General features: G+C 33.7%; 3 protein-coding genes across 4 annotated transcripts; 2 read left to right on the forward strand and 1 right to left on the reverse strand.

The window, feature by feature from the left end:
* The first annotated feature begins 5530 nt into the window (after nucleotides 1–5530).
* Nucleotides 5531–14058, forward strand: LOC131640506 (uncharacterized). The gene is made up of 8 exons (XM_058910901.1): nucleotides 5531–8483; nucleotides 9075–9207; nucleotides 9321–9409; nucleotides 9596–9834; nucleotides 10994–11080; nucleotides 11233–11332; nucleotides 11470–11662; nucleotides 11762–14058. The coding sequence occupies exons 1-8, from the start codon at nucleotides 6282–6284 to the stop codon at nucleotides 13480–13482; spliced, it is 4764 nt and encodes a 1587-aa protein (XP_058766884.1). The 5' UTR covers nucleotides 5531–6281; the 3' UTR covers nucleotides 13483–14058.
* A 12826-nt stretch (nucleotides 14059–26884) lies between these two features.
* LOC131640509 (imidazoleglycerol-phosphate dehydratase, chloroplastic-like) lies at nucleotides 26885–30453 on the forward strand. The gene is made up of 8 exons (XM_058910906.1): nucleotides 26885–27201; nucleotides 27287–27411; nucleotides 27607–27711; nucleotides 28044–28136; nucleotides 28497–28571; nucleotides 28742–28804; nucleotides 29037–29146; nucleotides 30183–30453. Exons 1-8 carry the CDS (start codon nucleotides 26973–26975, stop codon nucleotides 30208–30210), a joined length of 828 nt encoding a protein of 275 aa, XP_058766889.1. The 5' UTR covers nucleotides 26885–26972; the 3' UTR covers nucleotides 30211–30453.
* Nucleotides 30454–30775: 322 nt separating this feature from the next.
* LOC131640510 (photosystem II D1 precursor processing protein PSB27-H2, chloroplastic-like) lies at nucleotides 30776–32938 on the reverse strand. Of its 2 annotated transcripts, none has more exons than XM_058910908.1 (4): nucleotides 32631–32938; nucleotides 32101–32200; nucleotides 31530–31891; nucleotides 30776–31347 (listed from the first exon to the last, which is right to left on the reverse strand). In XM_058910908.1, exons 2-4 carry the CDS (start codon nucleotides 32180–32182, stop codon nucleotides 31210–31212), a joined length of 582 nt encoding a protein of 193 aa, XP_058766891.1. In that variant the 5' UTR covers nucleotides 32183–32200; nucleotides 32631–32938; the 3' UTR covers nucleotides 30776–31209. The 2 variants fall into 2 exon arrangements, with proteins under 2 accessions (XP_058766891.1, XP_058766890.1); XM_058910907.1 differs by having other exon boundaries at nucleotides 31530–31936; nucleotides 32631–32936.
* Between the last annotated feature and the right edge of the window lie 21709 nt (nucleotides 32939–54647).

Below are 54647 nucleotides of genomic sequence, written 5' to 3' on the forward strand. Positions count from 1 at the left end.
CGTAATATTGAAAAGGATCCTTTTAGGCCTAAGGAAAGTAATGAAGAGGATCTTGGCTCAGAACTCCCATACCTTGTGTCGTTGGGGCACTCATGTACCTTGCTAACTATACAAGACCCGATATAGCTTTTGCAGTGAACTTATTAGCAAGATTCAGTTCATGCCCTACAAAAAGACATTTAAAAGGAATAAATTAGATATTTCGATATCTTCGAGGTACATCAGATATTGGTTTATTTTATTCTAACAATACAAAATCAGTTTTGCTTGGTTATGCATATGCATGATATTTGTCAGATCCACATAATGCTAAATCACAAACTGGATATATATTTACAAATGGTAACATTGTAATATCATTGAGATCGCAAAAGCAAACACTTGTAGTAACTTCTTCAAATCATACGGAAGTAATTTCCTTTCATGAAGCAAACAAATAGTGTAGATAGTTACAATCGGTAACTCGACATATCCAAGGAGAGCCTGTTTACCAATTGATAATAATCCAACAATTTTGTATGACGACAATGTTGCATGTGTTACCCAGATGAAAGAAGGTTGCATAAAAAGTGACAAAACCAAGCATATCCCTCTAAAGTTGTTCTCATTCACACAAGAACTTGAAAGAAACAAAGAGGTTGATATTCAGTATATTCGTTCAAGCGATAATGTGGCAGATATCTTTAGTCGGATATTATAAGTTATCATTTGAAAGACATAAGTTATCATTCTACTTTCTTCTCCATTTTCTCTTAGTCTGATATTATAACTTGATTAGTAACTAATATCATCATATTAGTTCACAAATATTAATTAAGTTAGATTCAAATAAATGGTTTTTCTCAACAATATCCTAGATATTTAAAAAATGTAGTTTTGATGAAGCGCAAGTCACATTTTTGCTATGATGAGGTGTGCATACGGATTTAATCAAATTTGCATCATTAATTATCCCTTAGCATCCAAATCATTTCTCTTATAAATAAGGACCTTCCCTCGTTCATTTTCGCAAGCTTCTGATAGCCAATTAAGCCCTGCTAAGATCTCATTTGAATTCTTAAGCTTGGATTCGTTTTTTCATTTCCACACCTTAATCACTCAAATTCTCCATTCACTAAGCTTCAACAACATTCAGTGAAGCTAATCAACTCAAGAGAAAGAAATTGTGCCATAGTTGAAGCTCACCAAGTCAGTTTTGAGAGATTTTTTAGCATACTTCATTAAGGTAGTTAAAGACGTCAAATCTCTCAACTCAAATTACTGCGATGTTCCTTGATGTGCACTAATGCTTACTGCATCATTAGTTTTCACCGTTTGATCCTTTATCCATGTCTGTTTTTTAATTTTGTGTTTGAAACTCTTTTTGTTATTTTTTAAATCAACTATGCTATAATTTGAATGAATATTTCGTGAGGACAAGGTTTAGATCGTCTCTTTGAGATGCTTCCAATGATACTAGTCCCATGAGCAACGAATTCCTTTTTTTTAAAATACGAATTGCCCTAGATTTTGGGATTTTTAGATGGCTAGAGGTTGGAGATGATTACACGGATCATCTTAACCAATGAGAGTGAGACATTTGAAATGGTGTAATTGATTGGACCTTTTTTAATCCCATGCATGCATTTTGACTCGTTTCTACCATTGATCCACGCTTCGTTGCCATTGTATATGCCAACGTGTTTAAATGAGAATGATCTGACGCCTCTTTTTTTTGTTTTATTCTTTATTTCACAAAATTAGTTTTAAATTCTTTTTAATCTTCAAAAAAATCATTTCTCTCTTATTCTTTATCCAAAAATTATGAAAAAGTACACAAAAATAGTTTGAATTATTTCTGACTTTATGGCTTTTTTCTAGATTTTTATTTTGATTCTTACTATTTTTAAAATTTTTCTTCATTTCTCTTGAGTTTTAAGTATTTTAAAATTGTTTTTCTTCATCTAATAATTTTTAAATAAATTATGGTATGATCAAATGATAGACTCTAACTTATGGTGATCTTTGTTTAATTTTTTGCTTAATGATTTGATATATTTTTGCCATTTCCCCTTTTTTTCATTTAAAAATCATTAAAAATAGTTTTACTTGCTTATTTAGTATTTGATGACTTTGTGATCCATTTTGGCGAAAGACTTCTTGCTTGATCTTATTTCTCCCTCTCTTTTTTTCCTTTTCTTGATCAATTGGATGATTGATGATTCATCTGGTTCAATTAGGTACTCCTTCCGTCCCAAAATATAAGAGAAAAAACAAAAAACACACTTATTAAGAAAAGTATAAACATGTTTATATTTTTCTTAGTAAGTGTGTTTTTTAATTTATGGGTTTAATAAAATAAAGTGCTTAAAAAGAAGTAAAAACAACTCTGATTGGTTGTTGGTTACAAAAAAGATGAGAGAGAATATAAACCGAATGCAATTTGCATTTAATTTTATCTTGAAAATATGAAAGATAATTTTCTCTTATACTTTGGGACAAGAAAAATGCATTTTTTTCTCTTATATTTGGGACAGAGGGAGTATGGACTAATACCTAATGAATTTTCACCAATTCAAATTTACTTTCAATTTGATCAAAGAATCGTATGAAATACTTTGGGTTGATGATAATTTTGTCTTAAGGTACTAAGAAGGACATGAATGATGTAATGATCTCATCTCCTTGACTTAGTTTTGTTCACCTTGTTTTGACTTGTGCTATTTGTTTTAGGAGAATGATCTCTATCGTTTCTCTAACAAATATGGTTCATAAATTTTATTGGCCGACCTCATAGATGTTACTTTTGTATAAGTACATCTACGATTGCTAAACATAACACTAAATTTGTCCCAAATCAGAAGATTAACTCTAACACTAACAATTAACCATATTATTGTACTAACTTTTACTTCAATGCAATTTATTATTCCGCACTTTACTTTTTCGCTCTTTATTTTATGCCATTTATCATTCATGGCATTTTATCTTTATGCCTTTTTTTATTTTACTCACTTGAGCACTTGTTTTATTTTTGCTCACTTGAGCTTTTATCCTGTTCTTGTTTGTGGATGTGTTTTATTGATTTAAAACTTTGATAGTTCATCTGATACAATTTTATCTGAGGCAAATTCAAGATTCATCTGACACGTGCTTAATTGGATTATTATTTTAAACTTATGGTTATTTGGTTATTCATTTCCTCAAGTGTTTTTATTCATCTGTTGTTATGCTTTGAGGTTAATCTAAAGGAAAAGAATGCTTATGTTGACTTCATGTCAAGTATTGACTTCTTTTTTGTTAGATCTTTCTATTCCTTAGCTTTTACTTTGTGCTTTAGGATCGTCCCTTCATCTCTTGCCCATCTTCTTAAATTTCAAAATCTTCTCCCTATTTTCAAAGCCTTCTTTGTTTTCAAACTTAAACTATTTTGCACAAAACATTGACTTTGTCAAGTGATTGTTAAATATTTTCTTGAATAAATACTAAAACATGTTAAGCATATTAAAACTCTTTCAAAATCATAAAAAACACAAACCTCATTCAAATTTGTTCTCATTTGACTTTTCCTTTTAAAATCTTTTCTCAAAGATTAGACATGAGTAATCATCATAGTTGAGATGTAATCGTCCTATCTCCATGATATTGATTGATACGGTGTTAATTCTTTTCCACTTGAAGGAGCTAGTGGCATACTTATTAGTCTCTATCCAAGTTGGAGCCCTTCTTTCATTTGTGATGCAAAGATTCATCTCTTCTCATGTTTTTGGTTGATAGTTGAGTTTTTCATATGAGATGACAAAGTGTTTCTTCATTTAAAATCAATCAAAACAAACCATCGTGTTTTCTTTACGAGCAGAACTACAAATACTCTGACTTCTCCATTGCACATAGGAGGTATGTGGGCACAAGATGCATCGTCTTGCCGAGCATAAATAAATAAAAATTCTTTTCTCATCCCATCAATCTTTTGCACCCAACTCTTTTGATTTTTTTACACAAATTTTCAAAAAGGTTCCTGTGGAGTACCACAGATGTGAGGGGTGCTTATCCCCTAAGTTTCCTAATTGCAGTATTTTGTCCTCTCAAATTTTAATTGCTTGATTTTGACCCCTCGAGTTTGTCCCCTGTTACATTTGATAAACCTCCGTGATATGTAGACTAAACTTCGCTTACGTGACATTAAAAAAGTCAAACCACCGCTGATGTGGCATAAAAGGAAATAAAATAACAGCCATGACATAAGTACATTGATCTTTATTTTCTTCTTTTTTTGTTACTTATTTTTTATTCTAATTTTTTATCTACAATTCTATTTTTCCAGTCTTTTTAATTAGTTGGGATTTAAACATAATATATTAGAAATCTTAAAGATTACATTCAACATATGCCTAATGGTAAATTATATTGACAACAAACAAGATAGACCACTAGCTAATAAAATAACAAACTCTTTGACCAAATTCCACGTATGCCAAAATCAAAAACAAAAAAAAGTCTAAGAAAGTCTAAGAATAAAGATAATGACTAACATTTGTTTGTTGAAGTTTGAGTGCCCATTACATCTTTGTCTTTCTTCTTCCTTCCCATTTGTGTTAAACTAGCTCATAAATGCTTAAGAAATTTGTATGACTATATAAATAAACAAACAAACAATTATCATAACGACAACTATAACAATTATCATAATATAACAACAACTATAAAAAGGATCATAATAAAATAGAACAAACAAGCAAAACAAATTAACAATCTTGTTTCCCCAATTTGGTATCATACTGTCAAATGTTGTCTTTCATATACAAGTTCTCTTATTGTGTCCAAAAGTACCACAAGTCATACATGTTATTTTTGCTCCTATAGTTCTCTTCATTCTTTTAGTGTTTGGCTCATCATTGACATTTCTTCTTGATTTTTCGGTCTTCCGAGAGCTTTTCTAATAAATGGAGGCTGAAATAGCAACTCTTTAGATCTTGACCATAACTTAGGTAAATTATTTAACATAATAATATTGTTATAATAGTTCACAAAGGTAGTTTTCCTACTAATTAAAACACACAATTAGCAACAATTCTACTATTTAAACACATTAAAGAACACAGTTACAATTCATACATACAGAAGTGTAAGACAAAATCTTATAGATTCATGTCATTAAACCACATACAAAAAATAACATGTACGCAAGATAGTCCAAATAAGTCTCATCTCCTACACGTACATGTGTTGTCTTAAAAGATATTATGGTCAAAACTTAACTAGTTAAAAATAAAAGAAAAATAAAATTGTAGAAAAAAAAAAAATAAAAAAATAAATACCAATGTACTTTTGTTACATTAGCCACTTTACTTTTTTAATGCTACAAAAGTGAATTTCAATCTACATGTCAATATAAAATATAATAAACTTCATGGAACAAAATTAAACAATTTAAAATTAATGACCAAAATAAAATAATTGAAAAACTTAAGAGGTTAATAAATTCTTTGGGTTATTATGATGAGAGTGAGACACGACACGCATCATAATAACTCCTCTCGAGAATAACACAAGCATCGTTCACAAACAACCCGTTTCCATTCCCTCGGTTTTTCCGATTCTCAAACCCAGTACGGCCAAACTGTAGAAACAGTCACTAACTCCACCATAAACCGTTCAGATCTCGCCACGTCAACAAAAAACTCACAACATTACACCGTGACACCATCACCACCGTCTAAAGTGCCAGTAATTTGTGAATTTGGAGGGAAAATAATTTCTACCACGGTATTTTTATTTTCCATGGAAGAAAGAAAAAAGAAACGTAGTATAATTAAAGATATATAAAATAAATAAAAAGAAAAAAAAAACAAAGAGAAAGTGCACCATGTCCAATGTCCATGGTTTGGTAAATTGGCGTTTTATAAAGCGGCACTGCAAATTCTTAATTCCAATTTCTCATTTCTCTACCACTCGCGTTCTTCTCCGATCAGTTTCGCTTTCGCCGGCGATTCGAGTCACTGATCGGCGTTTCCGAGGGTTTTAATTGTGTTCAATTTTCCGGTGTGGTAAGTTTCTCGATCGAAACGTTTTGTTAACTGATTTTTTTTTACCGTTTTTGTTGGCTTTCTTCCGGCGAGGAGAGGAGAAGAATTCTTGCGTTCCGGCTGGTTTTTGGTTCAGATCTGGGAGATTATGGTGGGAGATTTGTGTTGACTTTGATTTAGGGTTTGCTTTGTTGAATTAGGTTTGGGATTTCGCAGTTAATTACTGGTGATGTTTTTTTTGGGGAATTAGGTTTTTGTTGTTGTTTTTTTGGTTGGATGGAACCGGGCACCACCAGAATAGCTAGCCCGTCTGGGGCTGTGGTTAAGAATAGAACCTCTTCGGGGTGTTTGATTGTTAGAAAGAAAGGAGATGGTTTGGGTGGTGGTTCTTCGGGTTCGCGGAAACAGTATGAATCGAAGAAAGTGAGGAAAAAGGTTAAGGCGGAATCAAGTGATTCAGAATCAAGTGAGGAGTTACTTATGCCGCCTGCCAGGAGGCCCGGTCCTGAGACAATCCGAGTATGTAATAGTTTGAGTGCTCTTGAGCGAGGTGGTAATGTTGGTAGCGGGGAACTTAATAGGAAGAGGGAGAGAATGGAGCAAATTAGGCGTAACGGTGATGACATGGTTGAGGGGAATGGGTTGGAGAGGAGGGACAAGAAAGTTAAGTTGGAAGTGTTTGATTTTGATGAATATGATGGAGTGGGTGCGGAAAGGATGAGAAGGAGGCAATTTGATGGTGACGGGGTTAGTTTAGGTGGAGGAAGGTTTATGGGAACAATGCAGTCTGGTAGAGGTAGCATTGATAGGGAATTTGAAAGTGGTTCAAACAGACGCATTGTGGATAAGAGAAAAAGTGCATATCATGACAGAGCAAGTGGCTCGTATCTTGGAGATAGTGTTGACCATAGTAGGATAAAGGTGAAAAGGGAAGGAACTCAGCATCCTCCGCCCTTGTTGAAGGAGAAGTTTAACTCTGATGAGTCCATTAGGGTTCAGGGGAAAAATGGTGTTTTGAAGGTGATGGTTAATAAGAAGAAGACGAGTGGGTCAGTAGAACGCTATGATCATCGGAAACCAGTAGAAAGCAGACATAGTGGAAGGGCTGAGGGCACTTCTAAGAGGAATGTTCCAGTACAACCTTCATCACGCTTAGAAACAAAATCTGCCGAAAAACAGGGCTTACTTGTTAAGCCGGAGAAGAAACAGATAAAAAAATCACTCTCAAGCAAGGAGGACAGTAAGGGCGACGAGCAGGATTCCGAAAACAATGACACATCAATGAATCTGGAAGTAAAAAATATTAATGCTCACACATCTTCAAAAAAGATTACTTCTGAAAATGAACAGACTCCTGTACATGACAAGCTCCCAACAACAAAATCAAGTGAAGGGAAAATCAGGCGAGGTAGTGGCACAGAAAAGCAGAAACTAAGAGAACAAATACGGGAAATGCTTCTGAATAAAGGCTGGACCATAGACTATCGCCCACGAAGGAATAGAGACTATTTAGATGCAGTTTACATTAATCCCGGGGGAACAGCTTATTGGTCCATCATCAAGGCCTACGATGCACTTCAAAAGCAATTGATTGAGGATGACCAAGAGGCCAAGGCCAAAGGGGCGAGTTCTTCTTTTGCTCCTATCGCTGATGATGTGCTCAATCAATTGACAAGGAAAACTAGGAAGAAGATGGAGAAGGATTTAAAGATGAAGAAGAAGAAGCAAAGAGATGACGACAATGATAGTGGAAAAGAACGGCAGATTAAAAGAACTGCTGGGAAAAAGCATCATATGAATGACAATGATAGTGATAGCCATGAACAGAAGTTAAGCTCCTTTATCAAGCAAGGAGGTAAATCAGTGAAAACTAAATTGCCTGAAAATTCTGTTACGGGCGGTAGCTCTAAAAGCCAGAATGCTACAACTGATAAATCATTTCCTGAAAGTGATCCCAAGCTTCTACACGGAAGGAAAAGTAGAAAACATGGAAGGTGCACTCTATTAGTTCGTAGTTCTAACAAGGCATTGAATTCCGAATCTGATGACTTTGTTCCATATACGGGAAAGCGAACAGTGCTTTCCTGGTTAGTTGACTCGGGGGTAGTACAGGTAAGTCAAAAGGTTCAGTATCGCAGGAGGAAGCGAGTAATGCTGGAGGGATGGATCACAAGAGAAGGCGTTCACTGTGGCTGCTGTAGTAAGATCCTCACGGTTTCAAAGTTCGAGCTTCATGCAGGAAGCAAATTGCCACAACCATATCAAAACATATATTTAGATTCTGGAGTTTCTCTTCTACAATGCCAGATAGATGCGTGGGAAAAACAAGAGAATTCTGGGAAAATCAGTTTCCATTCAGTAGATGTTGATGGTAATGATCCAAATGATGATACCTGTGGTATATGTGGAGATGGTGGGGATTTAATCTGTTGTGATGGTTGTCCATCAACATTTCATCAGAATTGCTTGGATATACAGGTACGTATTCATTGTATTTTTCTTTTAGGCATACTACGGCTCTTCAAATTTTAATCTGTAAGTCATTGATCTCTGTAAGGTTTTGTGTTGGCTCCTATTTTTAAAAAAAACACCCTTGGGGGTTGGGCTTTAATAGGACATTTCTTGTTAATAATGGTTTTGGTGGAAGAGTTGAGAGCTTTGTTTCTCAGGCAGCTGGAGGAGAGTGACAACCCGGCATTATTCTCTTATTATACTTTTGTCATACTTCTCAGTGGATATGTTGATAATTGGTATTCTAGGACACCTTTTGCTTAATGATATTTTGGAATGGAATGTTCTTTGTCAAGAAAGTGTTGTAAATGAAAGAATTACGTCTTAAAATAGTTCTTATGCCTGGAATTGTATCTTGGTTGATAATAGGTGATGTATTGCTGTAAATAATTTAATTTTTCCCTTTATTTACGGAGTGTTGAATAGGTCTTATTTATGATATAGGTAGCGTCCAATGTAATAGTTTATTTCTGACAATGTTGTTATTGATAACTTAGTTTGGCAACACAATTGGCAAGGATTATTTTCATTCTGAGGAACTCATTTGTTCTGTTGCAGATGCTTCCTCCTGGGGATTGGCATTGTCCAAATTGCACCTGTAAATTTTGTGGATTAGCCAGTGGAACTATTGACAAAGAAGATGATGCAACTGTATATGCCCTACACACTTGTGATTTGTGCGAGAAAAAATGTATCTTACTTCTCCTTGTTTAGATTTAAAATTCTTGCAATATGCGTTCTGCCTCATCTCTTTCTTTTGTTATGGTTTGATTTTATCTAATACACAGCCTTCTGTTTTTATAGATCATGACTGCTGTACTAAGGATATGAGTGCCCTGCTTGCCAACTCCAATATGTCAGGGCATTCCTTTTGTGGAAAAAATTGCAAAGAGGTACCCTTTGCATGTTCTTTTGCCCTAGTTTATAGAATTTATGTACTTTAGAGTTGCAGAGATCTTCTCTCAACAAATTATGTATTTAATATTTGGTTAACTGAGTTCACACAAGAAGCAGCAAAACAAAACCAAAGTGAACTCTTGTAGAACTGATGATTGAATTTCTTTCTTTATGCTTTTCAGCTTTTTGAGCACTTGAAGAAATACCTTGGTACCAAGCATGAACTTGATGCAGGCTTTACATGGTGTCTTGTTCGTAGAACAGACGATGATTCCGAGGCAGCTAGTAGGGGAGTCACCCAAAGGGTGGAGTGCAACTCCAAGCTGGCTGTTGCACTGACTGTTATGGACGAATGCTTTTTACCTGTTGTTGATAGGAGGAGTGGGATCAATTTAATCCATAATAGTTTATATAACAGCGGGTAAGAACCAGTAAGCACTTTATGGCTGAACCCTATATTGTTTGGTACATGACATGCCTTCTGTTTATAATTATGATAGCTGAATGCTTGTCTTATTTTGGTATGTTATATCCTTTAGCATGTATAAAACTGTAAATAGTTGGTTTCTCTCCTTTTTGTCGTTTTTCTTTCAAATATTTATGCGTGACACAGTTTTGCTAATTTAAGTAGGTTTAAAGCATGTATAAAACTGTAAATAGTTGGTTTCTCTCCTTTTTGTTGTTTTTCTTTCAAATATTTATGTGTGACACAGTTTTGCTAATTTAAGTAGGTTCAAAGGGAATTAAAAGTTTTGTAAAAATTATACTACCTAGTACAATGGTTGTTGCTAAAAAATTACAGCACTTACAGAATCATTTGCCATGAACTTCAGCATGTTGATGTTCCATTTCCATCCATTTCAAAATAAAAATCATAAACTCTTGCTCTATGACAAATTGTACCTAGTTGCTTATTGCTTTATATTCTGTCTGCAATATAATGTTGCTTTTTGGTATCAGAAATATATACTTTTCAAGAAAAGGAGGAAAATTACAACTAGCATGAGTATAATATACTGGCCATAACTGATAAATGAAAAAACCAAGTAATACAGAAAGTTTACAGCCCTATTTAATAACCACTGGGAGGCTATAAACAAAATCGTATTCCAGATAAAATCTTGGGTGACTTGTACTCTTCGGATGCTGGAAATGGATTGTAGTTTTGGCATAAAAACCGTGAGATTTTGAAAGGGTGTGTTGCACGTCTTGATAGCCACTTATTTATGTCTGAAACCTAAGTAGCGTATTACATACACTATGTTGAACATATGTTCAATCCATCTTCTAAACCAGAATCGATGGAGCAATTTCAAAGATATCACTGTCCTCTTCTCTACGTTTCCACTCCGGAACATCACATTTTATGTTGTACTTATTCTTTGTACTTCAAGGATTCGCTCATCTCACTTTTATATTATTTCAAATGACTACTATGTTTCCTTCTTTGTCTTATTCTATTAAATATGTTTCATGGTGTTGATTTCATGATTTTGACTGCATAATACATCCTTGATATTGTTTGCTGTAAGATGCATGCTTTTTGACCTTTACGGGTTTTCTGTTTTTATTTTTTATAGGTCAAATTTCAGTCGGTTGAATTACACTGGCTTTTATACTGCTATTTTGGAGCGGGGCGATGAAATAATATCTGCAGCATCTATCAGGTACTGTGTGTCGTCCGCTGTCGTTTTATTTTATCTTTCTGCAAAACTTTATGGAGATTAGGGAAAAAATGTATGAGTTATTTGTGCTTCACTTATTACCAGACAAAATGAGAGTAAACTTACTTCTAGGCTATTTTTTTGTCTTGTCTTAGATTCCATGGGACTAAGTTAGCAGAAATGCCATTCATTGGAACTCGCCATATATATAGACATCAGGGAATGTGCCGCCGGCTTTTTTCTGCCATTGAACATGTAAACCTTCACTGCTTTCCTTTTCTGTCCTCTTTTATCTGATATCTTTATACAATTTTTCTAGGCACATGCCCTTTTGCGTACATTTTTATGAAACTGACATGCTCTTATCTCAATCTCTACTTCTGTATTGGAAGGCTCTTTGCTCTTTGAAGGTTGAGAAACTGGTCATTCCTGCAATTTCTGAACTTGTTCATACATGGACAACAGTGTTTGGCTTCACGCATCTTGAGGAATCACTCAGGCAAGAAATGAGGTCATTGAATATGTTGGTGTTCCCTGGTATTGATATGTTACAGAAGGTTCTAGTGGAGCAAGGAAAACTTGATGGTAATACAATTGATGAAGGTGTTGATTATTTACGTACTTATTTATCAGATTTCATCATATTAGTTTTTATTTTTATGTTTCACTTTTCTGTTCCAACAGATGCCGAGCAATTTGAGAATGGTGGCGTGCTTTCTGTTAATCCCACTGTGGTCAATAGGTTAGATACGGATTCTTTGGCTTTGCAAGATCCCCATGAAAGTGAGGATGCTAGCTCCAATCCTGCCAATAAGATTAACACTGAATGCAGTGATGCTTCCCAAGATATAAGCAGTCAAGGTTTTACCGGCAGGACTGTATGCTCCAAATCTCATTCTGAAGAAAGATTATCTGATTCTGTTTCAGAAAATTGTGCTTCTCCTTCTAATTCTAGTCACGGCGTACTCGAAAAGAAAAATAAAATATCGACATCTTTCATCGGATCTACAAATGGCAAGTCTACAAATGGTCTTCCATCGGATCGCTCTGATTGCCATGAACTTCCAGCTTTGAGTCAAGCAACTGCATGTTCTGACCTAGGTACTGTAAAAAATCTGGTTGAACCTGTTTCTGACGGGAAACCCCATGCTTTAATCGATATGAATTGTGGTTTGCCGGGGCTTGCCCAAAATCCTGTGTTGGATTCTCAAGTGGTGGATAATGCTTTGTCTTTTAAAGAGTTTGATATGAATGCTGCCCAAGTTGAGGTTCTTGAAGCTGGTCTTTTAGTCAATCCATCTCAAGGGAACAATATCAAAGAGAAAAATGAAAATGTAGATTACTCTGGTTCTGTTCTTAATCATGCTTCCACTGATATGGATAGTGATTCACCAGAACTTGATCAAAATTCTGTGTTGGATTCTCAAGTGGCGGATAATGCTTTGTCTATTAAAGAGTTTGATATGAATGATGCCCCTGTGGAGGTTCTTGAAGCTGGTTCTTTAGTGAATTCATCTGAAGGGAACAATACCAAAGGGAATAATGAAAATGTTGATGACTCTGGTTCTGTTCTTAATCATGCTTTCACTGATATGAAAAGTGGTTCACCAGAACTTGACCGAAATCCCGTGTTGGATTCTCGAGTGGCGGACAATTCTATGTCTTTTAAAGAGGTTGATATGGATGATGCCCATGTTGAGGTTCTTGAAGCTGGTTCGTTAGTGAATTCATCTCAGGGGAACAATACCAAAGAGAATAATACAAGTGTAGATGTCTCTGATTCTGTTCTTAATCACACTTTCACTGATATGAATAGTGATTCTCCGGGGCTTGACGAAAATCTCATGTTGGATTCTCGAGCGGCAGACAATTCTTTGTCTTTTAAAGAGGTTGATGTGAATGATGCCCATGTCGGGGTTCTGGAAGCTGGTTCTTTAGTGAATTCATCTCAAGGGAACAATACCAACGAGGATAATAAAAATGTAGATGTCTTTGATTCCGCTCTTAATCACGCTTTCACTGATATGAATAGTGATTCTCCAGGGCTTGACCAAAATCCTGTGTTGGATTCGCAAGTGGTGGATAATTCTTTGTCTGTTAAAGAGATTGATATGAATGATGCCCGTGTCGAGGTTCCTGAAGCTGGTCCTTTAGTGAATTCAACTCAGGGGAACAATACCGATGAGAATAATGAAAATGTAGATGTCTCTGGCGCTGTTCTTAATCATGCCGGTGAGAGTTCCTTGCAGGTAAGATCTGATTTGATTAGTGAAATTGCATACGAGGGCGAAAAGAAATCACATTTAGACACAGAAGTTGCTTCAAATGAAATGCACTTTGATGAAACTGGCCTAAATGCTTCTGGTGGTAGTACTGAGACGGATCGAGCATTGATGAATGGTTGAGTCTAACACTGCCGATGTCTTCCGTTCTACAGCTCATGCAACTCTTACACAATTTTTCATTCAAAGATTCAAATGCCTTATATGCAATCATTTTTCAAGGCTTTGGAACTTTTATGTCATGCAATCTGGAGAGTCTGAAAAGGTTACATAGATATTTCAAGGGAAATAGTAGTGGGTCCCTTGCGTTGTTGTTTAAGTATGAACTTCTTAAGGTTCTAAGTTGACTTCATTCCATGTGAATGTTTCTTCTGCCCAAATGCGTCAAGGTTGCTTGTGGTTCAAGTTCTGTGTCCATATGGGTCGATAGGGTGAAGATGCTTTCCTGTAATGTGCACCCACCCATCTTTCATAGGTTCATACCCAGGCAGATCTTTAAGTGTATTATATATATGATATGATATGATATATGGTTCTTGTTGTTTGTATCTGAAAAAAAATCGGGTGCCGTCGATTTGACTTCCGTTTCAAGCCTTGTGTGCCATTGACAATTTTTTCCATAGTAACTCATTACATGGCATCAGAAGTCACATATACCTAGAACAATTTTTGTGTTTTATATGATATTGTTTTTGTTTACTTGTCTACTATATTTATTTTTGACGAGCCATAGATGATACCAAGAAACTATGTTTTTCCAAACCTCGACATTGTGATCCCAGACTGCCCAACCTCTTCAATTGGCCCTGATGTTCCTTTCTCAAGGGACTCAAATGCATCCACCAAAACTCAAAGGTTTGTCCTGTTAAAGTTGACGGTGTTTGCATAGGATTTTCGTGTATATCAGAAACCTAATTTGTGGGTGCACATAGTATATAATGACCGTGCTTGTAGGATGTAAAAAAAGACCTATCTTTGTGAAGGGTTTATTGGGGTTGATGAGATTTTTCTTTTGTTTACTAGTCAAATATCTGTGCGTGTGTGGCCGCAAGAGTAAATTTATTTGATATGATATAAATTGATATAAATTGTATTTTGATATAAATTGTATTTAGATATGTATCAAAATTTAAAATTAACTATTAATTTTAAAATGAACAAAGTAATTATTGTTTAAAATAATATGTACTTTGTTGATAGTGTTTCGTAAAATAAAAAATTTATTTGATACAATATAAAATCTATTTATATATAGATGTAAATTTAAAATGAGTTATTAAATTATGAAATAAAAAATTATTATTAAGCAAAAAGGGCCTAACACCCTCCCTCTTATAAAAAATAATAATAATAATAATCATACAAAAAATAAGTTATGAGATGAAGAAATACAAAAAAAAAAAGGGGAGATATTTTGACATTTTGAAATAAGGATTTTGTCTTTCAAATCAAAGTAGATTATTGATTAAAATAAAATAGAAATAATGATTCGGGAGATAAAAAAAATTATTCTATACTATATAAAATGTATTTATAACAAATGTAAAATTTGAATTGATTTACTTAATTGTAAAATGAACAATAATCATATAAATTTAATTGTATTAAATAATTATTAAAAAAAGAAATTGTAAGATGGAAAAAATTATTATTTAAAAATAAGAATTTTGTTTCTCAAACTAAAACAATAGTTGATTAAAATAAAGGGTCATGCTAACGAGTGCCCCAGGGGCACTCTTTAAACATTTCTTATAAAGAAAAAAATCCTTAAATAAATAATTTATTTCAATATCCAATACATTGAATACATGTTATTTCAATAAAACAACTATGATATTCTTTAAAAAAGTTCGTTATTTCCATTTGTAAAACATTAAATATAAGTATTACTTACCATTTTAAACTCTTAACAAGTGTCCCTCGGGCACTCGTTAGCATTTCCCTAAAATAAAATAGAGAAAAAAATTAAAATGAAAATGAGAAAGTGTGGAAAAAATAAATGTGAGAGAGATATTTGGAATTTTAATGAAGAGAGAGAATGAGTGTATGTAATATTTAATTGTGATTTAATTGGAAAAGTTTGAAAAGTGATGTCACATGTCACGTTATAATAAGATATGAGAATGATAAAAAGTAAGCGTTACTTAATTACTTAAATGTCTTTTTTTAGTGGAAATAATTTGTTGTGAAATGACAATTCAGGAAGTTCATGCAGTTGAATTGTTATAAATAGATATTGTTATAGATAAATACTCCCTCCGTTACTTTTTAAGTACAACCTCCGGTCCTATCTATTTTAATATATAAAAATGAATTACCACCAAATTGTCTTAATTACTCTAATCACAAACAATTAAATATGGTTTTGCATACCCCTGAGCGTCATTTTACATTTGATCATGATTACATTCCAACAGTTTATTTAATGCAAAACTTCTGTATTGGAATATGAAAAAACCTGCACTACGTTCTATACACTTAAGATAGTTTTTCATACCCCTAAACATAATTACACTACTAAACCTATTCAATTTCCTTTAACCCTAATTAATTAAAATCTCTTTATTGGAATATGTATCCCATTATAAGTGTTGTCTTTTATAACACGCTTAATTTTAGTTTTTCCAAGCGTTGGAAACTTCAGGAATTTGAACCAAAGTCCCTTCTAATTCCTTTCCTACATCTATAAATTCATTCTCTTCCCATCTTCCTTCCTTCCCATTGTTCGTTTTCCTTCCCATCGTTTTTCTGCAGGTTTTTCAATTTAATTTTTCTTCTTTCTTTTGCTGGCAGAATATGTGTTTCATCTATCTTCCCTTAATATTTGATATCATTTTCTTGATGCTTTAATTTATTCTTCTATGTTGTTCTTAACCAGATAATGAGTCGAAAATTTAACTCTGTTAAGGACATTAACGACACAAATAAAACATGGAGATTGGCCGATCTTGAAATCGTTTCATATGAAAGTATATATTTTTGTTCTGATATGTTTTTTTTATCATCAGGGCGATAGGATACAAGTTTTGATTGGTACTTACATAATCAACAACGGAAGTGTTTTCATTCATTTTGTTATTGTACACTGAAAATATAAATGTCCATCTGTTACTCCATCTTTGAATTCACTGTTTTCAATAGTTTCGTTCCTTACACTGCAAATTTAGGGTTTAGGATTTCCAATAACAGAGTTAAAATGTATGGTCTATGCATTAAAAAATTATTTATTTAATTTCACTATTTATTTTCAATTTAACTCTTAATATATAAATAAGTTATGTTTATTTAAGAAAATAATTTCGATTCAGGATTTATTCGTATATTATATTGTTTGTTTTTAATTTTGATTTATATAATTATTCATTAATTATATATAAATCATTGAATATCTTTACTTTTAAATAAATTACTTAATTCTATAATTTGAATCAATAACCCACTATCTCTATGCATTCTAAGAAAAATAGTTATAGTTATTATTTGTTGACTGTATGCATATTAATTTATTCATTCTAAGTTATATATCACTTCTCATTTTTCTCAGATTATTTTTTATCCACTTTTGACAATATAAGTTTGGTACTATAAAAGTTGATTCATTAAATTGGTTATTATCCTTTTTATGAAATAGTATTTATTTAAAACAATGTGATAAACTTGATGAAACAATTATATCGCATATTATGACATAATAAAAGAAAAAAATACTTAACTTCTTGGAGTAAGAATTTGCATGATTCATTTTAATTTCAAATTAATAGATACAAAATTATCTAATTATATTTATTTATTACAAATAATAATATTCTTGGTTACATGGCATATCATAATTAATAATAATTAATATTTAGATCACAATTTATTTGAAAGAGAAAAATAGTAAATGGCTAAAAAAACCCGAAATATATTTTATTCAAAATTTACATATATTTTAGGAAATTATTTTTCGGCAATGATTCAGGAAAAATAAAATATTCAACCATATTATAGATAAATTACTTAATTCTGATTTATTTATTTTAAAAATAAATTAGATATACAAAAATTTTAAAATATATAGTGTTTCAAAAATTGGTTAAATATTACTTCTATTTTAATATATAAAAATTAACTACCACAAAAAATACTTTATTACCCTAATAAAAACAATTTTAAGAGAGGTTTTCATGCCTCTAAACGTGTAATTAAACGAATGATATTTTATTGGACGTCTCAAATTGAATTGTATTGTAGGTATTGATTATTTTTTAACTATTTTTTATTTGTTTTAGAGTGTGTATTGTATCAATGAAAATATGTGATATTGTTTATTCTTATATTTTTTGTGTTTATTTTTATAATAAAAATGTAATTTCATGTAATTAATATATATTAATAATAATTATTATTGCAAAATTATGTAATTATGGCAATATTAATTTTCTTAATTCAAATTTATTTGAATCTTTAGAATATTTTAATATTTTCTTTAACCATCATTAATGATAGTCTTAAATAATTGATTTGAATCTTTGAAATATTTTTATATGTTTTTTACAAAACGAATAAAATAGGTAGTATTTATTAGGCATGTATACCCTATCAATTTAAAAAAAAAACAACTTTTCATTAGCTTGCAATAATTTTATAACAGTCATTTATTATTGGAATGTGTTCTATTGTAATACGTACTCATTATTAAGATCGGGCTAATTAATTCTCGATTTTATATTTCTTAAAATCCTATTCTACTTCCCCATATCTTTTCAAATAAATAAATGGGAAAATCGTTCTTATATTTTTTTTTAATTTTTTTTACTATTTATATTTATTTCAAAAAAACAAATATGAGGTTTTTTATTTTTTTTATTTCTCATGAGCTGGGATGCAACGGCTCTATAGACCCCAAGGTCTCTAAAGGGGAAGACAAGCTAAACCCTAAACAAATAAATGGTGGTAACAATTTGTATGAAATATACATAGAGTATAATATACTGTGTAAGAGTGTATACCAATAAAAGAATTTGAATTTTCTACAATGTCTCCTATATAAATTTTTATGATTTATACTTGAATAAAAGATTTCATGGTGAAGCCTAAATATTTCTATAATGTTTAAATTTATTTTTTTCAAATTTTATCATTAATGATACAGATTTAATTAATTCATTTTCAGCATCTTTTCAATGCAATATTAAATAATTGTAATCATTTCATATATGTTTTCAATGTAAAAAATAGGTATTTTTCCGAAGTGAAGAAATAAGCCACTTTAATTGTCTTTCCTTACCCTTATTTTATTGAAAATGGGTCACTTTAGTTGTCTTTTCATGACAAATATATTATAATTTTTTATGTTTTGATCCAAGTTAATGTTAAATAAACATTAGTACGATTTAACATTACATATCACTGGTGTTTGTGTGAAATTTATGACAGGATTAATGTATAATTTATTTTCTATGAATATCTAATATTTCTAATATAATATAATTGTTATTATAATTTTTTAAATATTTTTTTCTTCATTTCAAGTATAATGCATTAATATTTTTAATCTATTATCTTATTTATTTTCTATGAAGATCTCAATTGACATAGATATTTTGCAACAAAAAAAAAGAAAGAAAAGAAAATAGACTTATTAGAAATGGTATTTATTTGCTTACTATAATTTTTATATCCGTTATATAGTTATATATATATATATATATATATATATATATATATATATATATATATATATATATATATATATATATATATATATATATATATGTATATATAGGGGACGACTCAGGTGAGAACACTTGGTTATTATGAGAAATGAGAACAATGAATCACGACCATTAAATTTTGATTTTGTTGATTTTAATGGACTGGATTGGTTTCTCTTTCTAGAATCCTTAATATTTATTTTAAATCAACATAGAAAGAGAAACCAATCCAGTCCATTAAAATCAACAAAATCAAAATTTAATGGTCGTGATTCATTGTTCTCATTTCTCATAATAACCAAGTGTTCTCACCTGAGTCGTCCCCATATATATATATATATATATATATATATATATATATATATATATATATATATATATATATATATATATATATATATATTTAAATATGTTAATACATAATCACAAGAAAATATTATATTAAAAACAAAGATTCTCATTATTTTAAAGGGTAATCCACTCCCACATTAATATGTAATTTTTTATTTATTTTAGTGAATGAGATAATATAATTTTATCTATAAAATAACTATTCTTACATATTATTATTATTAATGAAATATATTTAAAAAATCAAACTTAAAAGAAGAGATTTAAAAAATAAAGTGGAGATTTTATGGTGTGTGGATCCTTTAAAATTTAAATTATAAGCATGCTCGATGGGGCGGATTTATTTTTCTGACGGACTGACAAAATATTTATCTAAGTTGAATAAATATTAAAGATCATATGTTTAATGACTTCTGAATTACTATAGAATATAACTTTTAAATTAATACAAAAATTTAACAGGAATAATATTATTCAATTTTATTTTGATTTTCAAATTTGTTTTTGATTTAGAGTGTCAATTTTATTGGCAACAATAATTTGCTTCTATAAAAATTGTTTCAATCAATTAAGTATGATTTCTTTTATAAAGTTTTTAAACAAAAATATCATATACCTGATAAAAAATGATATATATATTATTATTAGATGATACAAATAAAAATAAAATTGACATGAAAAAATGTTAGCATTTATTTATGATAAGATGTTAACATTTATTCTAAAAGTTGATACATATATTTGTTTTTATTAAAAAACATGAGAAAATTATGATTGATCAATAAACAATTTTTTTTTTATGAAAGACACAAATTTATTTCTTTTTTATATCTAAAACGAAAGGCCAAGATATCAACTATTATATATTTATTTACTATTTATAAAAATATTATATATAAGTAGTGTACATCCTCATATTTAATTCTTTAAAAAAAACTTTTAATATATTTAATTGAAAAAAAATGGGTACATGAATTTCACAGGAGAGTTTAAAATTGGGATTGCAATTTTCTCACGTAAAATTTCAAAAGGAAGGATAAGATTTCACGGGAGAGTTTAACTACGAGTCTCTCATATAAAAATTTCACCAAAAATAAAGTGTCTTCATGGTTTGGAGGACCATCTTAAATTCCAATAAATTAAATATATGATTTACTGAAGTTCAATGGAGAGTTAAAAAAGATTAGGATTTGATTTAATTCATAAATTAAATATGATTTTTCAATTTATTTATTTCAATCTAAATTAAAAATTAACTACACACAAATAATTATAAAATGCATTAAATTTACTTTCTTTGTTTTTCATGAAAAACACAATTTAAATGCTAATAAGAATTCATCTTTAATTTTTCTTAACCATCATTAATTACAGTTCCAAATGATAAGGAATAAACTATGTACTATAAATTAGACAAGCATACTGTATAAGCTTTCAATTAAATTAATTACCATTTTTATTATGTGACTCTTTACGTGCCAAATATTTATGTTTCAAATAATTCAAGCATGCTTCGTTTCTTTTTCCAATTTAATTATTTTGATTCTCAATGTTAATTGTAACTAACAAGTCTTAAATGTATTATTACTTTAAATATTAATCATATATAATCATATTTGACCTAAAGTCTTTTCCCAAACCCTATTATACTTCCAACATTTTTTCTCGGTTAAAGAAATTAACATATTGGAAACAAAAAATTAACCTTTTGAATTCTCACTCTATTCATTAATCAAATTTTTGTTTCGATTTATAGTAGATTTATGATTCACACCAACCTCTGCGTTTGGTTTACTTGCCTTTTATTTATTAATGTATTTTTGTCAGTGACAAAGAGTAAAAAATTTGACTACATCAAGGACATTAATAAAAAAAAGTGGAGATGGTTCGATGGGAGAACAGTCTTATTTTTCATTAAATTTTCATAATAATCAACATTAAGAGCTTATTAATAACAATTATACATTAATCAACATAATAAAAATATTATGTTGAGTTAACCGTCTCAAATTATTAATCATAGAAATAATAATATTTTTAAATTATTATGTTGAGTTAACAGTCCCAATTTTAAATGTGTTGCATTGAACTATAATATGTCATTTCATTATTTTTTGTTTCTTTGACTTATATAGATGTTATAATTTTTTTTGCAATTTTTTATTTTGATAATTTAAATTTGCAATTTGAATCATGCTCATAAAAAGGCGGGTAGACATACTAGGGGTGGGAGCCCATAAAAATTGTTGATAATGATAGTACATAATAACTACATTATCTCAATTTTTATTTATTTTTTTACTTTTTATCAAGAACTATATTTTTTCAGAGTTAAAATTGTAATCAACAATAATACTTAATTATCTCTAATATTATTTTAATTTTTATCCAACATAAATATCATCATTGAAAACAACTACAAATTGATAAATTAAATTAATATTGACATGATAATCATCATTGAAGAAATTATTTCGCTTAATTAATATATATTTCAATATAACTCTTTAACCATAACCATATTATATTTATTTAATATTTATACCGACTTTACGTGACCCGTGCGGGCGCACGGGTCCTTTACTAGTTTATAAGAAAAGATTCTCTTTTTAGATACATTGAATAAATAATGTATCTAGACAGTAGGTTGTCCAGATACATTATTTATTTAATGTATCTAAAAAGAGAATCTTTTCTTATAAATGGAACCAGAGGGAGTATCATTTTAGTAGATTTTTTATGTTCTCATTTAAATATCATTTTTATAGTGTAATATTATAATTTGTCAATTATATCATTATTTTATCAATAACTTCACTTCACATTTTCAATAAAATTTATTATTTTTTCAATTAATTATTAGAAAAAGAGAGAGAATGATTGAATTTAATTAGAAAGATAAAATAAATGTGAATATAATAGAAAAATAATTCTAACCATTTATTATTTTAGTTGAAGAGTTTTATACTAAAATAACATTTAAAAAGAAATTGAGAGAGTAGTAAATTAATTTTTTTTTGTAACGAAGGTAATAGTTTGATATCAAAACAGGAATTCACAATAATATTGTACTATTGTCATCATGGTGATAACAATAGGTGTTTTTTATTTTTGCAGTTTTTGGGTATCATTCGACTCACGGGTCAGACTGAGTCCTATAGACAGAAATGACGTATTACATGAATGCAAGATATTTATTTTCTGACCAATATGATTGCTAGAATCAGTTAAATTTCCATTTTAAGTAACTTAATTATTCATACCCAACCTAGGAGTTTCTTGTCTAGCATAGTGTTTTCTCTTTGTTCATCATGAAGCCTAATCCTTTTCAAAAGAATAATAACAACATGAGAATATTATTGCAATCCTCAGAGTACATTATTGGAGAACAAAATGCGTCTTGTTATTAATACAGATCTTAAATATATTTTTGATCCTTATAAATATCTTAACTTTTATTTAATCTCTAAAAAAAATAATAAATTTTAATCCCTACAAAAATTTTTGATCCCTAATAATATTTTAGTTCTTTCTATTTTCTAAAATTTTAAAAAATATATATATATATACATATATATATATATATATATATATATATATATATATATATATATATATATATATATATATATATATATATATATATATATATATATATATATAAATATAGTCAGACATTTATACATAAATATTTATATAAAAATTATATGTTACAATTAATAAATAACGATTTAGATTCATCACCTAATTTATTTTTTTGGATTAAAGGTTAAAGTATCTAAAATATTTATTTTTTAGTTGATACAATGTAAGATTAAAATGTAAATATTTATGTTAGGTCTACTTAGATAGATAAATTGTCTAGAAATTTATTTTTAACTGTATTGGTATATCCTAAAAGAAATCTATAAAAGGCGAGACGAAGACGAGGGACCTGAGTTGATCCCATAATGCCACTCAGGTCGCCCTTTTTATAGCTCGTGCGTATGTTTATTAGATATGTCGTCTTTTCCATTAAATTTATCACATTCCTTTGAAAATGGTTGCGCGATACGGGATAGTGGGGGAATGACATATCCTCATTCCGTAACAATAAGGAAGAAGTCATTTGGCCATGATCTCAAAAATAGTGGTGGATTAATCGTTCACTCATGTAACTTTTCAATAGTTGTTACTATTCTCCAAGTACCTAGAATTCAGGCCTAAGACTATATAAATACCCCAACGATGAAGTTGAGAAGGACAATCACATTTTGATATATAAAGCTACACATACAAATCTTCTCACCCCCTACATGAGCTAGCTATAAATCCGTCAAAATACCTTAAAACCTATGACAACACTTTATCACTAAGGGTTGTCATGTATTGTAATTTTTAGCAAGTACAACTAGCGCCTACTGTAGAGTTCAGTAAAAGTGCCATAGGCGACACTCATCGTTACTCGCCATAACTTTCACAATCTTCCCAAGAAGATGCTTAAGCATCGCTCAAATATCACCGTAAACACTATCCCCGAAGATTTTACCAGTGGTGGAGAATCTAGTTTCTCACATAGAAAATACGGCCACCAAGGTTTCACATAAAACATTATACCTCGTTGCCAGAATCCCGAGGAAGGAACGAGAATCCAAAATCACCTTCTCAAATGAAGACAATGTGGGGGTTATTCCTCATAATATTGACCCCAAGGTCGTCACCGTATTGTACGATAATTGGGATGTGAACCAAGTATTAATTAACCATGGTAGCTCAGTTGATGTCTTGTTTAGGAACGTTTTCCAAAGGTTTCAACTCGACCCCAACAACATCATAGCATCCTAAGGTTATTTGGTTTCCCTTTCTAGCGAATAGGTACATGTGAAAGTCCACATAACGCTTGAAATGGCGTTCGACTCATAGGCGAGCGCCAAAAAAATTAACGTAAAGTATCTCATGGCAGATGCCTTGTCCCCTTACAACGCAATAATGGGAAGACTCACCCTTAACTCAATAGGGGTGGTCCTGTCCACTCTCCATCTAAGCCTCGAATACCAATTATTTGATGGGCGTGTCAGTATAGTCAGGAGAGACTAGAAGATTGCCTAAGAATGCTATCAGAACTACCTAGAAACAAGAAGGGAGGCATTCGCCCGACGCCGCCCCTCATCCAGGCGCATGTGACGCTGATTTAGCAAGATGACGGGACCTAATGTTAGGGTAGAGAATGAAAGGCTTACCCCAATAGAAGAATTGAAAGAGGTCCAAATTGACACCTTAAACTACCAAGTCACCAAGTTAGACACCTCCTTGTCTGAATTCTAAGAAGAAGAGTTGGTCGTCATGCTTAGGAAGAACATTGACTTGTTCGGTTTGGCACCTTTATATATGTCAGAAATATATTCCAGAGTGGTATGACATTGTCTCGCCATTGACCCACTATCAAAGTAGTATCTCAAAGGAAACGTAAGGTTGGTGAGGAAAAAAGGGAAACCATTGGCGAGGAAGTACAAAAGTTGACAAGCATCGACTTTATAACACAGGCAAAATCCCCATCATGGCTAGCTAACACGATCTTGGTAAAAAACATCAAATAAATGACGCATGTGCGTCAATTTCACTGACTTTAACGATACATTCCCAAAGGATTTGTACCCTCAACCTAACATAGATAGTTTGATCGACGGGTCATTAGGCTACAAAACGCTTAGTTTCATGAATGCCTACTGCTAGTTAGAACCCTCTCTATGGGACCTTATAAATCCTCAATTAACCAATTTAGTTTAATATCATCTTTCAGACCCAATGCTTAATCAAACGAAAGCAAATAGCCAAGTTTTAGTAGTTGTCATTAATATTTGTGAGAACTGGGGAGAGTCCAACAAGGGGGATGAAAGCCCTGCTACTTCAACTAATGATACAGAAGACAAAAATCAAATGGTGTTTTGGTTTACTTTAACAAAACAGTTTATTCTGATGTGAATTTGGCAAAGGTGCGTTCTTTTTTTGTTATTATTTGTTGTGAATTTTTCCAAGTATTGTTTAATTGGTTTTGAAATTTTCGTTGTTATAGGGATAGGTTATTCATGGGGAAACTGCAATCAGAGCTACTGCAGCAGGTGTAATTGCTCTTTTGTTAAATAAGAAATTGAAGTCTCAAAGCATAACTAATGTTGATGATGAAGATAGTGGTAATGATGCACTAAAGATGATGATGATGATAATTGAAGCCACTGCTACATGGTTGGAAAAAGTTTCAACATTGTTTGAAAGTATAGGATTAGGATATGTGAAACTAAATTTATAAGTAGGATATTTAATTAAACAGTTCATATATTTCAAATAGAGTTATATTATAGTTTCAACCTGCACATTGTAAGACTCACATAATTGTTTTAAAAATTGATCAAGAGTTAAATTGTTACAATTATGACACCTTCAAAATTTTAAAACACTATGTTAAAAATATTATTAAACATGTATATACAGACTTTAATAATCACTCCTACTAATATATATTTTTATTATTAGTAATTCTCATTAGAGAATACTTATAAATTTCATAACGAGTTAATATAATAATATGAAAGAAAGATAAGTTAGTGAAAAATGTTATAAAACATTACAAATAATTTGTAACATGTTAGACAAAATTAAATTAGGTTGTAAAAAAATCATTTAAATTGAATAATTTAATTATAATGATTTAGTTAAAAATAATAGTACATTTTAAATTTTTTAAACATATTATTATTAAAAAATCAATAATACATTTTTAGAAAGATAATATATATTTTTATAAAAAAATATAATAAATGAGTTAATTTTAAGATAGATCTTTTAATATTTAAAGATAATTCAAAAAATATTATTTACAATTTAAAAAAAAAAAGAAAAAATAACTCCCAAAGATGCAGAATGATAGATAGTCAGAAATTTCTTCTCATAATTATGAGAGAAATTGAATTAATCAAATTTATTGAAAGAAAATATATAAAATACATGGAAAACTGTTTTCATTACCTAATATATATATATATATATATATATATATATATATATATATATATATATATATATAAAGATTTATTAAAAAAAATGTAAAGCGAACAAAATAAGAAAATAAAAGCTTATTTAAGGGGTAGAATCCACTACCCCTTTTCATAAAATGAACGGAGCGGAATGGAGCAAAGAGGAGTGGGATGGAGCGGAATGGAACGGAGCGGGACGAATGTACCATTCCATTGTTTGGAAATTTTAGGACGGAATAAGACAAATTGTTCATTCCGCCCAAATCGGAAGGGAAGGAATATGGTGGTAAGTGATGGAATGGAATGGAATCCATACCACTCCTTTCCGCTCCGCTCCATCCGTTTTTAAATTATCCAAACAACGGAATATCATTTTATTTCATTCCATTCCGCTCCGCTCCATCCAATTCCGTCAATCCAAACAAAGCCTAAATATCTCATACATGTAATTTTAAAAAAAAAAAAAAAAATAGACTCAAAATCTACCATAATTTGCACCTGTTCCTTAGAATTTACTCTCATTTGCTTGTGGTTTGATTTCACATTCACAATCTGAATGGAGCTCACTCTACCTCAACCTCAATCTCAATTGCACCCTAAATGCCTTCCATTTCCCTCTCTCAAATCTAGGGTTTCCGTTTTTCAGACAACCTCGTGCTCACCTTTCCAAGCTTCAATCTTTTCACTCAATCAACGCAATCTCACGCCATTGAATACTTCCAGAAACATCTCCGCCTCTGCTTTGCTCGGCGGCAACAACACTTCAACTTCCCCAATTGACCCAGGTCTTTCTCTTTTATCAAACTCTATGCGTTTTTTGAAATTTTGGATTTTTCAATCAAATTTGAATGCTTTCTTGATCATTTTCAGGTGCTAGAATTGGAGAGGTGAAAAGGGTCACCAAGGAAACCAATGTGTCAGTCAAAATCAACTTGGATGGATCTGGTATTGCTGATAGTAGTTCTGGAATTCCCTTCCTTGATCATATGCTTGATGTTAGTGTTTTCAACTCAATCTCTATTATACTTCTGTTACTTTTTATCTATCAATCCGAAAATCGGAATAGTTAGAATCAGATCGAAATGATAATTAGGGTTTTCATTTTATTTTTGGCTCCTTTTATAGTTAAAAGTTAAAATTGTTGAACTGATAGACCATTTATGAGAACAAACTTGGTTGTGATTTTTCAGCAACTTGCATCACATGGACTGTTCGACGTACATGTAAAGGCTACAGGTGACATACATATTGATGACCATCATACAAATGAAGATGTCGCTCTTGCTATTGGAACGGTACTGCCAACAGCTATGTGAGCTGTTTATTTCTATTTTTTTTGGCTCTACTTATTATAAGTCTTTCTGGAATTTCGAACATGCTTCAGTATCTTAGGTTAAGGATATTACTTTAAGATTGGTGTTCAAGTTATATCCTTGTATTTGACTTTATCCTTTCTATGCAAAATGCAATCCAACTAGTTGGCGACAACTCTAACAAATGTAACAATGGTTATAATCTTATCTTATGACAGCAGGAATTTTCAGTTAACGTAGAGCTTTGTTTTATTGTATGTTTGCATCGATCTATCATCGAATCAAAACTTAGATTTCTGCTGCTTCATATCCAGGCTTTGCTGCAGGCTCTTGGTGATAGGAAGGGTATTAACCGGTTTGGTAACTTCTCGGCTCCACTCGACGAAGCATTAGTTCACGTTTCTTTGGTAATTAGTGTGTACTGTTTGCAGCTTTTGTAATCATTAACTTCTGTTATAGATTTAAGTTAATGTGTGCTGGGGAATATGAATATTTTTTCCTTGCCTAGAAATACAGTAAATGGATGAAGAAACTTTGAAACAATGTAATGGCTTTTGCATGTGCGACTTAACAAACTTACATTATCATGTTGACTATCCACATCAATACTTTTGTAACTCAAAAAGTTCAGCTATCAATGGGACACCAGGGAGCTTGTGGCCTTGTTTCAATGCTTTTTCATTTACTCTAGCAGTACTTGTACACAAGGTTTCCGAATTGAAAATTTGGAATTTTTAACTAAAGCTTTCCTCCCTTACCTTGTCCAGGATTTGTCTGGTCGACCACATCTAGGTTATGATTTAGACTTACCTTCTCAGAGGGTTGGGACATACGACACTCAGGTAGTACATGTCTTTTTAATTACTTAATGCCGCAGTTTCACATTTTGTTTCTATAGCTTTTAACTATTGAGCTTCAAAATTTGTTATGTAACCGTGTTACTCGATCCTTTCACCTCTCCCCTTCATTCTTTTCACTTACTGACAAGTCTTTTGAATATTCGTGTTTGTAGTTGGTGGAGCATTTTTTCCAGTCATTGGTGAACACATCTGGTATGACCCTTCACATTCGACAGGTACTAATACATAGAATATTGGTCAAAGTCTGTCATAGGCATTGCTTTTGTAAGTATATCTATGCATTTCATCATGAAGGAAACATACTGAATCTTGTAGATCTTTTATTAGGGATAGATGTTCTTGCTACTTTCTTTATGAATTGATTATATATTCCAGCCTCATTTTTTGGGGTCTATGCTTTCTTTTAAATATATATTTTATTCAAAATTTGAATTCATCTGTTTGCAGTTTGCCGGAGCAAATTCCCATCATATTATTGAGGCAACCTTCAAAGCATTTGCCAGGGCTCTTCGACAAGCGACAGAGTATGATACACGTCGCCGTGGAACAATACCAAGGTCTAGTATCTCTCGAACTTTTTTCATTTTATTTTATACAAAGATGATTATAATTAGATTACATGCCTGTTGGAATTTCCGCCTTAATTGCGGTATTTGGCTTGCCTTAATTGCAGCCTCCAACACCTTCATTATGTTGGGTTTGAAGGGGTGGATTTAGTCCCACATTGCTTAGAGATATAGCATGTGTTGTGTTAAGTGTTGTGTTTATAAGTGGGGGCAATTATCACCTTACAAGTCGGTTTTGTGGGGATGAGTTAGGCTCAACCCAAATTCTGAGAATGCCTACTTTGCTACTAGAGCTTCATTAGCATTATTTACATTTTTCTTCTCGTCACTTGCTTACAACAAGATAATCACTCAGCACCTGGATTGAATGTTCAATTCCTTGTTTTTACTAAGGATAGAATAATCAATTTTACTTGTTAAAACAAGAAAAAAGACTCTCATGTTTAAATAAAATTCTGTGGGGATTGTTATGTTCAACTCGATGTTGTCAATTGTAGATTGTAGAAAATAGCAATTTGTTCCAATTGTGCTATGGAAGTGGCTTGGGTGACTTTACTGTGCAGTGACTTTGGTAACTTTGCTTGGTATAATAGATGAATGAATAATAGTGATTATTATATTGGTGTGAAAAAAATAAATTTTGAACTAAAGTTATCAAAGTTATAATAACCCATAGTCACTGAAACCTAATCCTTGTGCTATGCAATAGTGTTATAGCATTGTTATAGGATTATGCGTTAATTGACTATAATTTGTACTACTAAATAACATATCTTAGACACAAATGATTTGTTCAAATTTTGCCGGACTCTAGGGCTATAGCAGAGCAGCTATTTGACAATTCTGGTTCAACTGTAGAATTTCTGTTAACAATATAAATTAAGCAATATCAATCATCATATTAACTACTATAACACTAGCTGATAATTTTTTTAGTTAGAAAAATCATGATTTTGTTTGTGTAAATGCTTTTGCAATCACATTTATATTTTGTCTATTAAAACTGTAAATTTCCTGGAATATGCAGTTCAAAAGGAGTTCTCTCGCGCAGTTAATATCTTCAGCTGCTATCCATAATTGGATCAAGCTACTTATGCAAGGGGACCTCTGCAGTTCGTCAAGCATATCCATCCAAATGATCCTTTATGTATTCATAGCCTCTGTAAACAAAATTGTTGTACTCATTTATTCTAGAAGTTTAAGTTACTTTACTTGTCACTTTTTTCTTTGTACATAAGGATTTGAACCATATGATATAAGAATCAGCTTCAATAAAAATATTTTGAAATTAAATAAAAGATTGATTTTAATTTTCAAAAAAGAAATGTATGAGTTATTATTATTTTTTTCATCTTGTTGAGCATATAATGCGGTTGTGTTAATTTAAAATCATCTAATTTAATTTTTATAATTTATGTAACATTATAATATTAGAAATATACTTTGTTATCATTAGAAAACTCGGTAATTTGCAAGCACGCATATGCTGCTCTTCTCTCCACCATCTTTGTTCAGTTCAGGAACTTTAGGCTTCTTTGTTATGTTAAAACACCAGCAAATGTGTATGCTACACGATAGATGTTGATGACTTGAATAAGTAGAGGTTGAAGACAGAAAATATAAGTAAATCAATTCTCGATCATATTAACAACTTGTAAGTAATTATTTAATGTCATTCAAAGTAAAATTGAATACTGTATATGTTCATCCAAGTTCTTTGTTTGGGGCAATGCTAATATGAGAACTTGTATAATTTGTAGAATGAATTTGTGGAAAAGGTATGGCGACATATGAGGTAGGTGGATTAAGTGCTGGTTCTCTATTCTACTCTATTCCACCATACATCTAGAGCCTGGCACAAAGCACATTAATCATCAACAAAAACTTGGTAAGAGCCTGGCACAAAGCACATTAATCATCAACAAAAACTTGGTAAGAGCCTGGCACAAAGCACATTAATCATCAACAAAAACTTGGTAAATATATTTCATAAGATAAAAGAATAGAAAAAACACAAGTTTGATTAGTTTCTATAATACATTTTGTAGGATTTTCTACAAAGAATCTTCAGCAGTATTCAGATAATTTAATATTTCAGACTTCACTTCTTCCGGCAATGCGGCTGATGGTCCTGACCTTGAGTAAAAGTTTGCCAAAGATCTTACTGCTTTTACTAAAGCAACATATGATTCCTGCAAAGAATCAATCCAAAGTATGAGTATGTGTTTACAAAATAGAGAAATCTTGTCTACAACAAATCCAAAGCATGAGTATGTTTACAAAATAGAAAAATCTGGTCTACAACGAAATGCTAACATAAATGCTAGTCAAAACATTGAATTTTCATTGCTTAAGTTCAGACAGAAGTACATACTTCTTGAGCAACAGTCTGGTTTCCACTCCAACTACCAAGATACTCCCGAATCGACTCCTTTGCCGCATCTGCAGTCCTTCTAAACTTGGCATTATCGTCAAGGACTTCATTTAATGACTCACGCAGTGTTTTCACCACTTCTTTTGCTGACTTTATGTAAGCTTTTGGCAAAACCTTTCCCGACTTTGTCTTCTCATTGGGATCAAATAACGATTTGACGGCCCCAATAACACCATTATCATTCTCCTCTTTCTGATCTGACTTCTCTTCAGCCCATACCAATAACGGTGATAAACCGTAACAACATGTTATCGCAACCAATGAAGTGCCAATACTAATTGTAAGGTGCCTGCGGTTCAAAGCTTCAAGAGGAAGCAGTGCAATATTAGACCTGGATTGCAGTTTATCTGTTGAATTGCAGAAACACTGTCAATGCTGTTACTTTATCATGTTAAGAGTTATATGTGACACTAAGGCACAAATTTATAGAATAAGCATTTATAAAAAAACAGCAAAGTTGCAAAATAATCTCTTAAAAGTAAAATAAAAGTTTCAAATATTTAAGACATACCTTCAATGTCAAATCTTTTGATCTCTTGAGGCGTTTTAGAACTTGTGATGGAACACATACTTGCTGCAAAGGTAACTGCCATTCTCCTCTACTACACTCACTGCATACATTAAGCAGTCATAAATAATCTCTTTCAAACTTGCGTGCTTCATTAACATAACACCCCGACCGTAATAATTTGAAAAATGAATAAATTAAAGGTAATCACAAGTGTTGGAGTAGGTGTTTGTGTTCAATATGAAGAGAAACCCAGCATTTTTCAGAGGTGTCGGTGCTACATAGCTTGCAAGTAAAGAATTTCAACTGTTATGAGTCATACAATTATCATTCCTAATTTTTCAGTCATTTACTAAGCATATAACTGTATGAAAAGGAACACATTTATTGATACATAGTTAAATCAATATGAAAAGGGGGAAATTTTCAAAATTTGAAGAATTTATCAGTTTTGTAAAGTTTGAAAGTTTGAACTATTTCTATGTGAAATGCGTTGAAGCAACTAATGAAAGGTCGAAACTTTTCAACAATACCCTTTCCTCTCCTGTCAGGGTCTATCTTCTTATTCTTCCTCCTCGAAGAATAGGTTGAAACTTGAGTAGATTTTGAGCGGATCGGAAGCAAAAGGTTGCACTTTTTCGTTGAAGCAAAGGCCGCACTAAACGATGAGCTTTCACGGAGAAGCGGTGCTCTAAAAAGAACGGGGACGAGTAATGCACGGGCAGTTGGAAGTCGGAAAATGGAGTTTGGGTGGCTGTGCGTGGCGGTCTTCCCCTGTTTCACGGATAACGAGTATGCGAAGAAGAAGAATCTGTGATGTACACTGAAGAATAGATAATAAAAATATTTAAAAGATAAATGTAGATAATTTAAAAAATGAGTTAGAATAAATTTAGAAAATTTCTTTACCCACCTCCCTATGAGGCTTACCTCCAGCGAAAATCCGAATTTGTCTCTGCTTCGGAGATGTATCTCTGAAATAATTTTTTGGCTTAATTGCAACTTTAGTCCCCCTATTTTGTCTTTTTCTTGATTTTGATCCCTCTATTTTTAAAATCACTATTTTAGTCCCCTTTTTATGTTTTCTGTGCAATTTTCATCCCCTATTTTGCTTTTTTCTGCAAAATTAGTCCCTATTCATGTCTCTTTTTCAATAGAAAATTCAATAAGGGGACCAAAATTGTAGTTTTAAAAATGGAGGGACTAAAATCGAGAAAAAAACAAAATAGGGGGACCAAAGTTGCAATTAAGCCTAATTTTTTTTTAGATTTTTTCAGACTTCAGAAATGCATCTCCGAAAACACCAATTTTTTAATGTTTTCGGAGATGCATCTCCGAAATGTATGAAAATTCAAAAAATACGTTGTTTTTTACATTCAGGTATTATTTCGGAAGTTCATTTCCGAAATATAGTGTTCATATACCATTTTTCCTCCTCCACTGTTTTATCATTTTTCTCCAAAACAAAGTCAAACCCTCTCCAAAACTTCCATCAATATCAATCAATTTTTCGACTCAAAATCAAGTTTCAAACCGTTGATCACGTTAGAGGGAGCATAGAAAGCTACAATTTGAGGTAAACATCCCCTATTTCACTACATTGATTGATGAAATCTGTGATGAAAACTACGATGGTTCGGAAGTTCATTTCCGAAATAAGTTACCTAACAAATTTCGGAAATGTACTTCTGAAATCATGCCTGGCAGTAAAAAAACAGTTTTGGTCAATTTTGCTAATTTTTGCATATGTTAGGTATGGTACATCCGGACAACATTGTCGACGATGACGTAGTAGTTCCGGAAGATGTCAACGTTAATAACGATCCGGTTAACGAAGTTAAATCCATGATCGATGCAGTAGATGTACGACAACATTTTACAAATGATCGGAGCTTCGCTTGTCGTGAACAATCGCTTGATTGGGTTCGTAGTAAACTTGGATTTGGCATTGTTATTTTAAGGTCCGACAATGGAAATAGTAGACAGAAAGCTTTTGTCGTTTTGAATTGCGAGGGGGGTGGGAGGTATGTACCAACAAACCGGGTATTAAAACACGAAGACACGGGATCGAGAAAGTGTGGGTGTCCGTTTAAGTTCCGTGTGACTCGGAGGATTGATGATTTGTGGCGTTTAAGCGTCATTTATGGAATTCATAATCATGCCTTGGATGCCAAGTTACACGGGCATCCAACGACGTGTCGTTTGTCCCGCGAAGAGAAGAATGTTATTTCGAATTTATCGATAGTCAAAGTGGCGCCGAGAAACATACTTGCCGATTTGAAGCGAAAAAAACCGGATAACGTTTCAAATATCAAGCAAGTTTACAATGAACGACACAATCTTAAAGTCTTGAAAATGGGCCCTCAGTCAGAAATGCAACAACTTTTGAAACTATTAGGCGATAACCAATACGAGTCAAGCTTCCGAACATCCGAGGACAAAGTTACGATGCGTGACATTTTTTGGACACATCCAGAAAGTATCAAATTGTTCAACACATTTCCAACCGTTCTTGTGATGGATTCGACGTACAAGACCAACAAGTATAGGCTTCCGCTTCTAGAGATTGTCGGTGTGACCTCGATGGACAAGACATTTTCGGTCGGATTTGCTTTTTTGGAATGTGAAAAAGAAGATAACTTTACATGGGCTTTGGGAATATGCAAGTTTTTGTTGGTTGATCAAAAGGTTATGCCAAGTGTCATTGTTACCGACCGGGACAATGCTTTGATGAATGCGGTCGATACCGTCTTCCCGACATCGACCGCATTACTTTGTCGGTATCACATAACATGCAACGTGAGAAGTAAGCTCAAACCCGCGGTTGGCACGAAAGATAGGCTGGATGAAAACGGTAAAGTCATCAAAGCCAGTGTTGTGGTGGATAGGATTATGGCCGCACGGAGAGAGATTTTGGATTCACACTCCGAAGAGTTGTATACCGAGAAATTGGTACACTTTAGGTCTATGTGCGTTTCTATTAAGACTTTTTGTCATTATGTCGAATCCACTATCCTTGACAAAGTAAAGGAAAAAGTAGTTTGTGCTTGGACGAATCGAGTAAGACATCTTGGTTGCACTACGACTAACCGAGTTGAATCCGCACATGCGGTGTTGAAGAGATGGTTGGATGATAGCAAGGGAGATTTGTGTCGGGGATGGGACACCGTGAACCAAATGCTCGAAAATCAACACAATGAAATTCAAACATCTTTCGGTCGAAGCAAGACGGTTATGGAACACCGGTTTAAGGGCCAAAATCTATTCTCGCAATTGATTTACAACATATCCCGTTCGAGATTGAATTTTTTGTTTCATGAAACGAAGCGGGCGGAGACAACGGGTCCGAATAGTTCTAAATGTGGGTGCACAATTAGAAAAACATACGGGCTTCCATGTGTTTGTATACTTTCTAAAAAGATGAAGTTGAATTCACCGATACGCATGGATGAAGTAATCGACCATTGGAAGAAGCTCCATTTTGATGATTTCTAGCCGTCGAAAGAAAATGATTCCAAAATCACCATCTCCGACGAGTTGGAAGTGATAATGGATAAGTTTGCTAAAGCGGATGACACAATGAAAATGCACATAAAAGAACAATTGCGAAAAATTGCATTTCCGGAGACCACCGATTTGAAACCGCCATCTCAACCGGTTAAAACGAAAGGTACTCCGAAAAAGCCGAAAAATACCCAAGAAGACACATCAACCAAACGATCTCCTTCCTACTTTGAACATGTTGATGCATTGTTCCCGGATTCACCGACACCAAAGTCCAAGTGTAGTGGTAATAAAGGAGCGTGTATTTCGAAGCCGCCTCGCACACTTCCGATCAAAAAATCTCCCATGATCTACATTGATGAGATGCCGCTTTTTATGCACAAATATATTGATAACATAGTTGATGTTGGAGGCGACGGCAATTGTGGATATCGGGCCGTTGCGGGTTTGCTCAGAAAAGGAGAAGAAAATCACACTCTAATTCGACGAGAACTTATTTCGGAGTTGACTTCGCATCGGGACATCTACGTCCGACTCTATGAAAATCAAGAAAACTTTGAGAAACTTCATGATTCACTTGTTCCATCACTTAGCGGTATCGCCCCGGTTTCAAAGTGGATGTCATTCCCCGATATCGGCCATCTAATAGCAAGTGCATATGATCGGGTGTGTGTCGATTTGACGAGATTTGGACTATGTGAGACATTCTTTCCACTTCATAGCCGACCGCCATTGGACGCGTCGAGCCGCATCATATGTATCGGGTATCTAAGATCGCGCCACTTCGTGTAAGTTTTTTTGAAATCGGGATGTCCTATACCGGCTACTACTTGTCAATGGACGGCACATCATATAAATGAGGCGGAGACTTGGTCGGATCCTTTCGTTTCAAGAATGGCGGAGTTTGAAGAAATGATGAGCCAAGAGCGTGAGGAAAATAGAGAGCGGTCGAAGAACTTACCAATTTTAGATTTAAGCGCCACCGATTGGTTCGGCAAATTTTAGTTTTTACCGGACCGTTTTTTTTTTGTAATGACAGGTACGAGTCATTTTTTGTATGTATTATCGTTTACCATGTAAAATCAAAGTGATTCAATACATATATAATATAACTTATAAGTATGTTTAATGTGGTCATTGCCTATTTTGTATGCATTTGGTATTGTTATCCCAAAACAGAATGCAATGTACAAAATTTTATTTTTCATCTCTGTTTCTGCATAATTCGGAAGTTCATTTCTGAAATATATTTGTTTTCAGCCTAATTTCGGAAGTTCATTTCCGAAACATCCACTGAATGCAAGATAAGGTTTGTTGGGTCATTATTACTCCAATAAGTCTATAAATACAACACACTCTTCTTCATCCTCTTCACACCACAAAACACAAATGACACAAACCTACCCCCGCCTAGCATTCGTCTACTTCACCAGTGGCTACCCGATGCCGTTTCAATTCCGCTTCTCGCACGAAACGCTGATCGGTAAAATAGCAAGTGTACTATTTTGCCTCTGTAGTAATAAAGGGAAAATTCCCCGAATATCGATCTCAAGGACTGCGTGAGATTATAGAGTTAGTTGCACTTCAATTAAACAAAAAGCCTTGGGGTTTTGGTTTTTGTGATTACAAATTAAATTGCAAATAAACTTAAAAAGGTAGAATTGACCAAATATGAGTAACATGCCAGGGTAGGTGTGTGCAAATTGTCACTAAACAATAATTAAAATAAGCAGAAAAGTAAATTGGCTTTTTGACAAATATGAGTATTATGCTAGGGGTATAGTGTGTGATTGTTCCTGTAATAACCTTGGATTTAGATCTCTTCAACAAGTTCATAACCTTTAATTACCGCCCTTTAGATTATTTTCCCCTAAGTCCTTAGTGGGAAAACCTTTGAACATTCATCCTAACTCCTAAGTCCTTAGAGAATTATGATGAAATCAAGCCTTTATGTTATCAAGACTTAACCGGTAACTATAGGGTATCCCTAGTCCTAGGTGATATCTACTATAGTCTAATCGTACAAAAACCTTAACAACCGCTGTCCAGCTGGTTGTTAACCGTAAATCAATCTTGTTGGTCCGACAAAGAAAGCATAAAAATCTTGTACAATTAAATTAAATAAGAAAACAAATCTATTGATGAACTCAGGAATTCAAAATCATTACAAAGTCAAATCAGGGACACCCCCTAGCATTAGGGTTTAGTTACTCATATTGTTCAAAGAAAACAAATTATAAAATAGATACATTACAAGAATTGAGATGAAAGTTGATCTTCAATCGCTTCCGTTCATGAAGACCTTCTTCTCTCCCAAACCCTTGTTTTCTCCAATCTTCAATCGTGTCTTCTCCTAGCCAAAAAGTCCCCTTTTTCATCATTAAAACTCTTCTATATAGTGCATACTTGTAACGCCCCAAATTTAATTAATTAGTTAATTAAATTATTGAAGGATTTAATTATTGGATTTAGAAGAAGTTTGAGAATGTATCGAAGTAGTTGAATTTGTCAGTGTGATTTTAAGAGGCGCATTTGGATTATTAAGTTAAATTCAGATTTTAGTCAGTTAGTCGGAGAAATAATATTAAGTTTAATATTATTATGGATTTTTTAATTAAGTTGGATTTTGAGGTTGTGTGTTAAATAGTAAATTGGAGGTGTGAAGTTTAAGCCCATTAGATATAATAATAATATTATTATTGTTATTATTGGATTAAGGGAATAAATAAAAAGAATGATGAATTAGGTTTTGGTGGCTGTACGTGATAAGAGAAAACAAAACAAGGGTTTGGAAGCTCAGTGGTTGAAAAAGGGATTCAAGAGCTGTGTCGGGAAGGAGAAACCGAAAGGATTACGCGAATCGAAAAAGCTGCGATTCGACCGGAATTGTAGAGCGGATTCCGAATACAAGGTAAGGGTGGGGTTCTTGCTCTATAAACGGGGATATGATGGACCGTATGTGGGGTTTAGGGGATTAATATTATATCTATGTGTTGGTATAATTTTGATGTCGGTGATGTCGCTGTGTGAATTTTTCTGGAAATTGAATGAAAAATTTTGTTGTTGTGTGATTATTATTTGATTCTATGATGTCCGTGATTTGGAATAAATTGTGTTTGTGATTGATGAAGATGAACATGTTTTCTGTGTTGTGAACGACATTGTGATGTTGTGCTGCTGAATTTTACTGAAATTAAAATCGGTGCTTGAGTTGAAAATTAATATCGGAAAGAAAAACTAAGTCTGGAAGGAGAAGGAAACATTAGGGACAGGGGCCCTAACTATGGGACAGGTGTCCCTTAAGATTAGAAGAAAGTGGGGAGATCCACATCATGAGGGCGGGCGCCCTTTGGGGAGAATAGGAAGGGGACGACCGTCCCTTAGGTAACCAAAGGTGGATCAGTAATAGTAAATATTAATTTTGTATAGAAATAAAAGGCGTGTACAGTAGCATCAAATTCATGTTCTTATGAAAGTTAGATGATGGTACTTATTAATACATAATACTTTATATGAAACATATATTTTAAACTAGGAATCACGTTTCTTCAGGTTTTAGTATATGGTACTTACTAGTGTATTAATAATAATGAAAAAAAAATTGATAATGTCAATAATAATAATAACAATTAGGTAGAAGTATAGTATCCTAATTTTGTAAAAGTTTTGAAATTAAATAGATGTGTTTTGTTAATTTAACAGAAGTTCCCCTATGTTGTGACGGTAGAATTAATAGTGAACAGAAGTACATAAATATTAGACGGAAAATAAAATAGCGGTTAGGATAGTATTCGGGATGTTCTGGAATAATCCGATAACCGTTGTGCTTGCGGTGTTTTTGGTAATGTTGCGACGTGACGTATTTTTGTGAGTTTTGTGAAGTGTGGCGATGTTTGCGTGAATTATCTGTGATGAATTATTGTTGTTGATTTGTCGTGTGATATATTGTGATGTTGCGATGAGTTTTTGTGAATTATTGCGAAGTGCAGGATGTAAGGTGACGATTGTTTATCAATAATTATTGATATATTGTGACGATGTTTGGCGACGTGTTTGTGATATAGGCGTATGCCACGCGACGTTGTTTTGCGATGTTTGTGATTTGTTGCATTTCATCAGTGTCTCATGAATTGCATGTTTTAGCGACGGCCTGGATTGGCAAACAGCAACAACGACTTATGCCTGTTTTAATGCCTCTATTATCTGGCAATTGGCGATGGGGGCTGAAGCCCTGGGTACCACATGCATGTGCATTTGTTAGAGTCGCATTTCATTTGTGTGATTATGATGTTATGTGTTTTTTATGCGTGAAATTATGTGACTGGTTGTGAACTTTGAGTATGATCTTATGTGAGATATTGTGACTTGTGTTGTTGACTGAAACAGTGAAGTAAACTAGACGGTAACGATTATACCGCAAAGCGATAATTATTATAACTTGAACCTGAATATACTGTTTATCATCACCTTATTTATATTGTTTGATATCTCACTCCTTTCTTTTGTTTCGCCGTTACCTTTATACTGGTAACGTGCAGGTGATAGCTTTGATGAAGATTTAGACGATGTGAGTCGAGTCGGTGGTCACTCTGATACGTAGCACTCGGGGGGATAAACTATTGTTTTAATAATTGTTATGTTTAGTGTATTTTTAGTGATGTTTTATTTTGGTTGTGACTCAAAGTTGTTCTGTGAAAATGCTATGATTAAAATAAATCATTGTGAAGTTTTGTGAATTCCGCCGCGTGATAAAATAATCATTTTGAAACAAAGTGATTTTTTGAATCATGATTTAATTGTCCGTTTTAAGTTTACGTGCTATGTACCTACATGAAGTCAAATAAGCCGTAATTGTGTTTGAAATGACGAATATGTGATACCTCAAATGAACGTGTTTGGAATTTATACTCTGGTTTTTCCGTATAAATTATCGGGTAGATTTGGGGTGTTACAATACTCACTTAGGTTGGTTGGAAGTACCCAAAATGCCCCCACAGCTTAACCCATGGAAAAAATATGAAAAAATCATAAAATCAGCGTCACATGCTGACACGGGCCGTGTCATCCAACACGGGCACCCGTGTCAGACTTCTGTCATCTTAAAACTTATTTTTTTCTCCCAGGCCTTCTGACACGGGTGCCCGTGTCAGGTAACACGGCCCGTGTCAGCCCATAACTTCATATTTTGGCTTTGAGTTCTTCATCAAAGTTGTAGCCCTTTTTGTTAGCGAAATTTTGCCACCGGAACCGCGTCAATCGGAGTTACGAAGCTCTAGTTATGATCAAAATACTACACACCTATCACGATGAGAAACATGCTGAAAATTTCCAGTTCTCACACTTGCTAACACGAGTCGTGTCAGCCCCGTGACTTTCATCTCTGTTGCATTTTCTTGGCCACGCTTCATCCTAACACGGCCAGTTTCAGGTGACACAAGTGGTCGTGTCAGACCTCATGTAGCTTGATTTTTCACTTCCTTCGAAACTCCCCTTTTTGTACTTTTTCGCATTGATTTGTCTCGATTTATTCCTTTGAGCCTGCAAACAGTAAAATACACAACCAAAGCATAAAATGTAGAAGAATGAAGTAAAACACTTGACAATATAAAGCAAAGACGACTAAAATCAACTGTAAATAAATGTGTAAAAACCACTGATCAAACTCCCCCAAACTTAAAGTGTTGCTTGACCTCAAGCGACAATTACAAGAGAAAATGACCTTCCAGGCACACCGGTGTTCATACGTGAGATATTCGTTTGTATTGATCAAGAAATAGTTGGTCCGGTATTCACATGACGCGACGAGTTTCTGCTAGAACATTAAGCCTTAAGCTCCCCTTTCGGATACCTCTCCAACTATGCTTTGCACTTAAGTCTCTTTCCGATTTTCCTCCTCTTTCATTCGGACAATCACATTAACGCACTGCATTTCTTATAATGATCATCACATGCATGAGTCGAATCAAGGCTTTTTATTTTCTTTTTCAGGCACCAAACGAGCAATATTTGCTACTTTTAATTACCGATGAAATTTTCAAACTTTGTAGTTATATATTGTCCTTTTTGGACGACGTTTGGGGATCAACCTCCTTTGGGCTGAATAACCGGGTGAGGGTTACCCAACTTAGCGAGCCGGTTGCCTTTTACCGCCTTTTCATCATCTGGTGCCAACTTTATCAATTTTTTTTCTCAACCAGTCATCATGCATGTGAATCTGAATTATGCCAGACTGTATCAATAAACTACTCGAGGAGTACTTCTCAGGAGACAAGTACTATGGTGCAAATCTACATGTTAGACTCGTATTTCTTTTAGGGAACCAAGGGTGTTTAAAAAAACCTCTTCTTGTCACATTATTCCGAACTTCCTGTCCTCAAACAACCCTCCCTTCATCTCTATATACTATTCCTGATCGCTCTTTAAGATCAAAACTCCTCAACAAAAATTAAAATTTCGGTCAAAATTTGGGAAGAACTCAATGTTTGGTTTTACACATCATAACAAAAACATAAAAAGAAAAATGCAAGAGTAAATCCTCCCCCAAACTTGAACTAAACATTGGCCCCAATGTTTCAGAACAAGCCCGAGAGGGGTGACTCACAGAGGGTAGTGCAACTCTAACTGCAGCTTCCTAGCATTCACCAGAAAGTCCCCCTTTTTATTTCCTGAAACAAAAAACAAGCAAACACAAAACGAAAAATAAGTTGTTAAAAGCATGGGTTGCCTCCCACGAAGCGCTTCGTTTAACGTCGCATGGCTCGACGATCCATTCCCCTTGTTAGGGTGGCATATATGACACAAAGAACACATCATCTTTTTTCTTTCTTTTGTTTGGTAGCAATCCCATGAACTTAAAGTATTGATGATGTTGCTGCCAAATCCATTTTAGCTTGGTTTTATTGAACAAGGCATAAATGTCTTTCAGTACTTTGTCAATTTCTTGTCTTTCATCTGCCTTGTTGTAAAAATAGTTTTTGGGGATACTCTCTTGTTGAAGATTTTCTTGTTGGGTGACCACATCTTCACAAATTATTAACTTTGTGGTTTTATCCAAAACTCGACCATCTTCAAGTTTCCTTATTTCTTCTTCCCCATATTTCTTTTTTACCTCAAATTCTTCTATTCTTACTGCATCCTCTTCATCTGATATCATGCATTTTTCTTCTGGTTCCACATATTCTTCTTCCAACTCTAACTTTCTCCAAATAAACCTATATGGATAATAGTTAGCTTCCTTACATTCATTCATAAGGATTCTTACCTCTTTCTTATATGCTTTAAAAATTTTAGTCGCCTCTTCCAAGGTGACTCCTGAATCAGGAGACCAACATGCAGGAGATACATGTGGCAATGTATAAAAACAATACATAGCTACAAAACTCAGACAATTTGTTAGTAGCAAAGTATAGAAGAATTCATGAAGCAAAAATAATCTGACTTTTTTTTATATATATATATATATTTTTTTTGATAAAAACAAATTCAAATAAACAAAAACAAAATTTTAGTTGACGAGCAACAAAATTTCAATTGAACTAAAATCAAAACTCTATATTTTGGCAGTCCCCGGCAACGGCGCCAAAAACTTGATCGGTAAAATAGCAAGTGTACTATTTTGCCTCTGTAGTAATAAAGGGAAAATTCCCCGAATATCGATCTCAAGGACTGCGTGAGATTATAGAGTTAGTTGCACTTCAATTAAACAAAAAGCCTTGGGGTTTTGGTTTTTGTGATTACAAATTAAATTGCAAATAAACTTAAAAAGGTAGAATTGACCAAATATGAGTAACATGCCAGGGTAGGTGTGTGCAAATTGTCACTAAACAATAATTAAAATAAGCAGAAAAGTAAATTGGCTTTTTGACAAATATGAGTATTATGCTAGGGGTATAGTGTGTGATTGTTCCTGTAATAACCTTGGATTTAGATCTCTTCAACAAGTTCATAACCTTTAATTACCGCCCTTTAGATTATTTTCCCCTAAGTCCTTAGTGGGAAAACCTTTGAACATTCATCCTAACTCCTAAGTCCTTAGAGAATTATGATGAAATCAAGCCTTTATGTTATCAAGACTTAACCGGTAACTATAGGGTATCCCTAGTCCTAGGTGATATCTACTATAGTCTAATCGTACAAAAACCTTAACAACCGCTGTCCAGCTGGTTGTTAACCGTAAATCAATCTTGTTGGTCCGACAAAGAAAGCATAAAAACCTTGTACAATTAAATTAAATAAGAAAACAAATCTATTGATGAACTCAGGAATTCAAAATCATTACAGAGTCAAATCAGGGACACCCCCTAGCATTAGGGTTTAGTTACTCATATTGTTCAAAGAAAACAAATTATAAAATAGATACATTACAAGAATTGAGATGAAAGTTGATCTTCAATCGCTTCCGTTCATGAAGACCTTCTTCTCTCCCAAACCCTTGTTTTCTCCAATCTTCAATCGTGTCTTCTCCTAGCCAAAAAGTCCCCTTTTTCATCATTAAAACTCTTCTATATAGTGCATACTCACTTAGGTTGGTTGGAAGTACCCAAAATGCCACCACAGCTTAACCCATGGAAAAAATATGAAAAAATCATAAAATCAGCGTCACATGCTGACACGGGCCGTGTCATCCAACACGGGCACCCGTGTCAGACTTCTGTCATCTTAAAACTTATTTTTTTTCTCCCAGGCCTTCTGACACGGGTGCCCGTGTCAGGTAACACGGCCCGTGTCAGCCCATAACTTCATATTTTGGCTTTGAGTTCTTCATCAAAGTTGTAGCCCTTTTCGTTAGCGAAATTTTGCCACCGGAACCGCGTCAATCGGAGTTACGAAGCTCTAGTTATGATCAAAATACTACACACCTATCACGATGAGAAACATGCTGAAAATTTCCAGATCTCACACTTGCTAACACAAGTCGTGTCAGCCCCGTGACTTTCATCTCTGTTGCATTTTCTTGGCCACGCTTCATCCTAACACGGCCAGTTTCAGGTGACACAAGTGGTCGTGTCAGACCTCATGTAGCTTGATTTTTCACTTCCTTCGAAACTCCCCTTTTTGTACTTTTTCGCATTGATTTGTCTCGATTTATTCCTTTGAGCCTGCAAACAGTAAAATACACAACCAAAGCATAAAATGTAGAAGAATGAAGTAAAACACTTGACAATATAAAGCAAAGACGACTAAAATCAACTGTAAATAAATGTGTAAAAACCACTGATCAAACTCCCTCAAACTTAAACTGTTGCTTGACCTCAAGCGACAATTACAAGAGAAAATGACCTTCCAGGCACACCGGTGTTCATACGTGAGATATCCGTTTGTATTGATCAAGAAATAGTTGGTCCGGTATTCACATGACGCGACGAGTTTCTGCTAGAACATTAAGCCTTAAGCTCCCCTTTCGGATACCTCTCCAACTATGCTTTGCACTTAAGTCTCTTTCCGATTTTCCTCCTCTTTCATTCGGACAATCACATTAACGCACTGCATTTCTTATAAAGATCATCACATGCATGAGTCGAATCAAGGCTTTTTATTTTCTTTTTCAGGCACCAAACGAGCAATATTTGCTACTTTTAATTACCGATGAAATTTTCAAACTTTGTAGTTATATATTGTCCTTTTTGGACGACGTTTGGGGATCAACCTCCTTTGGGCTGAATAACCGGGTGAGGGTTACCCAACTTAGCGAGCCGGTTGCCTTTTACCGCCTTTTCATCATCTGGTGCCAACTTTATCAATTTTTTTCTCAACCAGTCATCATGCATGTGAATCTGAATTATGCCAGACTGTATCAATAAACTACTCGAGGAGTACTTCTCAGGAGACAAGTACTATGGTGCAAATCTACATGTTAGACTCGTATTTCTTTTAGGGAACCAAGGGTGTTTAAAAAAACCTCTTCTTGTCACATTATTCCGAACTTCCTGTCCTCAAACAATCCTCCCTTCATCTCTATATACTATTCCTGATCGCTCTTTAAGATCAAAACTCTTCAACAAAAATTAAAATTTCGGTCAAAATTTGGGAAGAACTCAATGTTTGGTTTTACACATCATAACAAAAACATAAAAAGAAAAATGCAAGAGTAAATCCTCCCCCAAACTTGAACTAAACATTGGCCCCAATGTTTCAGAACAAGCCCGAGAGGGGTGACTCACAGAGGGTAGTGCAACTCTAACTGCAGCTTCCTAGCATTCACCAGAAAGTCCCCCTTTTTATTTCCTGAAACAAAAAACAAGCAAACACAAAACGAAAAATAAGTTGTTAAAAGCATGGGTTGCCTCCCACGAAGCGCTTCGTTTAACGTCGCATGGCTCGACGATCCATTCCCCTTATTAGGGTGGCAATATATGACACAAAGAACACATCATCTTTTTTCTTTCTTTTGTTTGGTAGCAATCCCATGAACTTAAAGTATTGATGATGTTGCTGCCAAATCCATTTTAGCTTGGTTTTATTGAACAAGGCATAAATGTCTTTTAGTACTTTGTCAATTTCTTGTCTTTCATCTGCCTTGTTGTAAAAATAGTTTTTGGGGATACTCTCTTGTTGAAGATTTTCTTGTTGGGTGACCACATCTTCACAAATTATTAACTTTGTGGTTTTATCCAAAACTCGACCATCTTCAAGTTTCCTTATTTCTTCTTCCCCATATTTCTTTTTTACCTCAAATTCTTCTATTCTTACTGCATCCTCTTCATCTGATATCATGCATTTTTCTTCTGGTTCCACATATTCTTCTTCCAACTCTAACTTTCTCCAAATAAACCTATATGGATAAAAGTTAGCTTCCTTACATTCATTCATAAGGATTCTTACCTCTTTCTTATATGCTTTAAAAATTTTAGTCGCCTCTTCCAAGGTGACTCCTGAATCAGGAGACCAACATGCAGGAGATACATGTGGCAATGTATAAAAACAATACATAGCTACAAAACTCAGACAATTTGTTAGTAGCAAAGTATAGAAGAATTCATGAAGCAAAAATAATCTGACTTTTTTTTATATATATATATATTTTTTTTTTTTTGATAAAAACAAATTCAAATAAACAAAAACAAAATTTTAGTTGACGAGCAACAAAATTTCAATTGAACTAAAATCAAAACTCTATATTTTGGCAGTCCCCGGCAACGGCGCCAAAAACTTGATCGGTAAAATAGCAAGTGTACTATTTTGCCTCTGTAGTAATAAAGGGAAAATTCCCCGAATATCGATCTCAAGGACTGCGTGAGATTATAGAGTTAGTTACACTTCAATTAAACAAAAAGCCTTGGGGTTTTGGTTTTTGTGATTACAAATTAAATTGCAAATAAACTTAAAAAGGTAGAATTGACCAAATATGAGTAACATGCAAGGGTAGGTGTGTGCAAATTGTCACTAAACAATAATTAAAATAAGCAGAAAAGTAAATTGGTTTTTTGACAAATATGAGTATTATGCTAGGGGTATAGTGTGTGATTGTTCCTGTAATAACCTTGGATTTAGATCTCTTCAACAAGTTCATAACCTTTAATTACCGCCCTTTAGATTATTTTCCCCTAAGTCCTTAGTGGGAAAACCTTTGAACATTCATCCTAACTCCTAAGTCCTTAGAGAATTATGATGAAATCAAGCCTTTATGTTATCAAAACTTAACCGGTAACTATAGGGTATCCCTAGTCCTAGGTGATATCTACTATAGTCTAATCGTACAAAAACCTTAACAACCGTTGTCCAGCTGGTTGTTAACCGTAAATCATTCTTGTTGGTCCGACAAAGAAAGCATAAAAACCTTGTACAATTAAATTAAATAAGAAAACAAATCTATTGATGAACTCAGGAATTCAAAATCATTACAGAGTCAAATCAGGGACACCCCCTAGCATTAGGGTTTAGTTACTCATATTGTTCAAAGAAAACAAATTATAAAATAGATACATTACAAGAATTGAGATGAAAGTTGATCTTCAATCGCTTCCGTTCATGAAGACCTTCTTCTCTCCCAAACCCTTGTTTTCTCCAATCTTCAATCGTGTCTTCTCCTAGCCAAAAAGTCCCCTTTTTCATCATTAAAACTCTTCTATATAGTGCATACTCACTTAGGTTGGTTGGAAGTACCCAAAATGCCCCCACAGCTTAACCCATGGAAAAAATATGAAAAAATCATAAAATCAGCGTCACACGCTGACACGGGCCGTGTCATCCAACACGGGCACCCGTGTCAGACTTCTGTCATCTTAAAACTTTTTTTTTCTCCCAGGCCTTCTGACACGGGTGCCCGTGTCAGGTAACACGGCCCGTGTCAGCCCATAACTTCATATTTTGGCTTTGAGTTCTTCATCAAAGTTGTAGCCCTTTTCGTTAGCGAAATTTTGCCACCGGAACCGCGTCAATCGGAGTTACGAAGCTCTAGTTATGATCAAAATACTACACACCTATCACGATGAGAAACATGCTGAAAATTTCCAGATCTCACACTTGCTAACACGAGTCGTGTCAGCCCCGTGACTTTCATCTCTGTTGCATTTTCTTGGCCACGCTTCATCCTAACACGGCCAGTTTCAGGTGACACAAGTGGTCGTGTCAGACCTCATGTAGCTTGATTTTTCACTTCCTTCGAAACTCCCCTTTTTGTACTTTTTCGCATTGATTTGTCTCGATTTATTCCTTTGAGCCTGCAAACAGTAAAATACACAACCAAAGCATAAAATGTAGAAGAATGAAGTAAAACACTTGACAATATAAAGCAAAGACGACTAAAATCAACTGTAAATAAATGTGTAAAAACCACTGATCAAACTCCCCCAAACTTAAACTGTTGCTTGACCTCAAGCGACAATTACAAGAGAAAATGACCTTCCAGGCACACCGGTGTTCATACGTGAGATATCCGTTTGTATTGATCAAGAAATAGTTGGTCCGGTATTCACATGACGCAACGAGTTTCTGCTAGAACATTAAGCCTTAAGCTCCCCTTTCGGATACCTCTCCAACTATGCTTTGCACTTAAGTCTCTTTCCGATTTTCCTCCTCTTTCATTCGGACAATCACATTAACGCACTGCATTTCTTATAATGATCATCACATGCATGAGTCGAATCAAGGCTTTTTATTTTCTTTTTCAGGCACCAAACGAGCAATATTTGCTACTTTTAATTACCGATGAAATTTTCAAACTTTGTAGTTATATATTGTCCTTTTTGGACGACGTTTGGGGATCAACCTCCTTTGGGCTGAATAACCGGGTGAGGGTTACCCAACTTAGCGAGCCGGTTGCCTTTTACCGCCTTTTCATCATCTGGTGCCAACTTTATCAATTTTTTTTCTCAACCAGTCATCATGCATGTGAATCTGAATTATGCCAGACTGTATCAATAAACTACTCGAGGAGTACTTCTCAGGAGACAAGTACTATGGTGCAAATCTACATGTTAGACTCGTATTTCTTTTAGGGAACCAAGGGTGTTTAAAAAAACCTCTTCTTGTCACATTATTCCGAACTTCCTGTCCTCAAACAATCCTCCCTTCATCTCTATATACTATTCCTGATCGCTCTTTAAGATCAAAACTCCTCAACAAAAATTAAAATTTCGGTCAAAATTTGGGAAGAACTCAATGTTTGGTTTTACACATCATAACAAAAACATAAAAAGAAAAATGCAAGAGTAAATCCTCCCCCAAACTTGAACTAAACATTGGCCCCAATGTTTCAGAACAAGCCCGAGAGGGGTGACTCACAGAGGGTAGTGCAACTCTAACTGCAGCTTCCTAGCATTCACCAGAAAGTCCCCCTTTTTATTTCCTGAAACAAAAAACAAGCAAACACAAAACGAAAAATAAGTTGTTAAAAGCATGGGTTGCCTCCCACGAAGCGCTTCGTTTAACGTCGCATGGCTCGACGATCCATTCCCCTTGTTAGGGTGGCATATATGACACAAAGAACACATCATCTTTTTTCTTTCTTTTGTTTGGTAGCAATCCCATGAACTTAAAGTATTGATGATGTTGCTGCCAAATCCATTTTAGCTTGGTTTTATTGAACAAGGCATAAATGTCTTTCAGTACTTTGTCAATTTCTTGTCTTTCATCTGCCTTGTTGTAAAAATAGTTTTTGGGGATACTCTCTTGTTGAAGATTTTCTTGTTGGGTGACCACATCTTCACAAATTATTAACTTTGTGGTTTTATCCAAAACTCGACCATCTTCAAGTTTCCTTATTTCTTCTTCCCCATATTTCTTTTTTACCTCAAATTCTTCTATTCTTACTGCATCCTCTTCATCTGATATCATGCATTTTTCTTCTGGTTCCACATATTCTTCTTCCAACTCTAACTTTCTCCAAATAAACCTATATGGATAATAGTTAGCTTCCTTACATTCATTCATAAGGATTCTTACCTCTTTCTTATATGCTTTAAAAATTTTAGTCGCCTCTTCCAAGGTGACTCCTGAATCAGGAGACCAACATGCAGGAGATACATGTGGCAATGTATAAAAACAATACATAGCTACAAAACTCAGACAATTTGTTAGTAGCAAAGTATAGAAGAATTCATGAAGCAAAAATAATCTGACTTTTTTTTATATATATATATTTTTTTTGATAAAAACAAATTCAAATAAACAAAAACAAAATTTTAGTTGACGAGCAACAAAATTTCAATTGAACTAAAATCAAAACTCTATATTTTGGCAGTCCCCGGCAACGGCGCCAAAAACTTGATCGGTAAAATAGCAAGTGTACTATTTTGCCTCTGTAGTAATAAAGGGAAAATTCCCCGAATATCGATCTCAAGGACTGCGTGAGATTATAGAGTTAGTTGCACTTCAATTAAACAAAAAGCCTTGGGGTTTTGGTTTTTGTGATTGCAAATTAAATTGCAAATAAACTTAAAAAGGTAGAATTGACCAAATATGAGTAACATGCCAGGGTAGGTGTGTGCAAATTGTCACTAAACAATAATTAAAATAAGCAGAAAAGTAAATTGGCTTTTTGACAAATATGAGTATTATGCTAGGGGTATAGTGTGTGATTGTTCCTGTAATAACCTTGGATTTAGATCTCTTCAACAAGTTCATAACCTTTAATTACCGCCCTTTAGATTATTTTCCCCTAAGTCCTTAGTGGGAAAACCTTTGAACATTCATCCTAACTCCTAAGTCCTTAGAAAATTATGATGAAATCAAGCCTTTATGTTATCAAGACTTAACCGGTAACTATAGGGTATCCCTAGTCCTAGGTGATATCTACTATAGTCTAATCGTACAAAAACCTTAACAACCGCTGTCCAGCTGGTTGTTAACCGTAAATCAATCTTGTTGGTCCGACAAAGAAAGCATAAAAACCTTGTACGATTAAATTAAATAAGAAAACAAATCTATTGATGAACTCAGGAATTCAAAATCATTACAGAGTCAAATCAGGGACACCCCCTAGCATTAAGGTTTAGTTACTCATATTGTTCAAAGAAAACAAATTATAAAATAGATACATTACAAGAATTGAGATGAAAGTTGATCTTCAATCGCTTCCGTTCATGAAGACCTTCTTCTCTCCCAAACCCTTGTTTTCTCCAATCTTCAATCGTGTCTTCTCCTAGCCAAAAAGTCCCCTTTTTCATCATTAAAACTCTTCTATATAGTGCATACTCACTTAGGTTGGTTGGAAGTACCCAAAATGCCCCCACAGCTTAACCCATGGAAAAAATATGAAAAAATCATAAAATCAGCGTCACATGCTGACACGGGCCGTGTCATCCAACACGGGCACCCGTGTCAGACTTCTGTCATCTTAAAACTTATTTTTTTTCTCCCAGGCCTTCTGACACGGGTGCCCGTGTCAGGTAACACGGCCCGTGTCAGCCCATAACTTCATATTTTGGCTTTGAGTTCTTCATCAAAGTTGTAGCCCTTTTCGTTAGCGAAATTTTGCCACCGGAACCGCGTCAATCGGAGTTACGAAGCTCTAGTTATGATCAAAATACTACACACCTATCACGATGAGAAACATGCTGAAAATTTCCAGATCTCACACTTGCTAACACGAGTCGTGTCAGCCCCGTGACTTTCATCTCTGTTGCATTTTCTTGGCCACGCTTCATCCTAACACGGCCAGTTTCAGGTGACACAAGTGGTCGTGTCAGACCTCATGTAGCTTGATTTTTCACTTCCTTCGAAACTCCCCTTTTTGTACTTTTTCGCATTGATTTGTCTCGATTTATTCCTTTGAGCCTGCAAACAGTAAAATACACAACCAAAGCATAAAATGTAGAAGAATGAAGTAAAACACTTGACAATATAAAGCAAAGACGACTAAAATCAACTGTAAATAAATGTGTAAAAACCACTGATCAAACTCCCCCAAACTTAAACTGTTGCTTGACCTCAAGCGACAATTACAAGAGAAAATGACCTTCCAGGCACACCGGTGTTCATACGTGAGATATCCGTTTGTATTGATCAAGAAATAGTTGGTCCGGTATTCACATGACGCAACGAGTTTCTGCTAGAACATTAAGCCTTAAGCTCCCCTTTCGGATACCTCTCCAACTATGCTTTGCACTTAAGTCTCTTTCCGATTTTCCTCCTCTTTCATTCGGACAATCACATTAACGCACTGCATTTCTTATAATGATCATCACATGCATGAGTCGAATCAAGGCTTTTTATTTTCTTTTTCAGGCACCAAACGAGCAATATTTGCTACTTTTAATTACCGATGAAATTTTCAAACTTTGTAGTTATATATTGTCCTTTTTGGACGACGTTTGGGGATCAACCTCCTTTGGGCTGAATAACCGGGTGAGGGTTACCCAACTTAGCGAGCTGGTTGCCTTTTACCGCCTTTTCATCATCTGGTGCCAACTTTATCAATTTTTTTTCTCAACCAGTCATCATGCATGTGAATCTGAATTATGTCAGACTGTATCAATAAACTACTCGAGGAGTACTTCTCAGGAGACAAGTACTATGGTGCAAATCTACATGTTAGACTCGTATTTCTTTTAGGGAACCAAGGGTGTTTAAAAAAACCTCTTCTTGTCACATTATTCCGAACTTCCTGTCCTCAAACAATCCTCCCTTCATCTCTATATACTATTCCTGATCGCTCTTTAAGATCAAAACTCCTCAACAAAAATTAAAATTTCGGTCAAAATTTGGGAAGAACTCAATGTTTGGTTTTACACATCATAACAAAAACATAAAAAGAAAAATGCAAGAGTAAATCCTCCCCCAAACTTGAACTAAACATTGGCCCCAATGTTTCAGAACAAGCCCGAGAGGGGTGACTCACAGAGGGTAGTGCAACTCTAACTGCAGCTTCCTAGCATTCACCAGAAAGTCCCCCTTTTTATTTCCTGAAACAAAAAACAAGCAAACACAAAACGAAAAATAAGTTGTTAAAAGCATGGGTTGCCTCCCACGAAGCGCTTCGTTTAACGTCGCATGGCTCGACGATCCATTCCCCTTGTTAGGGTGGCATATATGACACAAAGAACACATCATCTTTTTTCTTTCTTTTGTTTGGTAGCAATCCCATGAACTTAAAGTATTGATGATGTTGCTGCCAAATCCATTTTAGCTTGGTTTTATTGAACAAGGCATAAATGTCTTTCAGTACTTTGTCAATTTCTTGTCTTTCATCTGCCTTGTTGTAAAAATAGTTTTTGGGGATACTCTCTTGTTGAAGATTTTCTTGTTGGGTGACCACATCTTCACAAATTATTAACTTTGTGGTTTTATCCAAAACTCGACCATCTTCAAGTTTCCTTATTTCTTCTTCCCCATATTTCTTTTTTACCTCAAATTCTTCTATTCTTACTGCATCCTCTTCATCTGATATCATGCATTTTTCTTCTGGTTCCACATATTCTTCTTCCAACTCTAACTTTCTCCAAATAAACCTATATGGATAATAGTTAGCTTCCTTACATTCATTCATAAGGATTCTTACCTCTTTCTTATATGCTTTAAAAATTTTAGTCGCCTCTTCCAAGGTGACTCCTGAATCAGGAGACCAACATGCAGGAGATACATGTGGCAATGTATAAAAACAATACATAGCTACAAAACTCAGACAATTTGTTAGTAGCAAAGTATAGAAGAATTCATGAAGCAAAAATAATCTGACTTTTTTTTTTTATATATATATATATATTTTTTTTTTGATAAAAACAAATTCAAATAAACAAAAACAAAATTTTAGTTGACGAGCAACAAAATTTCAATTGAACTAAAATCAAAACTCTATATTTTGGCAGTCCCCGGCAACGGCGCCAAAAACTTGATCGGTAAAATAGCAAGTGTACTATTTTGCCTCTGTAGTAATAAAGGGAAAATTCCCCGAATATCGATCTCAAGGACTGCGTGAGATTATAGAGTTAGTTGCACTTCAATTAAACAAAAAGCCTTGGGGTTTTGGTTTTTGTGATTACAAATTAAATTGCAAATAAACTTAAAAAGGTAGAATTGACCAAATATGAGTAACATGCCAGGGTAGGTGTGTGCAAATTGTCACTAAACAATAATTAAAATAAGCAGAAAAGTAAATTGGCTTTTTGACAAATATGAGTATTATGCTAGGGGTATAGTGTGTGATTGTTCCTGTAATAACCTTGGATTTAGATCTCTTCAACAAGTTCATAACCTTTAATTACCGCCCTTTAGATTATTTTCCCCTAAGTCCTTAGTGGGAAAACCTTTGAACATTCATCCTAACTCCTAAGTCCTTAGAAAATTATGATGAAATCAAGCCTTTATGTTATCAAGACTTAACCGGTAACTATAGGGTATCCCTAGTCCTAGGTGATATCTACTATAGTCTAATCGTACAAAAACCTTAACAACCGCTGTCCAGCTGGTTGTTAACCGTAAATCAATCTTGTTGGTCCGACAAAGAAAGCATAAAAACCTTGTACGATTAAATTAAATAAGAAAACAAATCTATTGATGAACTCAGGAATTCAAAATCATTACAGAGTCAAATCAGGGACACCCCCTAGCATTAAGGTTTAGTTACTCATATTGTTCAAAGAAAACAAATTATAAAATAGATACATTAC

This window comes from Vicia villosa, unplaced genomic scaffold (genome assembly GCF_029867415.1).
Source record: "Vicia villosa cultivar HV-30 ecotype Madison, WI unplaced genomic scaffold, Vvil1.0 ctg.003183F_1_1, whole genome shotgun sequence".
In the NCBI taxonomy this organism is placed as follows: Eukaryota; Viridiplantae; Streptophyta; class Magnoliopsida; order Fabales; family Fabaceae; genus Vicia; species Vicia villosa.

What these genes read in the sequence shown, in the direction of transcription:
- LOC131640510 (XM_058910907.1), bottom strand. Translation starts at nt 32,182, where the DNA reads ATGGCAGTTACCTTTGCAGCAAGTATGTGTTCCATCACAAGTTCTAAA. An exon ending in CAAAAGATTTGACATTGAAG is followed by an intron (nt 31,937 to 32,100) that starts GTATGTCTTAAA and finishes GCAATTCAACAG; the next exon opens with ATAAACTGCAATCCAGGTCT. An exon ending in ACCAGACTGTTGCTCAAGAA is followed by an intron (nt 31,348 to 31,529) that starts GTATGTACTTCT and finishes GATTCTTTGCAG; the next exon opens with GAATCATATGTTGCTTTAGT.
- LOC131640509 (XM_058910906.1), top strand. Translation starts at nt 26,973, where the DNA reads ATGGAGCTCACTCTACCTCAACCTCAATCTCAATTGCACCCTAAATGC. An exon ending in TCCTTGATCATATGCTTGAT is followed by an intron (nt 27,412 to 27,606) that starts GTTAGTGTTTTC and finishes GTGATTTTTCAG; the next exon opens with CAACTTGCATCACATGGACT. An exon ending in TGACCCTTCACATTCGACAG is followed by an intron (nt 28,805 to 29,036) that starts GTACTAATACAT and finishes ATCTGTTTGCAG; the next exon opens with TTTGCCGGAGCAAATTCCCA.
- LOC131640506 (XM_058910901.1), top strand. Translation starts at nt 6,282, where the DNA reads ATGGAACCGGGCACCACCAGAATAGCTAGCCCGTCTGGGGCTGTGGTT. An exon ending in GTGGAAAAAATTGCAAAGAG is followed by an intron (nt 9,410 to 9,595) that starts GTACCCTTTGCA and finishes TATGCTTTTCAG; the next exon opens with CTTTTTGAGCACTTGAAGAA. An exon ending in GGAGCAAGGAAAACTTGATG is followed by an intron (nt 11,663 to 11,761) that starts GTAATACAATTG and finishes CTGTTCCAACAG; the next exon opens with ATGCCGAGCAATTTGAGAAT.